The following is a 72,089-nucleotide window of genomic DNA, read 5'->3' as shown; positions in this document are numbered from 1 at the left end:
AAAATGGACCCACAAGACATGGCCTATGTGAGAAGAATAAAAAGATCTCAAGAAAACAAAGAAAGGAACAAAAGAACAGAATGAACGAAGTCAGGGGGACTGCAAAGACCAATGTTGGTGCAGGCAAAAAGAAAGAAAGTATCTGGTAGTGAGTTGGAGATGGGACAACAGAAGGAGTAAAGATTCTTCAGTGACCTTATCTGTGATGATTATGCAAATTTTTCATGAACTAAGAACTTTTAAAAAGAAAAAGGATTGTGGGTAACAGAGAATAAGCATTCTTCTCAATTTCACTAAAGAGCATCAACTTGCTGTCCACAATGGCTGCACCAACCCAAACTCCCACCAACAACACATGAGAGTTTATCTTTACTCACATGGAATTCTCTGACCAACACTTGGAGTTATCAAACCTTTCAATTTTCTGTTAATTATCATTGTAAGGTGATATTTCATGGCTTAATTTGCATTTTTCAATTTCAACAATATTCGTGTTCCTTTGTATGTACTCTGCTTTTCCTTCTGAAAGATCTTAGAATATTTTTGTCTTTTAAGATCTTTATTTTCACTTTAATATATATAATTGATGGATGTCATATTCTCAATGATCTCGAAGAATAAGTGGCTAAGATTATCCATAAATTTATAATGGAAACTAGATGTGAGAAGTCATTCTTCTTCTATTCAAACTGCTCAGGTAATGCCAAAATCCCTTCCACAATATCTTTGTCCATCATTAATCCAGTCTCTGCTTGAAATGCCCAGTTCCTGGCTCTATCATTTTGATGACATTTCAGGTGTTCCCATCTTTCTTGCGTTGAATTCTAATACTTGTCCTAGACATAAAGACTGACACACAGTAGGTCTCAATAAATATTTCCTTCTCTTCTTATTTTTTCTGAATGCACCATCTTGGGTTACAATTCTCATATTAGCCCTTTAAATATCTGAAAAACAGTCTTCTTCCAGCTTAATATCTCTTACTCACAATACATCTCACACATCGACTTTTCTAAACCACTCAACATCCTGTTGGTCCTTTGAGCAAGCGTGCTGATTTGAAAGTCTCCTAGGCTGCCTTAAAGTATAGTGACTAAAATATGGACCCCCAGATAAATTCTAAACAAAACAAAGCACAGTAGGTCTACGACATCCTATGATGTTCCTATAATTCTACTATGCAAACGAAGGATACTTTCCCTTCTTAGTAGTAGCAGCTGCCGGATGGCTCAGTGAACTCATGGACAGCACAATATCCCAGGCTTTTTCAACATGAACAGTTGCTTATCCCTGTGGAATTCATTTGGGGGACTGCTTGGATGGTTCAGAGCACAAAATGAATTCAAAATCTGTGGCTCAATCTGCCCGTCAAATGCTTTACTCCAATTTAGTTGACTTAACTCCTGATTTTTCTTTCTTCTTTCTTCTCTTCAACTACTATATGATTAATCAGACTTTAAAATCAGATAGACCAAGGTTCAAATCCCACCTCTGTCTCTTCCTAACTCTGTGAACTTGGGACAATTATTTATTTTCCCTGAAATTGTGTTGCCTTAAAAATAATAACCTTCAGTTCATAGTAGTGTGGCATGCTATCAAGATTAAATAATATCTAATATAATAAAATGCCTTCTTAGACTTAGAAGTCGCTCAGCATGCTAGTTCCTTTCTCCTAACTTTTTCCTTTCCTTCCTAAACCTCACACTGGAAAATGAAACACCTCATTCCTCCTAGAAATGTCTAGACTCCTGATTCCCACAACAAATCTGCCTATCTGTTTTCATATTTCTGCAACTCTAAGCTCTCTGGTATAAAAATACATTAATTGATCCAAGATCATACAGGCAGAAGTCACGGTGGGTCAAGGTGTTCCTCTTAGAGGTAACATTTGCAGCTTCACCGAAGTGTCCCAGACTCACAATATCTTAATGTTTTGGGGGTCAAAGTTAGAGTGTAAGGTACAAAGTCAGGCAAAGGAGATTCTCCCCAACTTAGCAGTTTGATGTCGGCACAGTGTGTCTGTGATATGCCTCAGTGGGAGATGGCAGAGATGGGGGCATCAGACTGAGGAGCCATGCTAGTCCAGTAGCTGCCACAGTGGTGAAGAGCTTTGCAGGGCTCAGAGGGGCCAGACATTTCTGCTCCAGCCACATGATTACAGTCATATATGAGGTCCCCCTACACATTATCAGAAACTGTTGAGGAGAAGAGAGGTCTTCAGCGAATAGTTTTTGTAGTCCTTGCCGTTCCCTTCAACCCTAATTTCAACACAGCTATGACGGACAGCTGTGTGTGAAACACCAGACTCTCACTCAAGCTCATATATCAAGGTATCTCCAGCTTTTCTGCTCATGTATTTTCTCTAAAACCAAAGAATACCACTGAGCCTGCATGTAGCCATCACCCAGAAGAAAAAGAGAACACCCTCCTCAGAAGTACCTTCACCCAGTAGGATATGAGAGTCAGTGAATAAATTCCCCAGCTTCCTGCTCATTGGAAGAATTCTGATGTGTCTTCTATGAAGTCCTTCAGAACCCCAGTTGCCCACTGCAGCAACCAGCTCAACAGAATATCTTTATTGGAGGGAGGGGGACAAAAGAGATAACTTTATTGGATTTTCCTTCTTCCCTGTTTCATCTTCTGAGTTCCTCATTGTGCTACTGAAATTATTTTCTCAAAATTACCTGCACCGTGGCTTGTTCTCAGACTTTGCCACTGGAGATATCCAACCAAGACTTTATTTCAGCCAGAGAAATTGTGACTTTTTTGTTGTTCCTATTAATATGATACGACTTTATTTCAGACTGATGTGGCCTAAGAGATATAGAAACTTCTTGAATATTACCTGGACACTTGGTTATTTTCCAACTCAGTAGAGGGGCTGCCAATAGAATTTATTGTTCTTTCTGTTGTGATCTTCAGCATCTCATACATACTTCTATTACTCATATTTTACATTGCAACACAACTACTTGTTAAACATCTGTCTCCTTCTAGATCATGAAAAACTATGTCTGATTCAATTTTGTATCTCTAGTGCCCATCCTAGCACCTGGTATGTAGCAATGTGTTCAATGCATATTGGCGAATTAATAATTCCAAAAAAAAGGGGGGGGGGTTGAGATAATTAGCTAAGAATATTTATTTCTCCTCCTTCTTGGACTCTATTACAATGATAGGGGGCAAAAAAAAAAAAAAAAAGCCGAAACCGGTTTGGCTCAGTGGATAGAGCGTCTGCCTGCGGACTGAAGGGTCCCGGGTTCGATTCCGGTCGGGGGCATGTGCCTGGGTTGCGGGCACTCCCCAGTGGGAGATGTGCAGGAGGCGGCTGATCGATGTTTCTCTCTCATCGATGTTTCCAACTCTCTATCTCTCTCCCTTCCTCTGTAAAAAATCAATAAAATATTTTAAAAAATGATAGGGGGAAAAGTATTAAAATAATATAAACTCTCAATAACCAAAGAATACTGCAGAGCACCAAAGAGAGTTCAGCAAATTTCTAGAAGAATACATGATAATCTGGTGATTGATGAAGAAGAGGGGAAAAAAACTACAGTTTGGGATTTATGCTACATCTGGGGTGGGAGCAATCAACCTGGCAGAATTCCAAGAAACTCTGTATTCGAAGATGGCAGGTACAGGGCTATGAAAGTGAGAAGTGCCACTAAAAATGCCGTAGAACTAAGGATCAATGGAACAATGAGCACATCCCCTTACTCTTCTCCTACGCCTACCCGAAGAGCTGCCTATAGCTAAACCCAGGCAAGAATCAGAGCATTCTTCTTCAAGAAAATTGAACAAACTGCCAGGGGAAAATTAAGTTGACTAATGCAAGCATCAGTGCTCCAGAATAAAAGCCTGACAAATCTGGCATTTACTCCCCCGTCCCCTCACCCCCTGTATCTGCGAGCTCTCTAGGGGCTCACACTGAAGCAAAGCATGACAGTCAAGAAGCCATTCTCAGACAGCCTCTCAGTCCAAATACTTGAGAAAAGCCTGTAATATATAAAAGAAATCTTAAGGTGAGAGAGAGAGAGAGAGAGAGAGAGAGAGAGAGAAAGAAGAAAAAGGAGGGGGGAGACGGAGGGGGAGGAGAGAAAACTCAGAATAAAAAGGAGGTGTGTATGTATGTTTTTTAAGACCATTTTTTATGTTTTTTTTAATGTTGACATGTTTTTAGACTTTAGAAGATACTGTATCTTTTAAACATAACAAGAACAGGATGCTTTTTTTTGGGGGGGGGGAACCCAGTATAGTTAGAGAATTAGTAGAAGCAGGGGCTAAAAGTATAATTACTGATATAGAAAGTTAAATACAAGACTTGGTAGGCATCCTATATAATAAAAGGCTAATACAGGCAGTCCTCGGATTATGTTGGACTCGATTTACATCATTTCATAGTTACATTGCCATCTCCCATTTACAGTATTTATAAAAAATAATAGTTTTGTCATTTTGACATATGTACATATGTGCTTTATGTTTTTTATTATTCATTTAGCACAAGTAAAGGTCAGGAATTGTTATCTTGCTTTTAAATTGTTTTTACTGTTTCACTTCATTACTATTGTGTATGTGCTCCATGTGAGTGACGTAGGTGCTTATGTAGGTGGGTTCCGACTTACGGCGAAAATCGAGTTACATTACGCTGTAGGAACAGATCTCCAGTGTAAACCGCGGACTGCCTGTATGCAAATCAACCAAACGGCAAAACGACCGGTTGCTATGACATGCACTGACCACCACGGGGCAGACGCTCAACACAGGAGCTGCCCCCAATGGTCAGGGCACTCCCTCAGGGGGAGCGCCACTCAGCCAGAAGCCGGGCTCAAGGCTGGCGAGCACAGCGGTGGTTGCAGGAGCCTCTCCCACCTCCGCAACAGTGCTAAGGACCCTCGGGGGTCCCGGACTGCAAGAGGGCACAGGCAGGGCTGAGGGACACCCCCCCCCCCACAGTGCACAAATGTCATGCACTGAGCCTCTAGTAGCTGAAGAAAATTCTCAGAAGGTAGGTGTGTAGCAGGGTGTACCATCTAGGTTTGTGTAACTGCACTCTGATGTGCACACAATAATGAGATAGCCCAAAGTCATTTCTCAGAACATATCCCCATCGGTAAGCAGCACATGACTCTATTAAGAGTCCAAGATAGCATGCAATAACAATTAGTGGGCTTTTTTATTGTACTTCTTTTTTTACTTTAAGTATCATTGCCATACAATATGATATTCATTATATTAGTTTCAGGTGTACTAATATAGTGATTCGATATTGTTCCTTACCTTGTGAGCAGAATGTTTTCTGAGTGCTCCAAATGAGAAAGATCATTTTCTGTCAGAGAGGCTCACATGTCATTATTAGCCGAAGGCAGGAGGAAAAGGACACAGGCTTTTCACATGTGCTCTGTGCCAGACACTTCCTCGTGTAATGCTCACAACAAACCTTTGATGGACATATATTTGGCTAAGGAGGTAAATGAGGTTTAGAAACATCAAGTAACTTGTCCAAATTCATGCACCTGGTGAAAGGGTAGAGCAGAGATTTGAACCCATGACTCCAGAGTCTATACTCTTTTCATCAGACCTCCCAAGATGTCAACCAGACCTCTGCCACTTCCCAGGGTGCCGTGGTTGGGGAACCTGGAGACAAGAGTTTAATTCCAGGACCACCAAGTAATTTAAGTCAATTTATTCTTTTAAGGGTTTTACTGACTCCACTCAAAATATGACTGTATTTTGCATAGCATCATAAGAACACAGAAAGAATGAACTCATGTTTATAAAGTACTATGTAAAGCCTAAATATACTTTTATTTTTTAAATATTCTTATATGTAGATAAAAATTATACTTTCAAAAAGGCATTCAAGATTCCCACACTAGGATTATATTTCCATGTCTTTATTTCTTAACCAGACACCAAATAATACCTTTCCAAATGACATAGATAATGTTTTCTTGGAGCCTAGAAAATAAATGTCAATACTTGTGGTAGTTTTAGAGAATTTAAAAGTGCCAACCTCAGAATAAATATATTTTGGGGGGTGAGGTAATATAACCCAGGCCAATAAATATTCATTTAAAAAAATGCTCACATAGAAAACATGCAGGAATCTAAGTGTGTTGATTAAAAGGCAAGAACGTAACTTGATGCTAAGATTGAGCTGTGATGGGACTTTGACTGCAGGCCCTCCTGACTGCCTGTGATGATACTGTTGCCCAAAGGTCAGGGCCAGGCAGAAAACTCATATGCTCCTAGTGAAATGGAAATGCACTCTGTGTGTCTAAAATGGTCTTCCTTTACTTTCCCTTGGACTTCTACCTCAGGTCAGAGCACTCCAGTCGTATACTAGTAGACATGATACCTAAAGACCTCATCTCATCTTGTCCCTTTCTCTCACTAACCTACCCCCACCCTCGGAACCTATTGATTCTACATTCCCATTGTCTTTTCTACCTGTGTTTTATTTACTCATTCATTCTACAAATATACACTGACCACTGTTTCTAGGCCTGACCCTGGGTTTGGAAGTATTTTGAATACAAAATTAAGTAAACAAAAGCCAAATGCTGCACAGCGGAAGGGACTTTGCAATTGCACTGTCCCTGCCTTCGGTCACCCTCAGTCCTCTTCCTTGAATTATTATTGGGACTTCGGAAGCATTTTTCAATCTTCTCCATGCAATCCCTTGCATCATCATACTTCACAAGACTTGGGTCAAGTTGCTTCTCTTGGCTGGTAGAATAAAGTCCATGACTGTCCCCAAACAATCTTTACTTCATCATCACCCATCAGTGGGCTTTCTGACCACTGCTCCAAACACTGTGCTCCCAGGTGCTCTGTGACCTTGCTCCTGCAGCTGGTCCCTCACTCTGATCACCTGACAAATATCTTCTTTTGCCTGCCCAATCAGAAGTAAGTGTTCTTCCCTCTCACAGTCCTTGTCTTGGCCTTTGACTTGATATCCTCGTTGTTGTTTATGCATAAGGCTGGTTTGAGCCCAGGCCATCTTTACTCCAGGATCCAGACAAGTCTTGAGCAAGTCTTGAGGGCTCCTGGGGAGAGCCTACCAAGGTTCCACTTGCATGAGGGTTGGAGAAACCTCCTGGGAAATGAACTAATCCTGAGGGAAGAGTGGGCCAAGTCATACAAATATGTTCCAATAGTCAGCCGGTGTCCAAGGAAGGGATAACTTTGATACAGCACAGTGTCTGCCACTCAGCTTGTCCTTAGTTCACAGCAATGCATGCTTGAGTCATGAAGTCATCCATTTGCCCTCAAAAAACATTTAGTGAGTATCTACTCTAGGTCAGGCTCTGTACTGGGCCTCGGGGATACACAAATGAGCAGGACTGACCCATTCCCTGACCTTAAGGAGCTTAGCTTCAAGCTTAATGGGAATCCTAAAGAGAGGCGAACCTCAATCTAAAAAGTGTGTGGTTTCTGTTTGCTTTCATTGTTTATTTTTAAATTTTTTTATAATTTTCATTTTTAAACTTATAATTTGAATCCCCACACAACTGAGAGGATAGAAGACAACTCTGCTTTGTGGTCTATGTGTGAGAGTAGAATAGGTTTAGGGAGAAATGATGCTTTTCCCTCTTGCTGTGAAAGTTAGGGGGTGCTGAGGCAAGAATTAGCTCAACAGGCTGAGCTTTGAGATGGACCAGCCAGAGAAGAAACAGGAGATGATGCCATTATTTGCAATATCAGAGCATCTGGGATGACCAGCAACCCACCTCTGCAGTGGAACAGAGGAGTGGCCGATGCCATAGGGGCTAGTGGAGCAGCACTAGGAAGAAATGTGCCTGGAAGTCCTGGAATTCTGTGTGTGTTAGGACCCTATTTCTGCCTCAAGACAATGTCTTAAGGAAACCAGCATTTTTTTTTTTTCATTTCTCATCCACCAATTTATCATTTCTATAAGGACAGGCACTTTGTCTCATTGTTTGGGGAATCAAATCAGTAGCTAGCCAAAAGTAGCCATACAACAAAGTTTTGTTGAATTAAAGTGAATATGAGAAACCTTCATTTAAGTAAAATAGCCAGAGTATAGAAATGCATAGAGGATGAAATGTAAAGGATGCTGTATTTATAGTAGGTTGGCTTTTCTCCCTTATATGAAAAAAGCAACTTTTGCACTCATTATTCGTTTCACTTTGGAGGCTTAAGGCAGAACTAAAATAGTTAATTGGTTACTGGTCATTTTACACTAGTTCTTTGTTGTTATTATAAGAATAATACAGTCTCATAATGAAAAAAATTAAAAGTCTGATGAAGGATAGAAAGGGGGAAATAAACGTGAATACCACATAAACACTGGGTGGTAAGTTCAATGGTGGAATTGAATGCAATTATATCACTTGGAAGTTCCAGAATAACCTTTTTCCTCCTACTTCTCCACACTGCAAGTATAATAATTCTCCCAGCACCTGGGACAGAGCTGGAAATAGGAACAAAGTGATAGGGTGACTTTCTCACCACCACACAAGCCAGTTGGCTTCAAAAATCCAGACTGGTGTCAGAGTCAGTCTGATTTTCAGACAAAACGACTCAAACATCATGGGTTTAACATCGAAAGGCTTGGCCCTTCTGAAGTCACTCATCACAAATTCCAGCCAGAACCTGCTGGAATGTGGCAATGAGGGGAAGGTAGTAGCAATAGCCAAGCCAGTCCACAGGGACTCCACGCTCATTTTTCATACTTGTTTTCTGGGGAAGCAACAGAAGAAAAATTTAAATTATAAAGATGGAGCATGTCTGTTTTTATTTATTTTCCGCTCATACAAGGATAGAGGGAAAAGGGTTCTATAGCAAAAATAGAACAAGGAGACAGAAGCACTAAACCTGCTTCACTGCTTAAGTAGCTGGATGACTACAGCAAATCATTTAACTTTCTAAGCCGCTGTTTTCTCTTTGGCAAGAGAGAGAGAGAGAGAGAGAGAGAGAGAGAGAGAGAGAGAGAGAGAGAGAGAAGAAAGACAGAAACAATAATTCCTACCCTGCCTAGCTCACGAAGCTGTTGTAAAGATAGATGAGTTTCTATTTTTTGAAAATTCTGAAAAGTGATAGAAATGGAAGGTGTGAAGCCTGCATCAATACAGCAGAAGGGACTTCGCAATACAGGGTCTTTGCAGTACAGGGTCTCAGACATTTTCCCCTTGTACTTCCCCCAACATGCTCCACCCTAAACTTGACCCCCCACTGCTTCCTACAATCACTTCATCCTCCCTCCAGCAGGATTCTGTTATTTCTGGAAAAAGAGCCCAGTACTCAAGGATCACTCAGCACAAGGTCAAGCGCTGATGTCATCAAGAAAGAAAGGCAGATAGAAGAAATGAAGACACATTAGAGGATAACATGTTGCTTTCATGGCTCTGCCTGTAAGGTCCACATGAAGTGAGTATAAGAGTAAACACGCTGGCAGCTAGAGCTAAGGTTGTGGGGGTGCAGGAGGGTATTTGTTAACATAACACAGAACACAGACGGGAACTTGTCCCAGAAAAACCCAGGTGGGTATAATGCACTGGCCATAGAGCCAGGCCACAGGGTCATTTTGATAGCTATGTGGCCTGAACAAATCAGACTCCTTCTGTGCCTCCGTTTTCTCCTCTGCTAAAGGCAGAATATAACCATGGCACCTACCCCATAAGGCTGCTGTGAGGGTTCAATGAATGAACATGAATGGGGTACTTAGCATTGTAGCTGGAACAAGTAAGTGACATGTTTCCATTGGGGGTGACAATGGTGATAGTAGTAATGATGGTGGTAATGGTGATGATAATGGTGACGGTGGTGGTGGTGGTAGTTGTAGTGATGGTGACAATGTTGATAATGGTGTTAATGGTAGTGGTGGTTCTGGTGGTGAGAATGGTGATGGGGATGGTAGTGATAACAATAATAATGGTGATGGTGGTGGTGGTGGTGGTGGTGGTGGTAGAACAGAGCAGAGAAAGAAGTGCTTCAGGAGGAGTCAGCAGGTCTCTGCTTTCTGCAGAGGGCACACAGAAGGAATCCAGATGTCTTAGTCCATTTGGGCTGCTATAACAAAAATACCACAGATAGGTGGCTCAAGCAATAAACATTTATTTCTCACAGTTCTGGAGGAGGCTAAGGTCCAAAATTAAGGCATGAGCAGATTTGGTGTCTATTGAGAGCCCACTTTAGGGAAGCCCACTTCATAGACAAACACCTTTTCCATGTGTCTTCACATGGTGCAAGGGGTGAGGGAGCTCTCTATGACCCCTTTAATAAGGGCACTAATCCCATTCATGAGGGCCACATCTCCCAAACACATAAATTTGGGGAGACACAAACCTTTAGTACAGCACCAGGCTTCTTCAAGGTCAGGCCATGCAGACGTCCTACAATAGCAAATTATAAACAAGAACCCAGGTTATAGAAATAGCATCATCCTTAGACTGTGGACTTTCCACAGCTTTATTCAGACAGACTGAGAAGTCCTAGCAATTTCTATGAAAACCCTGATAAAAGGACGAGTCCCTTCCAGTGCACATGAGCATGTGGTGCAGACGAGTGTGGCACAGAGAAGAGACTCTGGAACAATGCAAAGCCAGGGCCAGCAAAGAAAATGAGCCAAGACACCTGGCTGGGTAGGTCACTTGGTTAGAGTATCATCCCGATATGCCAAGAAAATAAGCCAAGACACACAGCGCCAGGGCAGAATGATCCCCCTGGCTTCTCTCCACAGAAGGGGTTACTGAGTTCAAAGTGAGGAGAGACAAGTTAATAGCAGACCCTTTCTCTTCACATACTTAATATTGTGCCTTTGTTTTACTAAGACCTTTGCTTAAGCTAACTGTTTGGGAAAGTGTTTATAGTTCATCCCGTAGTTTTGTTTCATCAATGAATTGTCATTTGGCCACTCAGCAGATATTTATGGATTTCTACAGAATTCCACACCCTGTGCTCAGGAATGAGAGTCCAGAGCCTACAGCTTAGCAGAGGAGATAGAATGATCAACCACGGTTACACTGCAGATGTGGGTTCTACATGAGTCCTGAGTACCCCAGGGCTAGGGAAGCACTGGGTGCCAGGAGCCGGTCCATCCTTGCTGTTTCAAGGGACCTGGCATATATGGCATACTGTTCTTAATATGTTTGCTCACCTTCTTGGCACTATGTGTTTTAACCAAGGTCACCTCTCTGAGAAAGGTTGTTTCCTCAGGTAGGGATTTTCCCCTGAAGTTAGGGAGGGAATAAAACCCCTTAACTAAGTGCCAGGCGGGTAGTTAATCACTTTAACTACAAACAATCATGCTTAAGCTACATAATCTTTACTCCCTGGAATGGAGATTAGAAACGCCCTAACCTTTGGAATAGAGATTGATAGGATTGGAATCAACTGGTATAAATACAGATGTAACAAGACAACAGGACACACAGAAACTGGAGAACAGAACCTAGACACAGAACCTACAGAACCTAGACACAGAACCTAGAGACAGAAGAACTTCGCTGGAGAGAACATGGCAAGAGATCCTGGACAGAAATTGGAGACAGAACTTAGAGACAGAACCTAGCGAGAGACCATGGCAAAAAAATCCTGGACAGAAACTGGCCACAGAACCTGGAGACAGAACCTAGCGAGAGAACCTGGCTACAGAACCTGGATAGAACATGGCAAGAGAACCTGACTAGAACCTGGTGACTGAACCTGGCTGGAGAACCTGGACAGAACCTGGCTGGAGAACCTAGCGAGGGAACATGGCTACAGAACCTGGCTGGAGAACCTGGACAGAACCTGGCTGGAGAACCTAGTGAGAGAACCGAACCAGAACTTCGCTGGAGATCCTGAACAGAACTTGGCTGGAGATCCAGACCAGAACTTGGCTGGAGATCGTGGCTAGAGATCCTGGCAAGGCTGCTGATCAACTGAACCCTGTCTCCGTGTCATTCCTTCTTCGCCAACTCCGTCCACACCTTTGGGGACCCCTGGACCTGCTGGGGTTGGACCCCAGCAACTGGGTTGTTTAGAAGGGTCTGAACACGAAGGGCCTTGAAGCCTTGTTACAGAGTTTACACTTTTTTCTGAGGTCGATGGGAGCCATGGAAAGATATATCAAGTTAAATGCTCTACCAGTGTTGTAACAAATGCTCACACTATTGGTGAAGCCCAAGTATCTTATCCAGATTCTGGCACCCAGAATGAAACAAATTAAAACCTCCCCTTCCAAAATTACTACCCAAGTATTTCTTTTTTGGGGACGGGGGTAGCTCAAAGTTACATTATCCTTACCCAACAGCAGTTCAGAGTTAGGCAATGGTTTCCCTGAGATCCCACAGATAAAACTTCATTCAGATAGGCTGAAACCCAGAAATCCTCTTTTTAAAAATAAGAGTCATAATCCAGGCAAGAAACACTTTCATTTACTGTAAGAGTCCCAAGATTATCCACATGATAAGATCAGAGGTGCCCAAGGCCAAGGCTTTGCCAGTTGATTACTAACATTTTAAAGGAAGAGGAAGGAATTTGAGTCATTTTAGTGGTAAAAATAGAGAATGCTGGATGGAAACCAGCCACCCATTGTAGTAATCAAGACACTACTTTTTCTATGTCTGAGGGATAATGTCAAAATTCATGCTAGAAATGTTCATTTTCTGAAACCCTATGAGAAATCTTTCTCAGTGGCAGCTACAAAGGTTCTACAGAGGAGGGGCTTAGGGCCAAACCACCTGCTCGGAAGAGATTGGTCCTGAAGCTGCGCTTGTTTTTATTCAGATTACGTGGTTATATGAGCTGTCATGGAGATTAAAGAAAGGGGCTAACCTACTCCTCTTCTACCTACCCTTTTGTCATGCCACCACTGCCCAAAAACAAATGCGGTATATTTCACTGAGGGTAATTGACCTATGAGATTGATAAATATTACTGATGGGAAGTGAAGGCCACACGATGGGAAGGAATATGTGACTATACCTAATTTCTTTGTCCACTGATATCTTCTTCGCATTCTATGGGCATAATTTTTGCATCTAGGAATGAATGAAAGAATAACTGTCATTACCTGTGGGTATGACAGTTAGTCTGAACTAAATGAATGTGAGGTATAAGTTGGGGAGCACTGGGAGATCTCACTTCATTTCTTTCCACCCCTAAACCCTGCCTGGGACTAAGAATTTCCACTTTCGTTTTTACCTTTTTGAGTGAAGACATCAAAAGCTACTATGAAAATGCACATTGTATCTGGGAGGGGTAGCACATTAAGTCATTAATAATAACAATTACTTGAATGACTTCATCCAGTTATCCAGCCAGTTACTGGGCAGCTTCCCAATAGTAATGATGCCTTTTGATCCTGTAGAGGAGGCCAGAGGATGTCTGTCTGAAAGGCAGACTCTGGGTGTGGGCTAGGAAGACATTGAAGGAAGCTTACTGCTTCCCCATTTTTCTGGGACTGGTGGGTTCCCACTGTTTGAGTGGTTTGGGCTGAGATCATGAGAATTATTCTGGCCACAGCTAATTGTTTAATTGTTTCATTGTACACTTTAGGCCATGTGAAGAGAGCAGACTAAATGCCTGAGTTATACATTCACCAACTATGTGAATTTATATGTTTTACTTAAACTCTTAGAGCCTCAGTTTCTCATTTAAAATGTGAAAATAAGAATATAGACCTCACCTCAAAGAGCTCCTGTGAACATTCAGTAAATTAATGAATGTGAGAATACTTCACAAATAAAAGAGGTTTAGTCAAAGGACCATGTTTGTTCCAGAAATCATCCTCCTTGCTATTTATCCAAATGAGTTGAAAACTTATGTCCAAACAAAAGTTATAGGCACACAAAAGCCTGCACATAAATTGGCAATTATGAAATTGTCAATATATGAAAGCAACAAAGACATCCTTCAATAGGTGAATAGATAAACAAAATATGGTACATCCATACAGTGAAATATTATTCAGCAGTATAAAGGAATGAGCTATCAAGCCATGTAAAGACAGGGAGGAACCTTAAAAGCATATCACCAAGTGCAAGAAGCCAATCTTAAAAAATGGTGCATATTATATGGTTCGAACTATCTAACATTCTGAAAATGGCAAAACTAGGGAGACAGTAAAAAAAGACCAGTGATTGCCAGAGGTTTGGAGGTAAGGAAGGATGAATAGGTGGAGCATAGGTGGTTTTTAGGACAGTAAATTACTTTACATGATAGTGTAATCGTGCATACATGTCAAAACCCATAGAATATACATTTATCAGACCCATGGAATGTACAACACAAAGAATGAATTTTAAATAAACTATGGAATACAGTTACTAATAATGTATCAAAAGACCATGCTAAAAACCCTTCAGTGGCACCTCCCTGCACACCAAATAAAGCCTATGCTTTGCATTACAGCATCCAAAGTCCTCCATCATCTGATCTCTTGCTCTACCCATCCTGGATTACTAGGAATTTCCTAAATAGACTGTCATGTTCATCTGCTGTTTTTGCCTTCCCAACATCTACTCTTTTTTTCTCCTAACACCACCTGTTTTTCCTCAGCAAACGACACCTAATCCATCCTCAGTTTATGTGATTTGGTATTTGTATTTGTATTCTGGGATGGGCATATGATTCAAGTCAGTTCAATCGGAAATAATCTAGAAACTTTCAGTGGAATCATTAGGGAAAACAAGTTAATCATTAGGGATGCAAGGCGAGGCCTAATGGCATCCTTTGAATACTTAGATCCAGCTGATTCTGAAGCTGGCCTGCATTTCTCAACCCCATAGACTTTACAATTGTGCAAGCCAGCAAATTTGCTCTTTATGCTTAAGCCCATTTGAATTGGTATTTTCTTACAACCATGATTCACTGTTTTTCTGTGCTTCATTCTGTTTCTCCCCCTCACCACACCGTCTCCAGCTGATAACAACCTTCTCTCACTCTTCAATTTTCAGTTCTAGCACCATGTCTACAAACCTTTCTAGACCAGTTCTCATCTCCAGTCTAGTTAGAAAAGGCTCCTCTCTCCATGGGGACCCACAATACCCTGTACTGAGCTCCAGCAGATATGCCATATGTTCTGCATGAATGGATTCATTTCAAAAGCATGTTTGCCTAAATATGTTGATGGAACCATCTGATTTGGATACTAGGAAACCAACAAATCCCAAGTATTCATGACAACATACATTTATAATAGTTAAAAATAAAAAACACCTCCAATATCCAACAATAAGGGAATTGTCAAGTAAATTTGCATACATCCCTATATTTAATATAATGCCATCAGATACATCAAACCATCAAAACTAACATTTAAAAAGATATGTAAGAATATAGGGAATTACTACAATGAAAACTAAAACAGGAAACAAAATTGTAAAGGCAATATGAGCTCAAGTATATAAAAAAGATTGGAAAGAAAACAATAGTCATGGCAAAACACTATCATGAATGGATTGATTCATGATATCATGTATTAAGCACTCTTGCATGCTAGGTACTGGTATGTGTTTTCTCATTTAATCCTCAAGAACCCTATGATGTAAGTATAATTATATTTCAATTTTATAAATGAGAAGATAGACTTAAGAAAATTAACCAACCTTTCAAAAATTTCACAGAACACAAACTCAGGTATATCTGACACCAAAGGCCATGCTAGTTATGCTATGCCACCAACAAACTTATTCACCAAGTTTTTGAATGATTTTTAAAATATCTTTCTGCTTTTCTTAAGTTTCTAAATTTTCTAAAAGTAATATTATCTTTCTAATTAAAAACATACACATAAAATGCTTTAAGTTTTTTAAAAGAAGTAACAAGCATCCAGACACAAACACAATGTTTTGCTTTCTCTCATAATAGAGTGTTAGAGTAACAGCAGAGTCTCAAAGAAGAGCCGGTGGAAGAGAGCTGACAACTGAGTGGGGTTAGAATTCTCAAGTTTCCTCATTCACCTTTCAACAAAGTTCCATCGCCAGAAACTTTGTGAGTCTGGAGTACTTAACCTTTGAGGGGTTATGACTCCTTCAGAGAATCTGTTGAAAGCCACCATGGACCCTCTTCCCAAGCCAATGCAAGAAGCACGTGCATGTACACACACACACACACACACACACACACACACACACACACTGCACACAATTTCAGAAGATTGATAAATGCAACCACACCTATGGCTGTGTCCCAGGTAAATGGCCCTTGATACAAGGTAATAGCATAAGAAGTCAACTTTTGTCTGATTTGTTGAAGCTCAGCTCCACCTCTGGCATTATCGTCTACACGATAAACTATAGATTAAAGTTTTTGCCAAGACGCCTCACAATCAGTAGGAATGTGCTCCAAGGTCTTTGTTGGTGGGAAGACGGATTTCAGCAGATTTTATCAAACATTCTTGACTGATTCCCTGACAAGTGTCTGAGGATGACTCAGAGGAAAACTAACAGGCCTAAATGGATATGAACTTATGAGGAAAGTCATGAAAACAACACAAGGGGAACTCCCAGGAGTGTATTACTTTACAGTTAGAAAATATTTTATACCCTTAATCTCAGTTGACCCTCCCACCCCCACAGCTCTACGCAGAAAGGGTCATAGCCCTACTTTACATATAACTCAGGTCTCTACTCTCAACTGCATCTACAAGAGCTGATTATATTTTGGTCAAACCTCAAGCTTGATGCAAGGTCAACCCCTTTATCATTCCAGTGAGAAATCCAATTGCTTTAGTTAAGCAGTTCATTTTTTTTTTAATTATTAAAGATTCATGGAGCCCTGGAAGAGTCATCTCATATAACACATAGCTCTACAACATCCCAATTAGACCTCTCCTGAGTCTCTCCTCATACTCCACTCCCAGACCCACTCCACACCCCTATAATCCTCCTTCTTCTCTTTATAACATAGAGTAGCTTCCTTCTTTTATATAAATCAAGGGCTTTTTAAAGTGTCTTATCAACAAAGCTGATGCTTCAGACATTTGTGGGGACTTTTAAAATTTGTTTTGTTTTGTTTTGTTTTGTTTATTTTGCCACCCAAAATCCACTTCCCTTTCTTCTAATAACCCTCATTTTTCATTGGGGAGCTATTCCTCCCCAATTCCCAGTTCATGTGGTCCCAAAGAGTTGATACCATCATCATATGACTCATGCCAAGCCAATCAGAGCCTCACGATGATTGGTTTGGGGACAGATGAGTGACTCCTCAGATGCAAGGAAGCCCATTCGACTTCCAGCTGAGGCCTCTAAGAGAGAAGAAGCTGAGAGAACGTACAATCAAGAACTGCTGTCACCATCTTGCAATAAATGAAGCCTGAGACAAAGCTACACATGGAAGGTAGCTGAAAGCTGGTATGGAACAAGTCCTGATGGCATAATTTGGGCCAGATGTCAGCAATTCTGAAGCCAATGGTATGAATGGAGGCCACAAAGATATAGCTTACCATCCTATTCCTCAGAGCATGTAAATGTTACCGTATATGGTAAAAGAGAATATTATCTTACTTGGGGGGGAGGGGGGGGATGTGATTAAGTTAAGAATCTTGCAAGGCAAAGCTTATCCTGGATTATCCAGCTCTAAATGCAACCACATGCATCCCTACCAGAGAGAGGGAGATTAGATGTAGACAGAAGAGAAAACACAGACATACAGAGGAGAAGCTGATATGAAGATGCAGGCAGAGATTGGCGTGACATGGCCATAAGCATTCCAATTGTGGCTCCAATGATAGTTCCAAGGAACACGAAGGAATGCCAGGTAGCCACCAGAGCTAGAAGAAGCAGGCGCCCCCAAAGCCTCTGGAGGGGGTGTGGCCCTGCCAGCACCTTGACTTCAGACTTCAGGCCTCCAGAACTAAGACAAAAAATTCACCAAGGTTGTAGCAATTAGAAAGCTAGCCCACTAACCCTATCCCTGACTTTTCATTTACTGAGCCAATAAACGCCCCTGTTTTCTTAGGCTATTTTAAGTTGATCTTTTTGTCACTCGCAAAAGAAAGACTTTTAAATGACACAGCTGTCCTATTCTTAAAAGTGAATTCTCATACAGCCATTTAGAAGATAAAAATTCTCCCATCTCATTACATACAAATGAGAAAACTTTTCAGAGATAAAATTATTTTCTCAAGGTAATATCACAAGTTCATCCAACACAAAATGCACAAGTATAAAATCCAAGATTTTGTAACTTTCCTGAAGCCTAGTTCTTCTGACTCCATGTGTCATGTTCTGCAGGGTGTATTTTCTTCATACACAGGGAGCATAGTGATGACTACACCTGTAGGTCCATGTGACACAGACAACAGCATTATCACCAGTGTTTAAACTGTTAGTGCGCCAACTCTTATCAAAATACCAGCCAAAAAGTGAAATACAGATCATTTGAAGAGTTCTAGGCCACCATTCTGCTATGGCCTCTAAACTCCAGGCTTGGAATAAAGCCAAACCCATAGAACATTTCTCATTTGAAACACATTACCTTACACCTTTTCCCAATGACCTTTACTGTATTGTGTTTTCAGGTCATGTCCTTGACTTTTATGAATAAATATCTATTACTGCTTTTACCACAAAAAATATTGATAGGGTCATTGTGTACTACCTATTTGAGTATTCGCTATGTAAATCTCACTTGATGAATTTATTATATTAAGTACTAGAAAACCCTTTTATTCCCCCCTTGAAGAATTGGTATGCTCCCACCATTCTGATGATGAAGTGTATGTCCCTGATGGTATTTTCTTTTTTGCTTTGGCTTCCAGAAAGCTCACAAAGTTCAAGTCTCCTTCCCCTCTCCCCGCCCCCCAGCACCTGTTAATCCTTATAGTAAGTATGCATATTTATGTTCTTTTCCTGAAATATGTTTAGAGTGGAATCGTAAATGGAGTATGTGATGGTTAATATTATGTGTCAACTAGACTGGGCTGTGGAGTGCCCAGATATGTGGTTAAATGCTATTTCTGGGTGAGTCTGGGAGGGTGTTTCCGGATGAGATTAGCATTTGAATTGGTAAACTGAGTAAAGCAGATTGCTCTCCCCAGTGTGGGTGGGCCTCATTCAACCCCTTCCAGGCCTGAATAGAAGGAAAGGCTGAGTGAGAAAGAATTCTCTGTCTGCCTCACTGGCTTCAGAACTAGGACATCAGTTTTCTCCTGCCTTCAGTCCTCCTGGGTCTAGAGTGCTCACCCTCCATAACCACATGAGCCAATTCCTTAAAACAAATCATATATATATATACACACACACACACATACAGGGTGGGGCAAAAGTAGCTTTACAGTTGTTCATATGGAAAATAATACAATAATTAATAAATAATAATACAAAAATAAACTCTGTTTTGCATACTCACAACTATAAACCTACTTTAGTCCCACCCTGTGTAGGTATGTATATGTCATATATATATATTTTTTTATTTTATATATATATATATCCTATTTATATACACATCTATTTTATTTATATGTCCTATTTACATATATACATCTTCTATTATATGTCAGGGTATAAAGGATAAATCAAATAAGGTAAAAATTACCTGAAGAAATACCTTGCATTGCCTTAATGTACAGTATATAATAAAGTACATATGCAAAATATAATTTTAAAATATAGTTACTATTTCATTCATATCCTTAAATTCTGTATATGTTTATATTCACTTCCAAATACTATATATATATATATATATATATATATATATACACACACACACACACATACACACTGAGTGGCCAGATTATTATAAATAGGGAAACAGGTTGTTTACCACGACACTAGAAGTGATTTTTTTTCTGAAGATATGGGTAAACAACGTGATTTGACAGCCTTTGAATGTGGGATATATTTGAACGTGAGTGGCCAGATTATTATGACCACCTGACGTTTGTAGGCAAATTAACTGTACACTGCATCGTATGGGATATGGAAGCCAAAGGCCTGTTCAAACACCTTTGCTGTCTGCAGTTACCAAGATAAAACATCTCCAATTCGCACAGGAACACAAGGATTGGACAGTCGAGCATTGGAAAAAAGTTATGTGGTCCGCGATGAATCACGTTTCTAGTTGCATCATGCAGATGGTAGAGTGAGAATTTGGCAGAAACAGCATGAAAGCATGCACCCCACATGCATGAGTACAACCCTTCAAGCTGGTGGGGGCAGTATTATGGTTTGGGGCATGTTTTCCTGGCATGATTTGGGCCCTTTAATTCATGTGGAACAACATCTGAATAGCACAATATACCTAAGTATCGTTGCTGATCAGGTTCATCCTATCATGTTGATGGCGTATCCCAATGGAGATGGCTTCTTCCAACAAGACAATGTGCCATACCACGGTGCTTGTATTGTGCAGGAGTGGTCTCAAGAACATGAGGGAGACTTTACCTTGCTTAGGTGGCCCCCACAATCACCAGATCTCAATCCAATTGAGCATTTGTGGGATGAAGTTAAAAGAGTCATCAGGCAGATGGTTCCACAACCATCAAATCTCACAGAACTGGACAGTGCTATTCATCAGGCATGGTGTCAGATTCCTCGCATTACCTTTCAACATCTTGAGTCAATGCCAAGAAGAATCGCCACAATTTTGAAGGCAAAAGGTGGCCCAACGAAGTACTGATGGGGTGGTCATAATAATCTGGCCACTCACATTCAAATATATCCCACGTTCAAATGCTGTTAAATTGCGTTGTTTACCCATATCTTCAGAAAAAAATCACTTCTACTGTCGTGGTAAACAACTTGCTTCCCTATTTATAATGGTCTGGCCTTCTAGCAACTTCAGCATGAAATTATTGCTAATTTGCCTACAAACATCAGGTGGCCATAATAATTTGGCCACTCAGTATTTAAATATATATACATATATATATAAATTATATATATATATACACATATATATATATATACATACACACACACACACATACACACATTTGTGTGTATGTGTGTGTGTATACATCTATACAGTTTTTAGTACAGGGCAGTCTGCTGCTAGCAACATCTCTACAGTTTTCATTTTCTGGCAACGAGAATGAGGCTGAGAAAGTTTAAGGAACTCACTCAGCCCCCACTACTAGAAAACATTAGCTCTGGCATCTGAACCAAAACATTCTGCAGCCAGAAGATCCTTGGACAAGTTGAAGGGAAGTGCTGATCCAAGGAAACAGAACATGATACTTCCCTTTTAAAGGGTTCTCTTGGTATCACCTCAAGTAGAACAACCATTAATGTGCGTTTCACACATACTTGTGTGACACTCTCCGGTTCCACAAAGGAGCTCAGCAATGAAGCCAAGTATAGTCTGGCTTTAAGGGCCTTCACTGCTCATCCCTCCAGGGTTGCACTAGCCTAAATGACACCTTACTGAGAATTAGAAAAGCTCTTGGGGACTTGAGGTGTTCCTGTGTCTTAGTGAGTTGGTGAGTGAAAACAGGGTGACCTCAGGGCCCACTTGCCACAAACCAGAGGCCTTTGCTAGTGCTAGGCAGACATTGACATTAAACTCACCACCCTTACCCATTTCTTCCTCTTCCTCCTCCCTTTCAGATTATCTCCCCCTTTCTCTTCTCTCATTGCTTCTCCTCCTACACCCCCATCAGCTTTACAGTGGCCCTTCCAAGACCACAGTCAGGCATGACATCTAGTTGGCTGGCTGACCATCATCCTGCCATGCTCACCCCTAGAATTTAGAGCTCCCTTCTGAGGCTTTAATCCAGCAAAGCATCTTAGCCTCATACAGTGAGTCCTCCCAGGAGAACTCTGCAAAATTATAAGCAAAATAAGAATTTTTACCAGCTCTCCTGAAAGCTAGCCCCTGGCCTGTGCAACCAACCTCTATTCTTGATGCAATGCTTGGGTCCAGCTGAGCCAAGGAAACATTACTTTCAGCCAATCAAGCCAGAGATATAATGACATTTGTAAACAAAACCGATATTGGGAAATGAGTCTTTATTGTTAAAATAATTTCTGCCAGAAATCACAGGCCCAGCTCATCAAGCAGAGAGTTTAAGAAAGCACTTTCTATATAATAGTGTGAAGCCATCTGTTCCGAAGCAAACCATTTCAATCACCACTTAATGTTCGGAGTCAATTAAATAAACTGTGGATTAAGATAGGAAAAAAGTAGCAGCCAACAAATAATTTTCACAATAGAACTGAGATGAATCAGAGCATTTAATTCGACATTTATCCTAATCAACTGTGAGAAATGATGCAGCCTCATACATTTATCTTAGCCGTAATAAAGAATATTCTCTTGTGTTCCTGGAAAAAACAGCCAACTAACTCTCCCTTTGGCTGCACTGGGTAGTCGAAAGCAAGACGGTATCTTTGTCTCCCCAGCTGGCACAAATTAGGAGGTCTATAAAAGAGCTAGGACACTGGGCAGGCACAGGCTCATATTAAACTTGGAGACCCTGTTCTCCAGCATTCAATCTCCCCACCTGGCTAGACCGCTTCCCAGGCTTCCTGGGCCTCTCCTTAGGCCCGTGCTTTCTGACACCAGTTGTGAAGAGGATGTGTGCTTCTACCAGTTGAGATTCTTGGGCCTTGTATACATTAGGGGGTGTTCCTGAGCATGCTGGGAGACAATTATGCAAGAATGTGTAACACTCAATTGTGATACCCTATCACAATCTCCAGGGTAACCTTGTTTATTTTTTTGTTTTTGGGTGTGTGTTTTTAAAAAATTAAAAATAGAACTTTTATTTGACCCAGTGATCCCACTTCTAGGACTATATCCCAAGAAAACAGAAACACCAATCAGAAAGGATATATGCACCCCTATGTTCATAGCAGCACAATTTACAATAGATAAGATCTGGAAACAGCCTAAGTGCCCATCAGCAGATGAGTGGATTAGAAAACTGCTAAGTGAAATAAGCCAGTCAGAGAAAGATACATATCACTCATTTGTGGAATATAATGAACATCATAAAGTGATGAACAAAAATAGATACATAGACAAAGAAGCATAGAACAGACTGTCAAACTTCAGCGGGAAGGCGGGGGAGGGTGGGGGGAAGGGGGAGAGATCAACCGAAGGACTTGTATGCATGCCAATGGACACAGACACTAGTGGGGTGAGGGCATGTGCCGGGGAGTGGGGGGGGGGGCCAGGGGGAGGTCAATGGGGGGAAAAGGAGACATCTGTACTACTATCTGTAATACTTTAAACAGTAATAAAATAAATAAATAATTATTAAATTCAAATAATTCTAGATGTAGCAATTATATTAAGTATTTTAATACAAATATAAAAAGTACTTTAATACAAATATGAAAGCATTAGGCTATGCTTCTCCTAATGATGAGATGCGTGTTCCACTCTAGCTTAGTTTAAGAACCTGTCTACCCTGAGGACACACAGCACTCATAGTCTGAAGTCCCACTCAGCCAAGAGAGCCTCATCGGTAATGAGCTTTTACTAGACATGTGAAAGAAGTGACCATCTCAGGCTAGGTTTAAACAATAGGACAAGTATAAAGATATCTTATATTCGAAATGAGCAACACAAGAACACAGTCATAAACAAAATAATAGAGGAAATAAAGAGAAAATTATCTCTCAGAGTGGCTAAAAAATTAGTATAGCAGACATTTGTAAAATCTGCATAAAAGACAAATATGTTTGTATCTGAAAACTTATTTTCTTTGAAACATATATTTTCACCTTACTAATAATTGGCTCTGACTAGAAGAGAGTTTTCTATATCTTAAAACTTTTTCAAGTTTTAAATAATGCACCTCTAGTGTTTTCCTAATCAAAAACACATATAGACTATTAAAATTCCACAGTGAAGATCCTTATATTTAAAAACAACTGACATATCTACACTAATAAAAGAGAAAAATGGTAATTGGCATACGACACTACCCTTTTCATTGGCTAATCAGGGCTATATGCAAATTAACTGCCAACTAAGATTGGCAGTTAACTGCCAACAAGATGGCGGTTAATTTGCATATGTAGGCACAATGCAGGGAGGCGAAAGGGAAAGCAGGAAGAAGCCCCCTGCCACTGACAGTGATCTGAAACCCAGGGGGGAGCTAAGAGCTGGGGGCTGCCTTTGCCCTGCCCCCCAGCCATGATCGGAGAATCAGGTGCCTTTGCCTCCCTGGCCAGTGATAGCAGGAAGTAGGGGTGGAGCCAGCGATGGGAGATGGGCACGGTCGAAGCTGGCAGTCCCAGGAGCTAGGGGTCCCTTGCGTGGGCCTAAAGCGAAGCCGATGATCGCGGGGACGCTGCAGCTGCAGGTCCCTGCTGCCCGGGCCGGACGCCTAGGCCAGAGGCGTTAGGCCTGGGCAGGGGCGGAGCCTAAAACCGTGGGGAGCTGGGGGTCCCCTGCCCAGGCCTGACACCTCTGCCGGAGGCCTCAGGCCTGGTCAAGGGGCCGATCCGGTGATTGGTGATCGGAGGGTGATGAGGGTCAACTCCTCTGGCCGAGGCATCAGGCCTGGGTGGGGGATGGAGCCGGGGATTGGGAGGATATGATGGTCCCCTGCCCAGGCCTGATGCCTGGGTCAGAGGCGTCAGGCTTGGGTGGGGGGTGGAGCAAGCGATCAGAGGGAGATGGGGGTCCCCTGCCCAGGCATGATTCCTGGGCCAGAGGCCTCAGGCCTGGGCGGGGGCCAGAGCCAGTGATCGGGGGGAGATGGGGGTCCCCTGTCCAAGCCTGACACCTCTGGCGGAGGCGTCAGGCCTGGGCAAGGGTCGATCAGGCGATCAAAGGGTGATGGGGGTCGACGCCTCTGGCCAAGGCATCAGGCCTGGGCAAGGGGCAGAGCCAGCAATCGGAGGGGTCTGGTGGTCCCCTGCCCAGGCCTGATTCCTGAGCCAGAGGCATCAGGCCTGGGCTGGGGGCAGAACCAGTGATGGGAGGAAATGAGGGTCTCAGGCCTGGGCAAGGGGCTGATCCTGCGATTGGAGGGTGATGGGGGTCAACACCTGAGGGCTCCCAGTATGTGAGAGGGGGCAGGCTGGGCTGAGGAACACTCCCCCCCCCCCACCCCCCCACACACACACCCAGTGCACGAATTTCGTGCACCGGGCCCCTAGTTAGGAATAAAATACAACATCTGCAACAGGAAAATAAACACGGGGAAAGCGAATGTGTTTTCCAGCATCTCTGAAGAGCTTCTAAACAGCGTAATATTACAGAGGTGCGACGTGGGTTGAGACACTATAAGAATGTCCAATGTAGGATCCATAGCATTGGGAGAGTGAGTCTGCGTGTGGACTCGGGACCTCACCGCTGTTCCAGGCCTTTCCTCCAGCCTGTGTCTAGGGGTGCTGGGATGCAACAGATGAGGGGAAGGGACTCCCCATTGTTTAACGAGAACATAAGAACTTCCTAAGGAGGCTGCTTCTGACATAAGAAGAAAGTTAGGGTAGAAAGACAAATTAGAACAATAAAATGCCATTTTTCCCCACCCCATCAGATTGGCAAAATGTTTAATGTTTGAAAATAATGAAGAAAAAAGAAAATAATGGGTGTTGGTGAGGATGTAAGAAAATAGGTTTTCTTGTATAGTGCTTGCAGGAGTGTAAGTTGGTGTAGCCACTTCAGAGGGTAATTTGGATTACTGTACTTTTAATCCATTAACTATACACATATACACACACAACTCAACCATGTCAAGTACAGGGTCGATTATTGCAAGAGTCATATAAACAATATTTTTTACTCAATTTTGTGGTATCACAAAATCACAAAGATAAAGATCATGAAAATTATATTCTACACAACTGATAATCTGCCGGAATGAGGGAAGCCCAAGTAATTACTAAGAGATCTTTAGCTAGCTGCCTTTTGAGAACAGGAGTTGGGTGGAGGAGGGAAGCCAACCAACCAATTTTATTATATTCAAGGTCATAATATTATAGTATCTACGCTAGAGAAACACTCACATCTAAGTACAAGATTGCCCATTGGAGCACCATTTGCAATAGGATGGACACCACGTGAAAGTCCATCAGTAGAAAAGTGTTTAAATTATAATGGCTTCATACCATGAAGCAGTAAAAGAATGAGGCTGATGTATGCATCCAGACATGGGAATACCTCCAAGGTATGTTATTAAATACAAATTTTAAAAACAAGCCATAGAATGATAAATATAACTGATACCACTCATATAAAAATTAAATATATGGCCCTAGCTCCATGGTCGGCAAACTGCGGCTCGCGAGCCACATGCTGCTCTTTGACCCCTTGAGTGTGGCTCTTCCTAAGCCTTTGGAGTACCCTAATTAAGTTAATAACAATGTACCTACCTATATAGTTTAAGTTTAAAAAATGTGGTTCTCAAAAGAAATTTCAATCGTTGTACTGTTGATATTTGGCTCTGTTGACTAATGACTTTGCCGACCACTGGCCTAGCAACTGCTCATTGGTTAGAGTATTGGCCCTCAGATCGAATGGTCTCAGGTTCGATTCCCAGTCAAGGGCATGTACGTCGGTTACAGGTTTGCTCTCCAGCCCCTTTTGGGGCTTTTTCCAGAGGTAACCAATCAATGACTATTTCTCTTTCTCCCTCCGTTCCTCCCTCATCCACTCTCTAAAAATCAATGAAAAAATATCTCAATAAATGTACATAAATTAATTTTTAAAGTTATTTTTAAAAGTGTCAGGTGCCACTTAACAATGGGGATACAGTCTGAGAAATGCATTACTAAGCAAATTTTTTTATTGTGCAATCATGGAGTGTACTTATACAAACCCAGGTGGTATAAAGTCCACTATACACCTAGGCTCTATAGTATTGCCTGCTGCTCTTAGACTACAAGCCTGTACAGCACATTACTATACAAAACAACACGAGATTACATCAAGTGCAAGAGAAAATGATGCAATCAAGAAACACGGTAGACACAAGATGTAGCATACTTATAAGTAGGGAGAGTAGAGTCTAAAATAACTATGAAACGTATAGTCAATACATAAACCAGTCATTTATTATCATTACCAAGTATCCTGTAGTGTGCATAGTTGTATGTGTATATCTTCATATGCCTGGCAACGCAGAATGTTACCCCACCATCACCTCAATCACATGAGTAATGCATGGCTTTTTGACATTACGACTTCACAGCATGACTACAACGTCACTAGGTGATAGGGATTTTTCAGCTCCATTATAATGTTACTGGACCACCCTCATCTATGCAGGCTATCATTGACCAACACCTCATTATGCCGTGCATGTCTGTGTACACTACAATAACAGCAGTTACATCTGAGGTAGGGAAAGGGATAAAGGGGGTCAAATGAGCCTTTAACTTAATCTGTAATGTTCAATTTTTAGAATTTACAATGAAAATGTGTTTGTGTATAGCAGGTCCTCGCGTGATGTCATTTCGTTCAATGTGGTTTCATTATAACATTTCTTGAGAAAAAAAGAATTGATTTTGCTCAGTGGATAGAGCATCGGCCTGCGTACTGAAGGATCCTGGGTTCGATTCTGATCCAGGGCATATGCCTGGGGTGCAGGCTCAATCCCCAGTAAGGATGTGCAGGAGGCAGCCAATCAATGATTCTCATAATTGATGTTTTTATCTTTCTCCCTCTCCCTTACTCTCCGAAATAAATAAAAATATTTAAAAAGAAATAAAAAGTGGAATCAAAAGCTTAAACAAATAAATAAAAAAAAAGAATCGATTCCCAGCCAAAGCCACTGTGTGTGTGGAACATGCATATTCTCCCATGTCTGCATGGGCTTTCTCCCTGGGGACTCGGGTTTCTAAGCCCTTTCCCAAAGCTGCTCACGTGAGGTGAGCTGGCGTGTCTACACTATCCCAGTCTGTGTGGGTGGCCCTGCGATGGAAGGGCACCCTGTCCAGGGTTGGTTCCCACCTTGTGCCCTGAGCTTCAGGGATAGGCTCCAGCCACCTGCCACCCTAAACTGGAATAAATGGGTGGGGAAATAATAATTTTACTTGCTTTTATTAATTTTTTTTAATATATTTTTATTGATTAAGATATTACATATGTGTCCTTGTCCCCACGTTACCCTCTACCCACCCCCCCTCCGCTCATGCCCTCACCCACCCCCCCGTTGTCCGTGTCCATTGGTTAGGCCTATATGCCTGCATGTAAGTCCTTTGGTTGATCTTTCCCCCTTACCCCCACCCTCCCCTACCCTCCCTCCAAAGCCCGACAGTCCCCCTACCCTCCCTCCAAAGCCCGACAGTCCAATCAATGGCTCTCCGTCTCTGGATCAGTCCTTGTTCATCAGTTTATGTTGTTCATTATATTCCACAAATGAGTGAGATCATGTGGTATTTATCCGCTCTCCAGTTCCATCCATGCTGTGGCAAATGGTAAGAGTTCCTTTCTTCTTCCTCTTCTTAAAGAATACCTTTCAGCATTTCATATAATGCTGGTTTGGTGGAGATGAACTCCTTTAGCTTTTTCTTATCCGTGAAGCTCTTTATCTGACCTTCTATTCTGAATGATAGCTTTGCTGGATAAAGTAATCTTGGTTGTAGGTTCTTGCTATTCATCACTTTGAATATTTCTTGCCACTCTCTTCTGGCCTGCATGGTTTCTGTTGAGAAATCAGCTGACAGTCGTATGGGTACTCCCTTGTAGGTAACTGACTGTCTTTCTCTTGCTGCTTTTAAGATTCTCTCTTTGTCTTTTGCTCTTGGCATTTTAATGATGATGTGTCTTGGTGTGGTCCTCTTTGGATTCCTTTTGTTTGGGGTTCTCTGCGCTTCCTGGACTTGTAAGTCTATTTCTTTCACCAGGTAGGGGAAGTTTTCTGTCATTATTTCTTCAAATAGGTTTTCAATATCATGCCCTCTCTCTTCTTCTTGTACCCCTATAATTCTGATGTTGGTACGCTTGAAGTTGTCCCAGAGGCTCCTTACACTATCTTCATATTTTTGGAATCTCTTTTCTTTTTTCTTTTTCAGTTGGGTATTTTTTGTCTCTTTGTATTTCAAATCTTTGACTTGATTCTTGGGATCCTCTTGTCTGCTGTTGGATCTCTGTAGATTATTCTTTATTTCAGTCAGTGTATGCTTAATTTCTAGTTGGTCCTTTTTCATGTCCTCCATGGTCTCACTATACTTATTGAGGGACTCATTAAATTTATCGGCGGTTTCCATAAAATTCTTGAAAAACCTTATAAACGTGGCCTTGAACTCTATATCCAGTCATTTGCTTTCCTCCATTTCTGCCATTTGTGACCTGTTTCTTTGTCTCCGCATTTTGGCTGCTTCCCTGTGTTGATAGAGTGGCTTTGTGTGCTAGGTGTCCTGTAGGGCCCAGCCTCCCCAGTTACCTGAGGTGGACACTCTTAGTGCACCCCCTTGTGGGCTTTGTGCACAGTCTTGTTGTAGCTATGCCTTGGTTGTTGCAGGATCACTGGGTGGAATTGACCTCCAGGCCAATTAGCAGTAAGAATCAGCTGTGTCTGCAGTGGGAGAACTTCTGTGCTGGAGACACCCTTCTGGGGCAAGACTTGCTTCAGTGGGGCTTTGGTGCTCACTGAGACTGCACCCTGAGTGTGTCCCTTATGGATCTGAGGAGTTGTGATCTGGATGGCCCCCCTCTGACCACTGGGCACAGTGGCTCTTGGATCTAAGGAGGTGCCAATTTAGCCTCTGCCTGAGGTTACCCAGTAGGAGCTACGAAGAGAACTGCAGCTTCCCCTTCCTTTTTTTGGAGTTTGGAGGTGCCCTGATGAGGCTCAGCTGTGAAGCAATGCAAGCCGCTGTGGGGCCTTGGGCCTTCTCTTGGAAGTTCTAGGTCTGTCTTGCCCAGCTGCAGTTTGTTAGGTAATTACAGGTTGCAAATGGTCAGGGCATTCATATGCAAAAGCCTCTGCTGCAGCCTGGGCGGGGCGGGGTCTCAAGGAATCAAAGGGCGGAGAGAGCAGCTATGGCGGAGCCTCAGCCCTGCCCTAAGGAGTCGCGAGTCCCAGTGTCCCGGCAATGGTTGCAAGCACCTCTGAGGGAAAGCTGCTCTCAAGCTTGCCCGCTGCCAGAAAGTCCAGTTTCCCCCCGTATGAGTCCTGGGTTCCCAGAGACTTCCCGGAACCGGATTTCAGAGCCGTCGGGAGCTTGTGTCTCCCTCCGGATTCAAAAAGACAGCCGCGCCCTCAGGTGCCAGACCCTTTCCCCGCGCGCGCGAGCCCCGGTACCTCTGCACTCCACCTCCGCAGCTCCTCTGGCTCTCGGTGTGCTTTTCTTTCCTTCTAGTTGTAGAATTTACACTCAGCCAGCCCCCCTGTAGTTCTGGATGATGTCCACCTTGTGTTTTTGATGCATTTATCAATTGTTGCGGGAAGCAGCAATTTCCCGGTGTTTATCTATGCCGCCATCTTAGTTTCTCCTTTATTAATATTTTTGAAATATATGTATAGATCACATTTATTTCAATGTTTAATATTAGAAGTGTTGGGGATCTTTATTAAGAAGTTTGATGATGTTTTTGTGACCAGAAATCTACCATAAGAACTTTACTCTTATTTATGTCCATTAGTCTGCGGTAAAATTGGTTTTGTTATATGTCATTTCACTTAAAGCTGTACTTTCCAAGAACCTATTGATGATGTTAAGTGAGGACTTACTGTATTTCTTATGCTATTAACATAAACAGTATTTTTAAGAGAAAGAAGCTCTTAAGGAGGCAGGTACAACCCACGTGGGCTGTGCTCACCAAGGCAACTCCATGATGTAATCATGGTTTACTTCTTTGGTACTTTCCCTCTGAAAGAAGCCACATTTAGCAAAGAGTTCCAACTCTTGCTCACCTGTGTTTAATTTCCTTATAAATTTCTCCTGGTTGTTTAGTAAAGAAGCCTTCATATCTCAAGAAAGAAAAGAAGGGGGGAAGAGGAAGAGAGGGAGCAGGAGAGGAGGGGGAAGAGGAGGAGCATGAGGAAAGTAAGATGGGGAAAACTAGAGCGAACCATACTCACCCCTGTACCCTGTGAGAATAAAGGGCTCCTGCCTTGGACTCCTGCCCTGCCATTGACCAGCTGAGTGAACTTGGGCACATGTTTTCATTTTCCGACTCGGCTTTCTCTTCTGCAGATGAGAGCATCGGTAAGAAAGCCTAGGTAAGCGGTCTGGCCTGGCGTCTGGTGCATAGTAGGGAGTAAGGAAATAGTGCTTCCGAAGGGCTACTGGGAGCTGAGGCCATGTGGGCAGGTGCTGGCCCTTCTACGTTGGAATATGATTAATCCATCTGTTGGAGGCCGGCCAAGTCCTCCCATCTGTTATTTGACAAACAGAAGGAGGGAAGGAGATTTCATCAGCGAACCTGAACCTGAGATCTGCAGAAATCCAGGCATAAGACTCCTCCGTCCCTTAGGCTATCGTCATCCCTGGACTTTCCATTTGCAGCACCCGATAATTTACGAAGCACTTTCCTTTCCATTCCCTCATGCGATTCTCACAACAACTTGGTTAGGTTAATAGGGCAGAGAGTATCTGCATTTCCAGAGGAGGAGGAAATGAAGATTTGGAGAAGCTAAGTGACTTGCCATGGTCTCTTAGGAGGAGGGCAGGGATTTAAACTCAGTTTTGTGTGCTTATAAAGCGGGTACAGTGGGGCCTTGACTTACGAGTTTAATTCGTTCCGTGACGGAGCTCGTAACTAAAATTACTTACGAGTCAAATCAAAAAGTGAACGAGTGAGACACGTGATGCTGGGCTGATGTTGTGGCGTTCACCATGACGTTCGCTGCGCCAACTAGCGGTGGGGTATCTGAAGCTGACTCATAACCCGAATTTTAGCTCGCAACTCAAAGCAAAAAATCGGCGGAGAGACGGCTCGTATCTCGAAAAACTCGTTAGTTGGGACACTCATAAGTCAAGGCCCCACTGTACTATTTTCACTGCACCTCTGTACATCACTATTGCCCACTCAATAACATGAGCAATGAGTGCAGAAAGAGTGGGCAAGGGAGAGTGTGGGGGCTGGGGGGGGCCTAAAGGACAATCATTTCTTCATTGTCTCCCACTACCAGTTTACCGCACATCACTATCTACTTTGAGCGACTTCGTAGAAAGGACAGCAGACACCAGCTTTCTTTGTGGGAAAACTCCCTGTCAGTTCAACCTTGCATATAATCCAAAACCATCATGCTTAGATCTCCCGTATCTGCTTTGAGATACCATTCATGCCAGGCCATTGTCTGTCTTTCTCCTTGGTAAAGTTTTTCCCTCTTTCTGCAAGTCTCCACTCTTCATCCAAACATATGACACAGGGAAGAAGTTATACTCCATATTTGTTTGGGCACCTCTGTGTCCTTGGAGGATATTCTGAGATCATGTTCCATCATGAATGGTTTATTTTCCCCCCAGATCCCCTTTTAGTGTCAGAAGCAGACTGTCCCTTAATCTTTGGGGGATTAAAATAGATTTTCCTTCTCCTTATGTGTGAAGTGAACTGTGACCACTTGGCCTAGATGGCTTTGTTCCCAGCCAACAAGAAAAGAGGAATTTGATGAGGAAAAGGCATTTGGGCTGGTTTTCAAGAATCCAGTGAAAAGTTTTAAGATTTGTGTGTTCTCAGATGCAGTCACATACCATCAAAGATAAAAAAAATAAAAAATAAATAAAATAAAAGGAAGAAAAGGAGAACAAGGAAGGTGAGAAAAGAGAAAGAGAAGAAAGGAAGAGGAAGGGAAGGGAAGGGAAGGGAAGGAAAGGGAAGGGAAGGGAAGGGAAGGGAAGGGAAGGGAAGGGAAGGGAAGGGAAGGGAAGGGAAGGAAAGGAAAGGGGAAAAGAACTCCTTTTATATCAGAAAATGTTGACATTTTAAAAACAATGTATTTTGCCCTAGCTGGTTTGGCTCAGTGGATAGAACGTCTGCCTGTGAACTGAAGGGTCCCAGGTCCCAGTATGATTCTGGTCAAGGGCACATGACTGGGTTGCAGGCTTGATCCCTATAGTAGGGGGCGTGCAGGAAGCAGTCAATCAATTATTCTCTCTCATCATTGACGTGTCTGTCTCTCTCTTCCTCTCCCTTAATCTCTGAAATCAATAAAAATATATTTATAAATAAATTAATTAAATAATTAAATAAAAAATAAAAACAATGTATTTTTTCCGCCGGTGCTGACCATCCAAATCAGGACCTGTAAAAGTCAGCCTGGAGTCACGTTTCCGCAACGTCTCTGCTTCAATAGTATGCTAACGTAGTTATAAATCCTTTGTCTGAAACAGGGGAAGGAAAGACAGATTTTTCATCCAGGCGGCTTGGATAAGATAGGGAGCCAAACACCATCATGTCTTCATAAGCCCTTCAACAAGGTTACTTACGAGACTGGTCTTCACTGCCAAAGCAGAGCAGAGCGCTAAAGCAGTTTGCTGCATAAATTAGATGACGTTGGCCCAACGTCATTTTAAAAAATTGAGCATTTGGGGAGCTGGGGAAGTAGGCTGTCTTTGCCTGGGGAGTAGCCTCAGTCTCCTGCTCCATTTATCACTGGATAGCAAGTTCCGTTAAAAGCTAAAATAAGCAGGTAGGGATAGCTTCTTGATATTTCTGTTTTATTGTTCTACAAAATTAACCTTGAGTATTAACTATGTGCTAGAGACTTTATATATCATCTCATTTAATTCTCATGACACATCCTCAGAGGAAAAAATAACCCTTATTTTTATTTGAAGAAACAATCCAGGAGAGATTTACAAAACTACTCCAGATAATAGTGGCTAGCAGGAGAAAAAAAAAAAAAAGGATTTGAACTCAATTCTATCTCTCTCTCTCATACAGACGCACCATTTTGTATTGTATGCATCAAAAAGGAAGCACATAAAAACTGCTGGGGCCCTGGCCGGTTTGGCTCAGTGGAGAGAGCGTTGGCCTGCGGACTCAAGGGTCCCAGGTTCGATTCCAGTCAAGGGCATGTACCTTGGTTGCAGGCACATCCCCAGTAGGGAGTGTGCAGGAGGCAGCTGATGGATGTTTCCCTCTCATCGATGTTTCTAACTCTCTATCCCTCTCTTTCCTCTCTGTAAAAAAATCAAAAAAATATATTTTTGAAAAAACAGCTGGGAAATCCATGTGTGATACAATATAATGAATATACTTTTACAATGGTTATGGGCAAGGAATCTGTTATGCAAGTTGTCATGAAATCATGTCATGTATTCAGCCTATACTTCCATGAAAAATATTCCCATTTCACTCTGTTCCATAGATGTACAAAACGCAATGTAGGTGACGTGGCTTAGGATGTCACTAGTCACATGAGAGCTCAGACCAAAAGTGCCTAAGCTTTGGGCTCTCCGGCCTTGTTTAAAATATGTTATGGCTTATCATTATAAAAGACAACCCTGCCCTAGCAGTTTGGCTCAGTGGATAGAGCGTGGGCCTTTGGACCAAAGGGTCCCAGGATCACTTCCAGTCAAGGGCAGGCTCCTCCACACCCAGGCCCTGGCCGAGCTCCTGCAGGAGGCAACCAATCGGTGTGTTTCTCTCACATCGAGGCTTCTCTCTGTCTTTCCCTCTCTCCTTCACTCTCTCTAAAAATCAGTGGAAAAATATCCTTGGGTGAGGGTTAACAAAAAAATAAAAATTATAAAAAATATAAGCCAACCCCCCCCCCTCCATTATGGATATTCTACATAGATATCATAGATCATAGTTTTTGTTGACTATTTTGTTGACTGACCAGCAAATTTTGCTTAAAGCCAAGGAAGGGAGCTTCATCAGTGTATTGTAATAGTTACGGGAATGAACTTAAGGGTCCAACAGACTGGATGTGAATTCCCACTCTACCTCTTAATGGTCATGCGCCCAGGACAAGTTCTTTAATATCTCAAGCATCCCTTTCATCACTTGAAATGTGGGGATAATAAAAGTATCTACCTCGTCTGTTTACTGTGATGATAAGTGAACACATGCAAACGCCTTGTTCGTGATTCCTGACCTATTTTAGTTATCAGTAGAGGCACACTCTGACAAAAGAAATCATCTCAAGCTTTTTAAAATTTGGTCAGTGCTCACACCTTAAAGCTATGCAGAGTATTAAAATTATTTCTCCAGAAACCATAATCTCTAAGGAATAGTATGCCTGGGGTAGAGACAAAATTGCAGAGTTGAAACTGAGGTTTATTTTCATATTCATTTCTTTCAGAAAATTCAACACATAAACCACCCATACAAAGTGCCAGTCGTAAAACAATGTCTCACAAAGTTATTTGAATCTGATATACACTGGTCAGCAATTTTCCTGTTTCCACTTTTGCTCTGTTGAATAACTAGTCACTATCCTGTGTCTAAAATTATTATATAATCAGAGGTCAATATGTATAGCTTCTCCCTCCAAAAGTGGATAACAATGACTTTGTTCCTTCTATAATTTAATGATAATAATTTTGTTGGGCTTTAGTTATTGAACAAACGTACAGAGAATATAAAATACTTAACATTATTACATCCTGTAAGCATAAATTAAGGGAGGGATGAATTAAGAAAAGGAACTAAATGAATAAAAAATTATGTTAACTGGCCTTTTGTACTGCTCTCACCCAAGCAAAAAAATAAATTTTCAAGGATGAAACAAAGAACATTAGCGCCACCTGGAGGCAGGAGTCTATTTGAAATGTAAGCTATGAATTGGAGAATGTTATTAGCACTGAAATGAGCTGCAGAGATGGTCCAGACCTGTATAAGTGGTAGGTAGCACACATGTGACTACTGAGTATTTGAAATGTGGTTAGTCCAAATGGAAATGTGTGGCAAGTGTAAAACATACCAGATTTCAAAGGCCTAATAGGAAAAAAAAATAATGTAAAACATCTTATTCATAATTTTTACATTGACGATGTATGAAAATAATATTTTTATTATGAGGTTACATAAAATATATTATCACAATTATTCTTAACTTTTTATCTTGATCTTTTCAATGTGGCTTTTGGAAGTTTATAATTACATGTGCAGCTCATATTATCTTCCTATTGGGCAATGCTGATCTCGCCCTTGTCAGTCACAGTGTGGGCCACGGACCAGCAGCCTGGGTTGCATTCACCACCTGAGAGCTTGTTAGAAATGCAGAATCTCAGGCCCATCTCCAACCTACTGGATAGGAATCTGCATTTTAACAAAATCCCCAGGTGACTGACATGTATATTAAGTTTGAGATTTGCTGTGTAATCCAACCGCCTCTTTTAACAAATGAATAAACTGAGGCCCAGGTGGAAACCTGGCTTGTTCATGGTTATCTGGTTGGTTGCCCTAAAGCCTGATTCCCCAGTGATCCTGAAACTTCCACATACCCCACCCTCCACTGCAGACCCTTCCATCTCGCAGAGTAAAAATAAAACAGACTGCTGCTTCGCTGGCAAGGAAATAAAACATATGACTGTAAGTAGATAAGAAAATAGCGTCCTCAGGGATACTTATAACAGAATTCTAGGGTATTCCTAGCACTTGTGCAACCAAGTTACTCACAAGAATGGAGAAAACCTGTGCGTTCTAAACTATTCCTACAAATAACCTCCTTGGGTGGTTAAAAAAAAAAAAAAAGGCAGGGTTTGATTCCTGGAATCAATAATGTGTCAGTTGCTGAGTCAGTAAAAACAATTTAGAGACTGATTCCTTTAGGATAAGTAAGAAGGTGAAAGAAGGAATTTCAGTTTTGTAACTCAGCTCCTTGTGGGTGGGTCTGAGTCATTCTTTGAATGTCCAGCTCCTCACAATCCGTTTAGCACATGGAAGGCTTTGAATAAGTGTGTTGAATGCACAGATTAGTTTCCATAGATTAGGTCCTAAACCTCAGGAAATGTTCCCTCCTTTACATTGTGTGGTAACAATATAAAGAAATTCAGGAAAACACTTAAGTATTTAACTCCAGCTAAAATTAGTACTACTTTTAGGTTAAAATTTCTTTGGAATTAAGCACATCATGAAGGAAAATTTCAAATAGATACTAATTTTGCTCATGAAAATAAAATCCATCACATAGAAAGAGGAGGTTCCAGGTAAATTAATATTGACAAGTAATTCCAAGGAGCAGAGGTTGTTAAAATAGTTTCACTCATTTTTGTAAAGATTTTTACTAAGACAGATTAATCAAGCCTAATCAATTTCCAGTACACTGTACATATGGCCCAAATGTTTTCTCATAAAAGATCTCTTTTTTGTGTGCCAACTGAAAGATGTAGATTTAACGTAGGAAATGAGTTTCTGTGTTATAGGAATTGAATATACTAAGTAGACGAGGAAGCACATTATTGGAATTATTTTTTCAAATGATGTAAGTCATATAGGAAGGAAAGTTTAACTCCCACTCTCTTCCTTTCAATTGTCCTATTTCCTCATGTTTTATCCATTACTCATTTCAGGTTTTGTTATTAACCTAAATAAAATAATAGGACATCAATCCTGCTTGTCATATGTAATAATGAACAATGACTGTTGCACATAATTATTAGAATGGTAATAATAAAAATAATAGGCCAGAATATTAACTTATATATCATTAATTTGGCAATGACATTATGTACTGCCTTACAACATTTCTTCTACTGATACCTTAAGTAGATATGGAATGACTCATTCATTCATTCAACATTTGTTGAGCACCTATATGCCAGGCACTGACAAAGCTACTAGAAAAACGATAACCAATAAACCAATTCCAGCCCTCCTGGCACATTTATTCTCATGGAAGAAGCAAACAATAAACACGTAAATGATGAAATATATGGTACATCCGGTTCTTTTTTAAAAAATATATTTTATTGATTTTTTACAGAGAGGAGGGGAGAGGGAAAAGAGTTAGAAACATCGATCGGCTGCCTCCTGCACACTCCCCACTGGGGATGTGCCCGCAACCAAGGCACATTCCCTTGGTCAGAATCGAACCTGGGACCCTTCAGTACATAGGCCGACGCTCTATCCACTGAGCCAAACCGGTTAGGGCGGTACATCCGGTGCTGATGAGTGATGCGGAGAATATTAAGGAAGGAAATGCAAAGGAAGGCAAGACGATTTTATATAGGGTGGTCTCTTTTCATTTTGAGTGGGAACCTGGACAAAAGCAAGGGAGGAGGCCATGCAGAGATCTCGGGGAGGGCTGCCTGGTCAAACGGAACGAAAGGACACAGGCCCGAAGGCAGGGGCATGCTTGGCAGGCTGAAGAACAACACAGGGGCCAGTGAGCATGTGGGAAGTGGAGCGAACACAGGCAAGAGCAGGAGATGAAGTCAGAGAGGTAGAGGGGCCAGACCAGACAGGACCATGGACAACTTCGAACGTGCCTTTCAGTACAAGGAAAAGCCACTAGAGGGTCTAGCAGAGACGTGACATGATCTGACTTCTCCTTTAGAAGGAATCACTCTACCAGGTAGCTGCTGTGTTGGAAACAGACCGTAGGGACCAAAGCAGAAGCAGGAGTTAGAAAGTTATTATAATAATCAAGGCAGGAAATGGTGACTTGGACCAGGATGATATGTTGGAGATAATGAAATGGCATCAAATTTAGACATATTTTGAAGGTAAAAGTAGCAGGATTTGCAGGTGGATTAGAAGTAGTGTCCGGGAAGACTTCAAGTTTTTTGAGCCATGGAGATATCAGTTCCTGGTGAAACTGAGACATGAGTAGATTCGGTTGAAGGGGGGAGCAAGAGAGGAAAGATCTGAGATTTCTTTTAGAGATGAATTTAAGATGGTTTTAAAATATTCATTCTTGAAAAAGTAGATAGACTAGGACAGAGTTCAAGGGAAAGGTTGAGGTTGGCATCCTTATCTCAGTCCTTGAGCCAAGAGATCACATGAGTGGAAATGGAGCCGGAAGGAGTTCAGGACAAGACTTGGAATACACAACACTGAAAGCGGCTGATTGTGGTTTAACTGTTCGGATGCTTAGCATTGTCATCCCCCAACCAAAACGTTAGTTCCCTGAGGCCATCTAGCCCACGCTATACAGTCCGCATTATACACTTTGCCTATGGTGGGTGTTCAATAAATATTTGGTAAATTAGTGAGTAGAGACATTACTTCGTGCCAAGCAATGTTTGGAGGGATTACCGAGATAAAGGAAAAGTATGGAATGGCCATATCTGGCATCTTTTCCAGGCCCCTTCACTCCTCCCGGTGAGAGAGAGAATGACTCCCGTGCTTGTTGAATTTGGGAAACAAAACTGAGCCTGGGAGGCTCAGCAGATTCCGGGCTCTAGCTTTTTCCAGAGGATACGTCTGATGTTCTAAGTAAGATTGCCATTTGGGCACGAGGAGAGGAAGAGAGGAGTATAAATTATCCCCCTTCAAATCTCAGTGTGTTGTTATATGGTCTTTTATGACTGCTTTCTTTTACTTGTACTGTTTTCCGTAAGGTTCATCCATATTGCAGCATGCATTAGTCCTTCATTCCCTCTTATGGCCAAATATTTTCCATTGTGAGGATATACCACATTTTGATTTTAGACATTTGAATTGTATCCACTTTTGGCTATTATGAATAACTAGAGTCCCAGTGCATGAATTTCGTGCAGGGGGGGGGGGGGGCAGGCCTCAGCCCAGCCTGCACCCTCTCCAATCTGGGACACTCTCACAATCTGGGACTGCTGGCTCCCAACCGAGCCTGCCTGCATGCCTGATTGCCCCTAACTGCTTCAGCCTGCCAGCCTGATCACCCCCTAACCACTTCCCTGCCAGCCTGATTGACGCCTAACTGCTCCCCTGCCAGCCCCTGCCAGCCCATTAACCCCTAACAACCCTCCCCTTCCGGCCTGGTCACCCCTAACTGCCCTCCCCTGCTGGCCTGATCGCCCACAACTACCATTCCCTGCAGGCCATCTTCTGGCTGTGGGCATGGCCATCTTTGAGGGCGAGGCAGTCAATTAGCATATTCCCTCTTTATTAGATAGGATGCTGCTATGAACATCCACAGTCAAGCTTTTCTATAGACATATGTTTTCAATTCTTGTGGTTCTATACCTGAGAGTGAAATTATTAAATGGTACCAGTAGGTTTAGCTTTTTGAGGAAATTCCTATTCTTCCCGATGGATGCTCCATTTTATATTCCAACCAGAGATATGTGAAAGTTCTGATTTCTCCACAACATTTGTTACCACCTGTAGCCATCCTATTGGCTGTGAAGTTGTAACTCATGGAAATATAGATTTTCACTTTTCGGATGGATAATGTTTAAGACTTTCTGATGTGTCTATTGACCATTTGTATAGTTTTCTTTATTCCTTCCACACAGACTGGCTTGGCTCCTGTTTTAATTGTACTGGATCGTTTCTATTTCTTCCATTGAAAATAAAGCGGCGATGAAGACTTGCAGGCACGTGGTCAGTTAGTTTCGCTATTTGAATCGTATTCTGGAGCTGCATTTGGGCATCCCTGAGTCAGATGAGACAAATCCCGGGATCCCGCGCGGCGCAGGGCCCTTTTGCCTGTCAGGCAAGTCCCTGGAGGGTCAAAGCGCGTCCCCGCCTCGCGCCGCGTCATCGAAGTCCCGCCCGCCCGCCCGCCCGAGACGTGCGCGCGGCGCGAGGGGCCGGTCCGCGCCCGCTGGAGGCGGGGGCCCTGGGAGCGCGGAAGCGGCCGGGCCATGGCTCCCTGGGCTGGGGCGGCGCTCTGGATGCTGAACCCCCTGCGCGTTGTGTGGCTCGCACTGGCCGCCGCTTTCCTGCTGACCCTGCTGCTGCAGCTCGTGCCGCCTCGCTGGCTCCCCAGCTGCGCGCTCTTCCAGGACCTCATCCGCTATGGGAAAACCAAGTGTGGCGCGCCACCGCGCCCGGCCATCTGCCGGAGCTTTGATGTCCCCAAGAGGTAATGGCGCCCCGGGCCTGAGTGCCGGTGGCCGAGGCTCGAGCCCCGGGCGCCCGGCTCGCGCAGCCGGCAGGGGGCAGCAGAGGCGGGCGCGGGGCGGCGCGGCCCAGGCACGCGGCCCGGGCTGGTTCTCCCAGGCGGCACGGTCGGCGGGTCTCCCAGCTCGCGCGCGTCCGCTTCGGGGCCCAGGGGGCGAAACGTCCCGAGTGTCCGCCGACACCGGAGAGCCGAGCCGCGTACACTATCAGGGGCGCAGGAACGTGAACTGGCGACGCACCGCACGGAGTCCCTCCCTTGGGAGAAGTGGCAACTCTTCTGAATTTAGGCCTGGTCACCAGGAGGCAAATAAAGTCTCCTTTTTCTCCAAAATTCCCCCTTTCCTCTCCCCTGCACTCACTCGCAGCGGTTCTCAACCTGTGGGTCGCGACCCCTTTGGCGGTCGAAAGACCCTTTCACAGGGGTTGCCTAAGACCATCCTGCATATCAGATATTTGCATTACGATTCATAACGGTAGCAACATTATAGTTATGAAGTAGCAACGAAAATAATTTTATGGTTGGGTCATAACATGAGGAACTGTATTTAAAGGACCAGAAGAAGGTTGAGAACCACTGCTAGGGGCTTGCAGTCTACTTGAGGTGCCAAGAACTCACCAGAAATGAGGGCAGGCCGGCCCTTTGCGCCTCTGTTTCCATTTTTTCCCCTGCCCTCGACCCCAGTAGCCTGGAGGAAGGGCGAGATGCTGGTCCCCACGCTTGGTGCCACCTCCTTTGGTTGCACTGACCCTCCTAACCCGCACCTGGGCAGGTGCCCCTGGAGACAACTGTCTATGATGGTACCTGTTAGGCAAACCTGATCCCGAAGCTCCATTTGAATTTTAATAGATTTCCTAACCAAAATCAATGCAAGATTACAGTGTTGGGACTTAAATAGAATGCTTTCAGAAATTGTAAAAGTTATAGTTTGATTTTTTTGGTTTGGGGTTTGTTTGTCTTTTTACTTTGAATTCAGAACATAGCTGGTAAGAGTCAGCCAAACATTTCTAGGTGGTAGAGATATAGGAGTTTTTTATATTCCATTAGAAATATTGGAGACCTCAAAACATTATTTTCATCACTGCAAGGAAACTGTAGTTATTTCCCACCAGATCTTGTTATTTGTTACATTAGTTAAGAAACACAATTATTACTATATCAAAGACTTGTTTTTTAGTAGTGGTGGTACCTATATTTCCGTACATTTGGTTTCCTTTGTAATCCCCACATATTTTATGCTTGTCATAACATTTTGAAAGGGGGCCTATAGCCTTCATCATACTGCCAAAGGAGTCAGTTCGTGGAAGAAAAATGTTGAGAACCCCTGCTCTAGACTCTACACTTTCCATGCGTTAAATTTGTCTTGTTTGTAACCATATCCCTGATTCAATGCCTGACAAATAATAAGGTCCTTGATCAATATCTTGTGAAAGATTTTTTTTAAAAGGTTTTAGGTTGAGTCAGATTATTAGTTAACTTGGGTGCTTGCTCTGAGAGAGACTTTAGATGAGAGAGGTATCTTCTCTTTCATTCATTTTTAACTAGTATTTATAGAGAACTACTGAATGCCAGGAGCTATTTTAGGCTCCTTGGAGCTTTTGTTCTTGTAAGACATACAGTAAATGTATAAACAAATCTTGTAAAACAAGCAAAATAATTTCAGGAGTTAATAAGTGTTTCAGAGGAACCCAGCAGGGTTACTTGATCCAGAGCTGGACTGGTGGGGGTGGCAGCGACAAAGCTGAAAGAATGATCCGAGGGGTGGGGCAGGAGATGAGTTCACGGCTCCAGAGAGCCTTGCAGGCCTCCGTGGCGATTAGCCTTTATTCCGAGTGTACGGAAAGCCATTAATGGCTTTAGGGTGAGGAAGGGAGCATGGCATTGTGATTTATGTTTGTTTTTTTCTTAATCCTTTCACCTTTTCTCACCCAGTCCCCTAAACGCCCTCCCCTCTCACAGCTGCTAGTCTGTTCTATGTCTCTATGAGTCTGTTTCTATTTTGTTAGTTTATTTTGTTCATTAGATTCCACATATGAGTGGAATCATATGGTACTGTGCTTGTCTTTCTCAGACTGGCTTACTTCACTAGCATAATGCTCTCCAAGTCCATCCATGCTGTCGCAAAAGGTTAAAATTTCCTTCTTTTTTACCGCCGGGTAGTAAATATCCCGTTGTGTAAATGTGCCACAGTTTGGTTTTTTTTTATCCAGTCATCTACTGATGGAAACTTGGGCTGCTTCCATATCTTGTTTATTGTAAATAACGCTGCTATGAACATCCGGGTACATTTATTCTTTTGAATTAGTGTTTCCAGTTTCTTCAGACATATTCCCAGAAGTGATTTATGTTTTGAAAGGATGACTAGCTGTTGTGTGGAAAAGACTGCGTAAGAGGTTATTATGGGGTCCAGTCAAGAGGTGATATATGGATTGGAGTGTTAGCATAATAGCACCTGCTTGTCCTGTAGGTGGAGATGACATTAAAGCACTTAGCCCAGGGCCAGGGCCTTAGTCAGAGGAACATTCGTTTCCTTTCTTAGTCAATCCCTTAACCCCACTCTGGGCCTGGCATCAGTGCTGGCAGTCAGCAAATATGTATTAAATCAGATCATGTCTCCTTGTCCAAAACCACTCAGTGGCTTCCAGCTCACAGGAAGAGCCCAAGACCCTTGTCCCCACCACCGCACTGACTTTGTTTCTTGAAGTTTATTCTCTCCGCACCACCCCCCCGCCCCCACCATGTGACTCCAGTCCCGTTTTATGGGCCTCTTTGCTAGTCCTCTCTCTACCTCAGGGCCTTTGCACTGCCTGTTTGCTCTAACTGGGAAGTGTTGCCCCCAAATAGCGACATGGTTTATGCTCTCACTTCCTATAATTCTGCTCAAATACCTTTTCAATAAGGTGTGCCCTGCCTATCCTGTTTAAAAGTATATTCTATCATCCTAGCATCCCTTCTTCTCTTCCCGGCTTTAGTCTGTTCAGTAATCATTACTGCCTACTGACATGCTGTAAAACTTACTTTGTGTGACAGTATAAGCTCCATAGAGGCAGGAATTGTTGTCTCTTGTGTTCCTTGTTGTATACCCAGAGCCTAGAGCAGTCCCTGGCTTATAATAAGCACGAAAATATGTGCTAAATCAAAGGAATGCTTGCTCAGTGTTAAGCCCTGGGTTACCATAAGGGTCATCTTATCCATGTTCCCAAGGGCTAGGAAAACAGTGCTTCATTTAAGCAAAGTGCCAAGGGAGGAAAAAGAGGCTAGAGCTGGGTCTTTTACTGGTAAAAAAAAAAAAAAAAAAAAAAAAAAAAGCAAGAGATATAACCTTTTCAAAAGTAGAACATGGGAATAACCAAGATGGCGGCATAGGTAAACACCAGAGATTGCTGCCTCGCACAACCACTTCAAAAATACAACTAAAAGACGGAACGGACATCATCCAGAACCACAGGAAGGCTGGCTGAGTGGAAATTCTACAACTAGAAGGAAAGAGAAAAGCATACCGAGACTCAGAGGAGGTGCGGTGCTGAAGTAAAATACAAAGGTGCAGAGGTGCATGCGGGGAGGGCTGGCGGCTGAGGTCACGATTGTCTTTTTCACTCGGGAGGGAGTCTCAGGCTCTGAGCTCCAGTTCTGGGCGAGTCTCTGGGGACCCAGACTCATACGGGAGAAACGGGACTGTCTGGCATCAGTCGGAACTCGAGGGCAGCTTTCTCTCGGAGGCACATGCAGCGATTGCCGGGGCCTCTGAGGACAGGACTGAGAGCAGCCATACTGCTCACTCCACCCGACCAGTAGGTCCCCTAGGGCTCCGCCCCACCCAAGCCATGTACCGAGGCTTTTGCATATGAAAGGCCCGGCCCTTTGTAATCTGAAAATTACTTAACAAACTGCAGCTGCCCAAGGCCCTAGAGCAGCTTGCATTGCTTTACAGCTGGCTTCTGCAGGGTAGCCTCAGGCAGAGGCTAGATTAGCACCTCCTTAGTTCCAAGAGCTAGTGTACCCAGTGGTCAGAGTGGGACCATCCAATTATAACTCTGCAGATCCATAAGGGACACACTCAGGGGACAGACTCAGTGAGCACCAAAGCCCCACTGAAGCAAGTCTTGCCCCATAAGGGTGTCTTCAGCACAGAAGTTCTCCCACCGTAGACACAGCTGATTCTCACAGCCAATTGGCCTGGGTGTCAAATCCTCCCAGTGTTACCTACAACAATCAAGGCTTAACTACAACAAGACTGTGCACAAAGCCCACAAGGGGGTGCACCAAGAGTGTCCACCTCAGGTAATTGGGGAGGCTGAGCCACCGGGCCCTATAGGACACTTAGCACAGAAAGCCACTCTATCGACACAACGAAGCATAAAAAATGCCGAGACAAAGAAACAGGACACAAATGACAGAAATGGAGGAAAGCAAACTACTGGATATAGAGTTCAAAACCACACTTTTAAGGTTTTTCAAGAACTTTCTAGAAACCGCTGATAAATGTAGTGAGATCCTCAAGAAATCTAGTGAGACCCTCGATGTTGTGATAAAGGACAAACTAGAAATTAAGCATACAGTGACTGAAATAAAGAATATTATACAGACTCCCAACAGCAGACCAGAGGATCGCAAGAATCAAGTCAAAGATTTGAAATGCAAAGAAGCAAAAAACACCCAACCAGGAAAGCAAAATGAAAAAAGAATCCAAAAATACGAAGATAGTGTAAGGAGCCTCTGGGACAACTTCAAGGGTACCAACATCTGAATTATAGGGGTGCCAGAAGAAGAGAGAGAGCAAGATATTGAAAACCTATTTGAAGAAATAATGACAGAAAACTTCCCCTACCTGTTGAAAGAAATAGACTTACAGGTCCAGGAAGCGCAGAGAACCCCAAACAAAAGGAATCCAAAGAGGACCACACCAAGACACATCATAATTAAAATGCCAAGAGCAAAAGACAAAGAGAGAATCTTAAAAGCACCAAGAGGAAAACAGTCAGTTACCTACAAGGGAATACCCATACGACTGTCAGCTGATTTCTCAACAGAAACTTTACAGGCCAGAAGGGAGTGGCAAGAAATATTCAAAGTGATGAATGCCAAGAACCTACAACCAAGATTACTTTATCCAGCAAAGCTATCATTCAGAACTGAAGGTCAGATAAAGAGCCTCACAGATAAGGAAAAGCTAAAGGAGTTCATCACCACCAAACCAGTATTATATGAAATGCTGAAAGGTATCCTTTAAGAAGAGGAAGAAGAAGAAAAAGGTACAGATACAAATTATGAACAACAAATACACATCTATCAACAAGTGAATCTAAAAATCAAGTGAATAAATAATCTGATGAACAGAATGAACTGGTGATTATAATAGAATCAGGGACATAGAAAGGGAATGGACTGACTATTCTCGGGGGGGAAAGGGGTATGGGGGATGCGGGAAGAGACTGGACAAAAATCGTGCACCTATGGATGAGGACAGTGGGTGGGGAGTGAGGGCAGAGGGTGGGGTGGGAACTGGGAGGAGGGGAGTTATGGGGGAGAAAAAAGAGGAACAAATGTAATAATCTGAACAATAAAGATTTAATTTTAAAAAAAAGTAGAACATGTTTTCTCTAAAGGGAAATCAGGCAAACAAAACAAGCACTAGAATGTACAAAATGCAGGAGTAGGAAAAACAGGCTGCCTGTGCATCAGGAACACCATGGCATAAGTAGGGCACAGCAAGATGTGGCTTAGCAGCTTATACCAACATGCTCGAGTGATTTGGTTGGCTTTAGATGAGGTATAAATGGGTATGTGTAATGCAGGGCCAGGAAAGCAGGCTCAGGCTGGTCTGAACTGCATGAATAGGAGCACTGCAGTGTGACTACCTTCAGTCCTCAGGGCTGGGTCTGAGCAAACCTTGCCACTCACTGTGTGACTGTGGGTAAGGACCTTAACCTTCCTGAGCCAGAGTTTTCTCATCGGCCACATCAACTGTATAGGATTGCTGTGAAGATGAAGTGAAATCATCTTAACTGGTCTCCCCGAGACTAGACTATTCTCTGCCTGGTTTCCAGAGGGATGTTCTTTTGTTTTGTTTTCTAAACTTAAAGAATCGTGAAATGAATGAATAGTGCTCTTTCTTATTGTGGTAAAATGTACATGACATAGTATTTACCGTTTTAATCCTTTTTGAGTGTATGCCTTAGTGGCTTTAAGTACATTCACATGTTTGTGCAACCATCACCACTATCAGCTTCCAGAACTTTCCTGTCAGCCAGAGGGATTTTTAAAAACATAAGTTATTACTTCAGGTCACTCTACTCAAATTCACCCCTCCCCCCACCACACACACTTAATCAAAGTCAAGGTCCTTACAAGACCCTGTATCATGTGTGCCCTCCCCCTCACCATCTAGCCCTCTCCACACAGGTGTCCTTCACTGCTCCTCGGGGCCTTGGTGGTTGTCATTTCCTCTGCCTGGAAAGTTCTTCCCCCTCAAATGCACAAGGGTTACTCATTCTAGCCAAATGCCACCTTGAGAGAGGCCATCCCTGACCATCTGTCCAGGGTGACCTCCCCTCTGTGCCATCACCCAGCATTACCTGGATGTCCACAGGCTCTTTTGTGGACTGACCACTGAAAGGTAAACTTCATCAAGGCAGGGACCTGGTCTGATCGCTCCCTGCTGAGTGCCCCGCTCCAGCAACGGTACCTGGCATGTGTTAAGTGCTCGGTAAATATTTGTGAAAAAATGAAATAGGTAAAGCTGCTCCTCGAGAGCAGACCCCTCCCCTTCCGTGGGAGCCTGCAGAGCAAGGTGCTGCTGCCATCTGCTCTGCTCCTGCCTCAGACCAGACTTGGGCTCGCTTCTAGGAAGTGTGTCTTTTGTTTTGTTTTGTTTTAATTTTTAGAGAGAAAGAGGAAGAGAGAGAGATAAAGAGAGGGAAATATTGATGTACTGTTCCACTCATTTATGCATTCATTGGTTGCTTCTTTTATGTGCCCTGATTAGAGATTGAACCTGCAACCTTGATGTATTAGGACGACGACTAGAAAGTGCATCTTAAGGAAAACGCTGGAAGGCAACCAAAGGCCAGGGGTCTGCAGGGTGGAGGGGGTTGTGAAATTAACACTGATGCATGAGCATTTGAAGAAACTAAGCTCGTGAGCCTGGAGAAGATCAGAATTAGGAACTGGACGGCTCAGAGAGGGCAGATCCAGTGATAGTCTGTAACAGTAGTTGGGAGAATTAAGAGGGTTACTGTGGAATGATCGGATTAGGTCATTGTTAGGCAGACGGGGTTGTGGGCATGGTCTGGGTGCACTGAGTTCTGGTGCACAGAATCTTCTGGATCATCTGGAAGAGGAGTCCCTGGGTTTATATTTAATCCTCCTGACTCCAGGTCATCTTACTTTGTCACAGTCTAACGAGACAAGAGGGAAGGGGGCTTACTATATACATGATCACTGAAGACCAGGGAAGGCCAAATGACCTCCAGGCACCTTGCAAAGTCAGAATGATTCTGAATTGGTTTGGATGGAGAAAAATAGTAAGTGGACCAACAAAGAAACCGTTAGGCCCTTGTGCCATATTAGGTGATTTCATTTCAGCAAACCAACATCATCTTTCACATCAAATTAACATTGCTAATTGTAATTTTTATTGGTTTTGTGGTTTTATTTGTATTTCATTTGTAACTGTTGATTGCAAAATAAGCATTGTAATTAGATGAGAGCTGTAACCCTCAGGAGTTGATACCTAGTTGTATGAGTTAATATTTGTCATCTAAGTAATTTAGGTCAACACAGTCTAGAAGACTGAATCGGAAGACCTCTAAGGTTTCTTAACCGCCCTGAGCGCCTGTAATTGTGTAAATCTTGTGTAACAGTCGTATGGCTATTGCAGTAACACTGCTCCAGATTTAGAAATCTCACAGATTTGGCTTGCATTTAGCACAATCCAGGAACTAGTTTGGAACTTGAGCCGAATCCAGTTACCCAGAGGAAAGAGAGCTTACTAACTGAACCTCAGCCTAAGTTTAACAGCGTCAATCATATTCTTGTTAACCTCAGGAGGCCTCTTTTTCTTCTGAGTTCACCGGTCCCATCATTTGAAAGGAAGTTTTTGACATCTGAACACCTGTAGGATTCAGGTTCTATTAAAAAGAGTAACTAGACCAGTGATGGAGAACCTATGACACCCGTGTCAGAGGTGACACGTGAACTCATTTTTTTGGTTGATTTTTCTTTGTTAAATGGCACTTAAATATATAAAATAAATATCAAAAATATAAATCTTTGTTTTACTACGGTTGCAAATATCAAAAAATTTCTATATGCAACATGGCACCAGAGTTAAGTTAGGGTTTTTCAAAATGCTGACACGCCGAGCTCCAAAGGTTCGCCATCACTGAACTAGACTCTGAGGATGGGGGGAGAGAAGAGAGGACACTAAAAAATAGTCTTACCAGTGGACATAGACACTGGGGCGGTGGGGGCTTGCCTGGGGTGGGAATGGCTGCGGGGGGGGGGGGTGGTCAATTGGGGAAAAAGGAGACATGTAATACTTTAGACAATAAAATAATAATAATAATAATAATAATAATAGTCTTTCTGTGTAATAAAGGGGCTCTATCCTGACAATTGCCTAACTTGTTTTCCCTTTGCAGGTACTTTTCTCATTTCTATGTCATCTCAGTGCTGTGGAATGGCTTCCTGCTTTGGTGCCTTACTCAATGCCTGTTCCTGGGAGCGCCTTTTCCAGACTGGCTGTACACTTTACTCAGAATTCTTGGGGCTGTGCAATTCCGTGGTAATCACAACCATTGCATCCTGTTCCTACCTCTCCTGCCTGCAGGAAGCTGTTCTTGGTATTTCAGAGCCACTGTGAGCAAAAAGAGTTCTGCCTCGTCATACCCGTCCCCGTGGGGATGCCCCCACGTCTTTCACTGAGATCTTGGCAGAGCTGAGAGTTAGCTCTTCATCCCCGACTCCACAGCAGTAGCTGGGTGGCGTACGGACTGGCTGCTCTCCCTCTGATACTGTTTGTACTGTTGGTAAATTTACATAGACGTCTTTAGACTTAGGAGAAAAGCTTTTAGGATTCCCTTGTGTTTGCCTTGAAACATTTATACCGTCCAACCAAAACCGTGTCTCAGAACTCCAGAAACGTGCTGGAAAATTACTTTTTGATCACTGGTTACAACTGTTATAGCATAAGGCTTTGGTTTCCTGATAAAATTGACTGTAAAGACATTGACCAAATGATTACAAAACAGACATTACATTTGCCTCAGATAAAGAACAATTTTAAAAGAAAGAGCTGAAGGTGAAAACAAAGTGGCCTCAGTGCATGTCAGGCGGGGAGAGGGGCAGAGGTAGAAACATTGTTCTGGTGCTGGCTCTGCTCAGCAGCCAAGCCACTGGCTCCCCAGGAACAATCCCTTTCTGTGTGACCAGAGCAACCTGTTGCAAAAGATGACGGTCAGAAGGAAAAGCACATGCAGTTCCTGTTGGGGAGGGGAGGGCACCTCACTGAGTCCCGCTTCACACATTCAAACTCATCTCTTTATTTTGTTTTTGTTTTTCTGAAGATATTTTTAAAATATATTTTTATTGATTTCAGAGAGGAAGGGAGAGGGAGAGAGAGATAGAAACATCAATGATGAGAGAGAATCATTGATTGGCTGCCTCCTACAAGCCCCCAACTGGGGGTCAAGCCCTCAACCTGGACATGTGCTCTGACCAGGAATCAAACCGTGACCTCCTGGTTCTTAGGTTGACACTCAACCACTGACTGGCATTTCTTCTGACTTCTTTTGGGGTAGAGGAGTGAAAGGCAGGTAGGAAGGTAGATCTCGGGGATTACAGTCTCCTAAAAGTATAATTTCTTTTTTTTTTTTTTTAACATGGAAAGGAATGCTTAATTCTTCCTGTCTCAGTTCCTGTCCTCCTTTCTGCCTCTGTGGGTGCCTGTCTCTTGTCTCCCCGAACCCTAGGGATCCCCCCAGCTGGGGCTGCTCAGAGGTCTCCCTGGAACTCTTCCTATCTTCATTATTATTAGTGCCCGGGACCCGAGACCCGAGACCAGAGACCCTGTTTGTGAGCACAGGCCCCTTCACAGTGAGGGCCACACCATCTCAAAGGCTTTCACAGGGTGAAGCTGAGTCAGGAGACCTGAGTTTGTCCAGCTCTGTCACTAGCTCACTGTAACCTTGAGCCAAATCTGTTGACTTCACATGGCCCACTCCCCACTGCTAAGAAAAGCAGGGGAGCGTCAGACTGGATGATTTTAGGCCCTTTCCTAGCTCTACTTTTGTTTACTACTATGTGCAACCGTAGGAATGTATAGTACTGGCCTCCCTCCGAAGAGAGACATGCTGAATGTGTTGCTTTCTGAATCGCAGGGGGTGAGCTGGCGCTGTCTGCATTCTTAGTACTGGTGTTTCTGTGGCTGCACAGCTTGCGGAGACTCTTCGAGTGCCTCTATGTCAGTGTCTTTTCCAACGCTGTGATTCACGTCGCGCAGTACTGCTTTGGACTCGTCTACTACGTCCTCGTCGGCCTAACTGTGCTGAGCCAAGTGCCGATGGACGGCAGGAATGGTGAGTGGTCCCTGGGCACTGTTACCCGAGTCACCGGGGGCCCTGGAAGTTGGAGAGCAGGAGGCCTGCCCAGTCCATAACGTCTTCAGTAAAGACGGTAAAGGGCCAAGTATTCAGGAGGGTCAGAAGAAATGGGACATGAGGCTTCCCTCAGTGGGGGTGAGGCAGTGAACTCATGTGGAGTAAGTCTGGAGACAGAGGAGGAGTGTGGTCCAGAGATGAACAGGGAGCAGGATCACCCACAAACAGGAGAAAGGGTCAGCAAAGACAGTGGCTTTCCCAGAGCCTCAGCCTTCCTGTGTGTGTGGGAAGGCGAGGGGTGAGACTGGGGAAGGGGAAGTTGCGGCGCAGGATTTGACCATAGAAAACCAGAGGAGGAGCGGGCGGCCTGACTCGGGTGGATACTTGTGATGTGAAGAGGGAGCAGGGAGCCATTTCTTTGCCGTTTAGGTCTTGGGACTGTGCCATTGGTCTCAGTTTACAAGGATGCCGTGGGCTGAGGACAGCGGAGTACTGCGGTAAATCAGAACTGCGTCTTAACAAGTCTGACCTCTTACTAACCAGGAAGGGGGACCCAGAATCATGACTTTTGTTTGTGAGGAGGAAGTGAAGTGGGTTTTATTTTGTGGGGAGGAGGTGAATATCTAGCGTATATGACTGTCGTTTTTGTGAAAACAATACGTGCTAACTGTAAGGAATCAAGTTGTTTGTGGTGACTGAAATGAATCTTTAGGACTGAGGTTAACTTCACCTTGCAGCCCAGGCACTGTCGGGTAGATCGCTCATGACTGTTGTCTCTCGGTCCAAGGCTTCATACATTCATCCTCGACAACTGAGACCAAGATCAGCCGTGGGCAAACTACGGCCCGCGGGCCGGATCTAGCCCGTTTGAAATGAATAAAACTAAAAAAAAAAAAAAAAAAAAAGACCGTACCCTTTTATGTAATGATGTTTACTTTGAATTTATATTAGTTCACACAAACACCCCATCCATGCTTTTGTTCCGGCCCTCCGGTCCCGTTTAAGAACCCATTGTGGCCCTCGAGTCAAAAAGTTTGCCCACCCCTGAGACGTTTCTAACCCTCAGTGAGGGAGTTTTCTCCTCAGGTTTGATTTCAGTATCAGCGTGCCCCTCTCTCTTGCTGTACTACAACTCAGGCCTTCATGGCATGAGGAATGGTTTTCAAGTACATGTTATTGATGCTATTTCTCAATTCATGAATTATTTATCGGCTTCAGCTACTCCGCTAGCATCTCTCCACCTAAGTGCTCTGAACTGAAGTATGTTCTTCCTCCCTGAGCTTTCTGCTGTGATATTCTTGTGCAGTCCAGTATCAAGGCTTGCGCTGTCGTTCCTGGGTGTACAGTATGGGTTTTCCACCCCAAGGAACTTGCCTAAGGACTTCGGTAACGTGCCAGCTTTCAGTTGCTTCGTTCCCATTGGCAGCACCTGTCCCTTCTGGAGTTTTCTCTGGTGGCCGGGCCCCACCTTCTGCCCTCACTCCGGTGTAACTAATGAAGAGAAAGCAGCCGTGGCACCCACAACAAGCTTTCCTGATACTCCCTTCTGCAGCTGTCTTTTGTTTCATCTATTTGTCCTTCATATGGGACAATATGGGGAGAACTGATTTCAGGAATTCATTGAGAGAGAATACACTGGGGCATTTGTCAGCTGCGGGGTCCAATAGAAATGGGCTTGGGGTTAGATGGACCTGAATCCGAGCCTGGCTTATTTAACTTCTCTTAGCCTCGAACCTTCATCTGAAATCAGGGATATTTACAGATTTCAGAGGATTGGTGTGAAAGTGAAAAGAAAGAATATCTCTCAACTACCCAGATCTCCACACCTCCTTGTCTTCAAGTCTAGAGACTCTCCCCCGTCACTCTGATCACACAGTTCTATTTTCTTTTCTTCAGAGTACTATCTCTACCTGAAATTACCTGGGCTATTGATTTGTTTACTCGATTCTAGTGGCAGCTGCCACTGGACTGTGAATGTATGAGGACTGGGATCTTGCCTGATGTATTCACTGTTTTATGCCTCACATCCACAACAGTTCCAAGCTCAGTCAACACCATTAAGTAACAAATAAATGAATGATTAAATGCTACACAGATAAGATGCTCAGTAAATAGGAGCCTTCCCCTTTCCTGCATGATAATTCCAGCTTACTCTTCCAAATCTTTTTTCCCTCCCAGGTAGTTTCTCGGCATTTAGAGTAGGTGACTGGGTAGTGATGTGAATTCCCAGACATTTGCTTCAACGTTTAATTCTATAGTGACTTGTTCTGAAAGCCCTTTTGATTAAAACTGAATTTTTCATATTTTGCTTACTTTTTACTTATAAAAAATAACTTTTTAGTTATATGGCTAAGCCTAGTGAATATTAAGAGACTCTAAGTAAGTAGATTGTTTATATAGACCAGGTTTAAAAGAAATCAACACAGGTAGACTTTGGTGGACTTTCCTTAGTCACTAGCTGTCATCTCGAAGTCCTACTCCGAGCTACCCTCATGGAATAGCATGATCCTTCTTCTCTTGCCTGAATCAGCTTTGTAGCGGGCTCCCTCTTGGCTCCAGAGCCTCAGGCTGGTTGGTCCCTGTTATCAGTGGACAACTTTGTTTCTTGAGCCAAGTCTCCGACCACCCCGACTGCTTCCTGCTGATCATAGGGAAGTCCTTAATTTGTTTTTCTGATGCCAGTACTTAAGAGCTCTGCATTCTTCTCTTCTTCCACATAGCTGGAGAAGAGAGGAGATAATACTCTGAGTACTTCTTTTCCTAAAACGAAATCTCTCTGACTAGGTTCTGTCTAATCAGAAAGGGATACTGTTTTGTTTTCCATCTTGGAGTTGACTTTTCTCCTCTTTGTGGGAAGCCCCCACCCTTGGCCTTCACTTGCAGTAGTTTTCTTGATTGACTGGAGCCCATCAAGTCAGCATTCTGCCTTCAGGGTCTCCCTAACAATGGCTTAGGATAGTAGCTCAGGGAAAGGTTTCAGAAAGTGTTTTTCTGACAGTAGAATATAAGAAAGAAGGCATAAATCCAGGCTTGGAAATTAGCAAGGTTGTCGCACCACACGAGAATGCATCACAAGAGTAGGAGATAGAGCTGAACTCTGTGCTAAAGCATTTGAGGAAGGAACAAGAGAATGTATCGTTGTGGAATTTTCTGCCAGGTGCCATTGAAGCTGCCCCTGGCTGAGGAACAAGTCTGCTTTGGTGTGCTTCCTCCTGTACTTGGGAAATTCTATCAGCATAGTTTTATAGCCATGAGGAACAGAATAAGTGGATGAGTGTGTTCTGCTGACTGTGTGATTTTTCAGTTCCCCGAGCCTCTGAAATTTTGCAGCATTGGCTAATAACACAATTCTTATTTCTGCAGTCTATGTGGTAGGGAAAAATCTCTTGATGCAAACTCGGTGGTTCCATATCCTCGGTGTGATGATGTTCATCTGGTCATCGGTCCATCAGTATAAGTGCCACGTCATTCTCGGCAATCTCAGGAAAAATAAAGCAGGTAAGACATCTTTTCGAGCCACTGCATGTGGATTTTAATACTCAGAAGTTAATGGTCCATGTACTTTCATCCTTTTCCTTCCTGCCCTCATTAGGTGGCTAATGGATCAAATATTCATTTTTGGTAAGACATCTCTCTGGGTCTTGATCTTCCCGTCTGTGAAATGAGAGCATTAGACTGAGAGTTCTCTCTGGCCCCACTAGTCCTGGTATTTGTGATTCTACTAGAGGCCTGGTGCATGAAATTCATGCACGGGGGTGGGGGGTGTCCCTCAGCCCGGCCTGCACCCTCTCGCAATCTGGGCCCACTGGCTCCTAACCGCTTGCCTGCCTGCCTGCCTCATCGCCCCTAACTGTTCTCCTGCCTGATCACCCTTAACCACTCTGCCTGCCTGCCTGATGCCCCTTACTGCTCACCTGCCTGCCTGATCACTCCTAACTGCTTGCCTGCCTGCCTGATCACCGCTAACTGCTCACCTGCCTGCCTGATTGCCGTTAACCACTCGCCTGCCTGCCTGATCGCCCCTAACCACTTGTCTGCCTCATTTCCCCTAACCACTCGCCTGCCTGCCTGATCGCCCCTAACCACTTGCCTGCCTCATCGCCCCTAACTGCTCTCCTGCCTGATCACCCTTAACCACTCTGCCTGCCTGCCTGATGCCCCTTACTGCTCACCTGCCTGCCTGATTGCCGTTAACCACTCGCCTGCCTGCCTGATCGCCCCTAACCACTTGTCTGCCTCATTTCCCCTAACCACTCACCTGCCTGCCTCATCGCCCCTGCTTGCCTGCCTCATCACCCCTAACTGCTTGCCTGCCTGATCACCCTTAACCACTCTGCCTGCCTGCCTCATGCCCCTAACCACTCACCTGCCTGCCTGATCACCCCTAACCGCTTCTGCCTCGGCCCCTGCCGTGGCCCACGGCTTTGTCCAGAAGGATGTCCAGAATGATGTCTGGATGGTCGTTTGGCTGTCCGGTCTAATTAGCATATTATGATTTTATTATTATAGATTCTGTACCTACCATTTAGGGCCTGCACTGCATATATGTGTCTGACCAGTATGTGAGCACTAGTATGACCATGCTGAGTTAGTATCATCCCAGCCAAAACTCTTGACTTTTTTACTAGTTTTAAAACTTGTGTTAACTTATCACAGGTACAGTTTTTATTAGGCTTTTTGAAATATTAAAAATGGAAGAGTATTATTCAGCGTTTATTGAGTGCTTATTTTGTGCCAGGCCCTACTTGGTTTTACATATAGCTTCACAAATGCTCACTTGAGGTGGGTACAGTCTTATCTCCATTTTACAGATGAGGAAACTGAGGCACAGAGAGGTTAAGCAACTTATCTAAAGTCCCCATGGCCATCACCTTGGGACTCCATAACATAACTTGGTGGCTAGTGGTAACAGCCAGTAGGTGTAAAGCCTGGGTTTGGACTTGTGCAGTCTCACTCTGGAGTCTGAGCCCTTTTTTTTTTTTTAATGTTTATGTCATTACAGTGAAACTAAATTTTAAGAGACACTGCATGCCAGTTTTTGTATATCATTAGTTTGTTATAAAAGAGACACAGAAATTATTTATGTGATGAAATATTTCAGAACGTCAGTGAAATGGGCAGCTTCACATGATACCATTTCAAGTGATTTATTTCAGTCTGTGTACCTTCCAAGAATGTCACCACCTCTAAATAAAAAATAATCCTTGTTGTTTAGAACTACCTTGGTGCCTCCCCATTCTGGAAGAACTTTGTCTCCCACTTTGACACAAACTGGTCGAGTCTCTCCATCCTTTCTTTTGGAGCCTGATCCAACAGCCACTACTGCTGCTTGCATTGTTTTTCCTTGAGATTTTTCTGGAAGCATAATGCCTCCTTTGGTTACAGTTTCTGCAGCACTCCTTTCAGCTAATACTGGGTCAGAGCGGGGAAGAAACTTTCTGAATGCCTGTCCTGCCATGACTCCTGCTGCAGCAGTTCATACTCTGTGCAGGGCCCCAAGGAGACACCTACAGTCCGGCCTGCTGGACACTGAACTTGGGTAAAGGCTGCCCAGGGTGCATGCCCTCCTCCCCGTGAGAGAAAGAAGGCGGCCACAGCTTCGGAGGGCTCTGCACAGGCTACCGACATGACGACAGGCAGGCAGAAGAGAAGAGGATCTTTCTCTAGGCTTTGTGGAGTCTGAGCTCTTCATTTCCAGCTTGGAGGACTGTTGGCGTAACAGGTTCTCCTGCGCTTATTTATATTGATAGTGTGACCTGAGCATGTAGCTCTAATACACAGTAGACTGGCAATGGAAGTGTGGCAGGAGGGTGTTTTGCACGCATGTCTGTCATACTCTTTTCTAATAGGAGTTTTTGTAAATGATTTGGGGTCGGGGGAGGGTGATATGGTAGAACCTTCTTTTCACAGCTTCAGACGTTCAGGAACTTTTCTTTTTTCATTTCAGGAGTGATCATTCACTGTAACCACCGGATCCCCTTTGGAGACTGGTTTGACTATGTTTCCTCCCCTAACTACTTAGCAGAGCTGATGATCTACGTCTCCATGGCCGTCACCTTGGGATTCCATAACATAACTTGGTGGCTGGTGGTAACATACGTCTTCTTCAGCCAGGCTCTGGCAGCTTTCCTCAGCCACAAGTTTTACAAAAGCAAATTTGCCTCCTACCCGAAGCATAGGAAAGCCTTCCTGCCGTTTCTGTTTTGAGATAACCTCAGTCATGAAGAATGCAGGCCAGGTGGCTGGCTCAATTCCTCAGGACAAGGACGTCTAGAGACCAAAGCGCAGTTTCGGCAGAGCTGTTAGAAACTGTGTTTATACCCAAAGTCTTCACTGGATGAGCAAAGCAATATCCATCAAGAAAATGAAACTTCAAAGCGCTGCTTCTGGCGGACCCGGGAGTGCTGAGTTGCTTTACAAAACCAGCCAACTGCTAAAAACTGGATGAGACTCCTCGGGGCTGCTTCAAAGCAAACTAACCCAGAGCGTGCACACGGCTCCAAACATGCACCTACAGCCACAGAGGAAGAGGAGATCATCTGTGGCTTTGTTAGGGACAAATTAACTGGACATCATAAGTGATACAGTAAGTGCGCAGTGACTGCGTGTCGCATTTTAATAAAAGCAGAATAGCTTTTGAAAATAACAACAATATACCATTTCACACCAAAAGATTCAGGGAATAATGAGTCCATCGTAGTTAATTTATACTTTCACATATTACCACAGATTTCCAGTATGGAATCATCACTAGTCATTTCCACTCCTCTCCCCCTCAAATCATAGCCCAACAGAAAGTCTGAAACCTCCTTTATTGAATACTTTTTGACATCCCTTTCAGGGGAGTACCTTAAAATGAAAGCATCTGAAAATAAAGTATTTTTGTATTCATGCATGAGAAGCCTTGAATGAAATTGAGTTACACTTCGGATTAGATAGTACTGTAGCCTCATTCATATGTAGTTATTCAAATTGGATTAATGTCTGCCTGAGTTTATTTTAACTAATAGAATGGATTGAAGCTATTGAGGATTAAAGTTGACACTTAAAATAGCTTATGTTAAAATACCCACTGTTAAATCAAAGGGAAATAAATGCATTATGTGAAAGAAAAACAAACTTGAAAAATAATTTTTGCTGAGTGATGCAGCAAAAATTTCACATTCATGCAACATAAGATTGACTGGTTTATTGACTGGTTTATTAACTTCACTCTTATTATGTAGATGTAGTATTTTGGTCTACTCAGTACTAAAATTTTGCACTAATATATACCTTGCTAAGGAGGAAAGAACCTAATTAGGAATCAGGTACATATCAAACATAGTCTATGTATTTCCTCCCCTTCCTCACCCCTCAAGTAGTAGACCAAAGCTGTTAAACTGAGACTCTTTTTACTGAATTTTAATATATGCATGTCAGAGCATATTCTAAAGTTCTTACAATAATTCTGCTGTAGCATTTTTCCTCCCATCATTCAGATACCACTTCAATGAGTTGCTCAGTCTATTCGAATAAATGACCTTTTTATTTATTTATCATTTAGATTTGCCATCTTCAGGACCAGGACTCAGGAACCAAACTTTCTACATTGGAAATGTAAAGCATATTGTAGTTTGGCCTTAATGTCCACATCAATGGCATGAATAATTTTTAACAGCAAATTACTTGGGAGGAAATGTATTTTGCTTCAGCATGCCATTTTACACTAGGTCAGACTAGAATTTGGCCAATGTTCTGGAATTTCACTGCACTCTTCACTAAAGCAATGAGCATCCCTGTGAAGAACCATCCTCGGGGCCTTGACTAAGCGTCCCCAGTCCTTGCTATCCTTGCTGTCCCTTGCACGCTCTTTCATGCTCCTTACTTTACTTTTCCCTTTCTTGCCCAAACATTGCATTTCTGTGTGAAGATAAAAGAGGAAGTCATGATGTCCTCAGAGGGGCTCAGGACAAAGTAGCGTGGTCTTTGACAAAAGCTTAGCCACGGAGAATAATTGAGAATGGTGCGGCACTTGCAAGATCACAGTCAGCACTGCTTTTTGTGTCAATGAAAACTGTCCCTGTGCCTAAAGGGAGAGCACCAAAGAGAGTCAGCAAATTCATCACACGGGGAATCCAGAAATCACTTAGGGGTGGGGGCTCTTGATTTTCCTGCAAGCTTAGTTGAACAACCTCATTTCATTCTCTACTATTAAATTAGGGGGAAATGATACTGAACTACCTCATAACAGCATTCCCTGGGTTACCTACCGCCTATAAAAAGTGTGCAGAAAATAGCCTTTGTTAAGTCTCCAAGTTGTAGCTCATCCCCTATGCCAACACTTGATTTCAGCAAGCAGGGATGATTTTATATCCACAAGACTGTTCTGTATTATGTGGGGTTTTAAAAAATTTATCTTTAATTATTGAAAGTATTACAGATGTCCCCTTTTTTCCCATTGACCACCTTCCGCCAGTCCTTCACCACACTATTGTCAGAGTTCATGGGTTATGCATATATGCTTATAAATTATTTGGTTAATCTCTCCCCCACCCCTCACCCCTGTATTATGTTTATAATTCAATGAGTGGTTGTTGCTAGAATTCATACCAAAGATAAAAGAGCCTTTGCAGAGCCTTGGATGGTATTCTCAACGGTTAAAGCGTCAGCCTGTGGGCCGAGGGGTCTCGAGTTCCTCCTGTTCAAGGGCATATTTCCTGGGTGCATGCAGGAGACAACCAGTCAATGTGTCTCTGTCACATCCGTGTTTCTCTCTCTCTCCGCCTCCACCCTCCCTTCCACTCTCTCTAGAAATCATTGGAGGAATGTCCTCAGGTGAGGATTAAAAATAAAAAAAGAGCCTTTGCAGATATTTTATATGAAGCTTACTAGATAGTCTAAGGATACTATAAACATTTGCATAATTAAAGTACCTGAAAACTCAAGAACCACTGATGTGTAATATAGCTCTAAATGAACTACTATATTAAAGAATACCTTCAAATAGTAAAGGAGCAAGCAGACATTTTTTATACCTCTGTAAGCAATTTCTGCCCAGTCTTTCACATTACTCTTTGTACATTTCATGTCTCAGCTCTGGATTTAGCTTTGCGGGTACCATTACATATGTGTAAATGTCTCAGACATGCAAGTAGTCCTTTCTCTTCTGGTTGTCTTTTATCTTCATTCAACTGTACCTGTCCAGTCTTTTACTGCCTCCCCTTTTATGATTTTAACCTAAATTCTCTTTTTATATTGTGCATTCGTAACCAAATGGCAGTTATTTTTTAAAATATTTTTGTTGATTCTTTTTGAGAGAGAGAGAGAGGAAGGGAGAGTGAGAGAGAGAAACGTTGATATCAGAGCAAAACATCCATTGGCTGCCTCCTACATACCTCCTACCTGCATACCTCCTACCTGCATAACTCCTACCTGCATACCTCCTCCCAGAGATCCAGCCCCCAACTGCGTCAGGTGCCCTGATAAAGAATTGAACAGATGACACCCAACCAACTGAGCAACACTGACCAGGGCTATAATTATAGTTATTTTTAATGCATTTCCCCGCCTTTAACCTTTATAATTATTTAAAACCTATTCTGAAGTAGAGTTGCAATTTCCTGCTTGTCTGTCAGTCATGGTACTCAAAGTTTTATATACTTTTGTCTTTTTGTTTCTGGTAGATCAGCTCCTTCCAATATTTCTTATAGTGCAGGTCTTAGAGTGGTAAGTTTTCTCAGCTTTTGTTTGTCTGGGAAAGCCTTTATTTCTCCTCCATATCTAAAGGGCAACTTTGCTGGATATATTACCCATGGCTGATGGCTCCTCTCCTTTAATATTTTGAATATTTTCTTCTACTCTCTCCTGGCTTGTGATATTTATAGTGAAAAATCTGATGAAAATCTAATAGGGCTTCCTTTGTAGGTTACAATTTTTCACACCAGCTGCCTTGAGAATTCTTTCTTTGTCATTTTTTGACAGTTTGAATAAAATGTGTCTTGGGGAAAGTCTTTCTGTGTTGAAATCAGGTGTTCAGTTAGCTTGCTCTAAAGTCCAGTCTTTCCATGGGTGTGGGAAGTTCTCATAGGTTCCCCGTCCCCTTCCTCTCTCTCTCCTTCTGATATACCCTCATCCTTATGTTGCTGATTTTAATAGATTCAGAGAGCTCTCGGTAGAGGTCTTTCCTTTATTTTTCTTAACTCACTTCTTATTTTTTCTTAACTCTTTTTCCTCTAGGTTTCGTTCTTAGAACTCGCTAATTCCTTCTCACATCTAGTCTGCTCTATTTCCAGTGCTCTCTAATGCATTTCTCATCTCATTTCATTTAATGAGTTCTTCAACTCTAGAATTTAATTATTTCTTACATTTTCACTCTCTTGGTAAAGTAATCCTTTTGTTCCTTTACTGAATTTCTGAGCTATTTGAGCTGCCCATCTAAGTTCTCTTATGATCTCATTGAGCCTCTTCATAATTGCAATTTTGAATTCTGTGTCATCTAAATCACAATATTGCAGGACTTTGGTTGCTAGAGACTTTTCGTTTTCTTCCTGTGCTTCCAAATGACCTTGGTTGTTCCTGGTATCTGATGGATTGCACATTTGAGGTAATGATTTTTTTTTTCTTGTTTAGATACTTGTTTTGCTCTCAACAGTGCAGCAACTTGATAGGTAGGGCACTTTCTTTTGTTTTCCAGTAGATGGTGTTATAGTGCAAGTTTTTTTGTTTTGTTTTGTTTTAATTTTTTAAATATATTTTATTGATTTTTTACAGAGAGGAAGGGAGAGGGATAGAGAGTTAGAAACATCAATGAGAGAGAAACATCGGTCAGCTGCCTCCTGCACAATCCCCACTGGGGATGTGCCCGCAACCAACGTACATGCCCTTGACCAAAATCGAACCTGGGACCCTTGAGTCCACAGGCCGACGCTCTATCCGCTAAGCCAAACCGGTCAGGGTTTTTGTTCTTTTCTTGCTTGTACTATTTGTGCCTGGAATCACAATGGATCTCTCCGTGGAGTAGCTCATATCATGGTCCTCAAGTTCCATCCTAGCAAGCAAGCAAGGGTGTGCAAGACACATGACACAGTCTCTCCATAACCTGATCTTGGAAGTGACATCTCATCCTTTGGCCATATTCTGTTTGTCATAAGGGAGTCAGTATGTTCAACCCACTAAAGCACACTTTAGAGTTCAGGATTTTCATGCAATTCAGGATTACAGCAATTTGTGTGGGACACAAAATAGGAATGGATACTCTTAGGTTTTACGCCGCCGCAAGGAAAAACCGTGAGTCCAAACAGAGACCAGATTAAACAGGCTTTATTGGGAGCACACGGGCGGGTTCACCTGCTCAGAGAGGGGAGCCGGAGAAGCCGCGCCAAACCTGGGCAGGGGCAAGGTTTTATACTTTTCTGAGGTAATTGTTGCTGGCCGAAACTGGTGGCAGTCGGGGCTTTCCAGGGTCAGGTGAAACCTGCGGTCTGTCCTGTGGTTTGGTCATTTTCCGGGAGCCGTTTGTCCGGCAGGAATTTTTCACCGGGGTGGGGTGGTTTTCAGACGTCAGTGTGGACAGGTCAGCTTCTCACCGGCCCAAGAGAGGGAGGGGGTCCTTTCGCCCTGGGGCAGGGTGCCAGCGAATACCAGACAGATACCTTTCTTCTCTCCCATACTCGAGTCTACAATGCTGAAAGTAAAATTTGTTAGAAGATGAGTGCGCTCCATGAAACCAAACTCAAAAACTTAGAGATGGGAGAGACATCTTTTATCTTGTATAAAACTCCCTATTTCATTGTTCAATAGTTTTGTTTTTCCATTCCAGAATTCCAGAATGTATAGAATAAGTCCTATCCATAATGATGGTTTTATATGCTTTACTATTTCCCCTTCTCAGAGCAACTTTCCAGGTTGTCTTTGTTAAATTGTGTTGTTCTTATTGTTTTATATAAGAAGGACATAGGCTCTTTTTTTTTAAATTTCTTTATTGGTTAAGGTATTACAAATGTGTCCTCATCCCCCCATTAACCCCCAACCTCCCCCCCCTTCCCCCGCACACTCATGCTCCCATCCCCCTGTTGTCCATGTCCATTGGTTTGGCTTATATGCATGCATACAAGTCCTTTGGTTGATCTCTCCCCCTTACCCCCACCCTCCCCTACTTTCCCTCTGGGGATTGATAGTCTGATCGCTGTTTCTCTGTCTTTGGATCTGTCCCTGTTCATCAGTCTATGTAGTTCTCTATAATCCACAAATGAGTGAGATCATGTGGTATTTATCTTTCTCTGACTGGCTAATTTCACTCAGCATAATGCTCTCCAGTTCCATCCATGCTGTTGCAAATGGCAAGAGTTATGAAGGACAGAGGCTCTTAACTCAGATGAATTTTATTTGCATTTCCTGGATTGCATTCTCTGGAATGTCTATCAGGGTGTGGCAATTTAGTTGCAGAAGAGTGTGATACTATGAGGGTGTGTTGGAATGAATAAGTAAGGTCTGAGAATGCCGTTTTTTGGCATGCCTACTAATAATTTTTACTTATTCATAGGGTGTAGACTTCTCATCAAGATCAAAAGGCATTTTGGATACAGGTAGACCCTAAAACTGACTAGTAGAGTTCACCAAGGGCATGGCTACCTACAGACTGAGCACTCACTTCAACTTGCCTTGCAATGTCCAGGCCTACCTTTCATTTTCATGACTTGACAAGGTCTGTGTCCTTTACCATAAAATTCAAACTTGTATATAGTAAGAATCAAGAAAGACCCCCAAGGAAAGTGCTTAATGGCATCATAGCACCCTGATTTGCCTACTAAAGGAAACAGCTTTTAAGAAAGTGTTATAGGCTCTGTTATAAAGACCCTCCCCTCATCATCTCCCACTTGCATACTGTGTATTCTGATTAGATTTCCTAGTCAGCAGCCTTTCATAGTTTCGTCTTAGACAATATTTATAAAGTTATCTTTGCACACTCTTGGTGAAGAATAATGCCATCTTAATCTTAGATCTAGGAAAGAATTAAGTCCTCTTGGGAAACAAAGTGGGGGGATGGAAATCAATCATGAGATTCTCTGTACGTACAGGCAAAGGCAGAACGACTCCTACTGACCTCAGGAAGCTTACACACATGCACTCTTGTGGAGTGTACAGGAAATACAATGGTTATGATATTCCTCCCCCTGGATCAGATGCTCAGATCAGATTTTTTTTCACTGACTGAATCAGTTCAGTGCCTTATATTCAAAGAGCACCTACCTATTTCCAGCTGTTGACACGTTACTCCTCTGAAAACAGAAGAATAACAATTTATCTATTCAACCAGATTTACTTAACATCTACTATTTGCAAGCTCTGTGGTAAATGCAAGGTAATGGAAGACAAGATTTTTTGTTCTCAAGGAGCACACACTTAAGTATGAAGATAAGGTAGATTTCTCAAAAACCTATTGCCTCAATTTAAGATCATGGAAGGAATATATCAGTGCCCCACCACCTCATGTTATTTATATACAGCTCAAATTCTGATGCTTGATAGATTGTAGGACCACCCACAGGGCCAGTTTCATGAGCATGCAACCTCTGCAGTTGCACAGGGCCCCACTCAGAAGGGCGCCGTGCTTGAATTAATCCTATGCTGTTGCTGCCTTGGAAAATCTCAATAATTATTTTTGAATTTGTGTTTGGTAAGTGAAGTCCTGTGGGACCATGGAGCATGCATGTGAGCAGTGGGACACAAGGGGAGGCACTGCCTGCATGTGTGCAGAGGGCTCGGGCAGTGCAGGTGCCCCAGCATGCCCGCACATGCTCAGAGCAGTTCAGGGCGCTGCTGGGCGGGCGCCTGGGCCCCATTGCAGTGGTGATGATGATGGCAGCAGTAGAAGCAGAGGCAGCAGCCATGGCAGTTCTGGCTCCAGAGAAGGGAAGGGGCTCTGCATGGCGACTGCCCAGCCCCTCAGTGGTGGGCCAGCTTGCCAATCCCTGTGTCATCTACACAAATATCAGCTCTCCAATCTGTTGGGGACAGTAACTGCTGCCACTCAGGCAGCAAACTTTATCAGTAAATTAGAACAAAGTAAGGATGTAAATATGAGCATTGCAATAAAACATTTCAAGGAATTACGAGAATTTTCTTAAAAGGTTTAGGATCTCTAGTTTTGAAAACCGCTGCAACCTTGCAACACAAATAACCACAGTTGTAGGAATATAAATCAAATGTAAAGATCATCACACTCTATAGAAAATAACACTATCTTCGTATGAAGGTTTGAATTAACCAATTTTTTTTTTGTTGTTAACGAGGAAGGTAATTAAAATTGTTTTCCCACTCTGGCCGGTGTTGCTCAGTCGGTTGAGTGTCATCCCGTGCACCAGAAGGTTGCCAGTTCGATTCCCGGACAGGGCACCTACATAGGTTGAGTGTTTAATCCCTGGTTGGGGTGTGTACGGAAGACAATAGATGGAAGTTTCTCCCTCGCTCTGATTTCTCTCTCTCTCCCCCTCTCCCCCCCCCCCCCGTCTCCTTTCTCTCTCTCTAAAAATCAATTAAAAACTTAAAAAAATTGTTTTCCTTTGTAATTGAAGATACAATGACAGAAAGCATAAATAGGACTTTTGAATTACACCCAAATCATGAAGCCACTTTCTGTTGACTGAGGAAACTAAAACACTATTGTATAAATTTATACTTAAAAATAAATTCAGATTTACATAAAACTAATTTATATGAATAATTAAATCTGTTTAGAAAAACTAAAGTACTAACGTTTGTATTTCAAAATAATGTATTAGAAATGTATCTTAGTGTTGTCACAGACTATAAAGATTCCTAACAATTGCATCAGCAGATTCTTTTCAAAATGAAAATGATCTAAATTTATTTGTGATTGTACATTTGCCACAAGCGACTGATGTAGCTTTCAGTCGTGTCTCTTGAAAAAGAAACTGCATGAAATGAATTTCTGATCTATTGAAAATGAAAACAAAATGAAATAAAATAATAAATCTTGATGAACTTTCAGACCAGTAAGCTAGAAGATTTTCATAATCAATCAAGATATCACATTAATAAACTATTATTGTTTATTGTATCATGTAGAAGTAACAGCAAAGATATCATTTTTGTAATTTTTAAGTTCATTGAGTTACTCATGTATTACTATTATCCTTATTACATTGGTACCTCTCACTGCACTTTTTTTTCCTGCTTTATAAACATTTTCATTTTGTACTGGGCCCAGCAAATTATGTAGCCAGCCTGACCCACAGGTAAGAGTATTGACAAATTTCTATCATAAGCTATTATGGAAGACAACAGTTCATGGTTATGAATCCTTAAGAAGTGTAGAAAGAGCCCTAGCTGGTTTGGCTCAGTGGATAGAGCATTGGCCTGTAGACTAAAGAGTCCTGTGTTCGATTCCAGGCAAGGGTACATGCCCGGACTGTGGGCTTGATCCCCAGTAGAGAGGGTGCAGAAGGCAGCCGATCAATGATTCTCTCTCATCATTGATGTTTCTACCTCTCTCTCCCTCTCCCTTCCTCTCTGAAATCAATACAAATATATATTTTTTAAAAGTGTAAAAAAAGAGCAAAAAAATGCATGTTCTTGGTATGTTTCATACAAAATCTATCAACTCGTAGGCATTTAATCTATGTGAAAACAGTGTAATAATATGGCTAGAGTGCGGAATTTGGCATAAGGAAAAATCTGTATGTGATCCAAAATGGATGTTACAAAAAAAGCACTTTGAGACAATACCTCCACTGGGTTGGCATCTCATTAAAATTATGTTTTTTGCCATCCAAAGAACGAGTTTAACAGGAATCAACAGCAATTCAAATGAGGGTCAAACTCAGGTACATTATAAGCAGTAAGCCTGTCAGACTGCCCTTCTATCAGCATTCTGTGATTTTCAGTTACGGAAAGCTATTTTTCCAAAGAAACAGCACCACAATACAGACCCTGTTCTATTCTTAGTTCCTTCAGAACTGACAACTCCCAGTAAACTTTGTGCAGAAACAAAATCACAATAGAGATGACTGACATTTGAAAATAAAACATCAAGCACTTAAACCCAATTTGCTTCCCATAAGGCTAAAAGAGATTCACATAATTATAATTGTTTTTATTTTTTTATGATTATAAAACATCATGTAAAACAAATGTATTGCAGGGATTGAGACACATAAAGAAGATGCACATTTATGCAAAAATAATTTTAGTTCTATCTTCTTGACTTAATGAAAGTATGGATTTCTAAGTGATATAATTTTGTGTCAGTGCTTTTAATGAGCCCACTTGAGCCACACTTCTAGTACTAATATGACAGCAGATGGAGAAAAGCTACAAGCATGTACAGAATTATAGTGAAAGACATCCTAAACAATGTTTTTAAAATTAGGAAAAACAACTGCAATACATGTAAGAATAGAATGAGAAAACAAATGTCCATAATATATAAAGCCCTCTTACAAATTAGTGACATTTTTGGCAACATGCCTCCGTTTTCTAGGCCGCCTGTACAATGTAATTTAACATTGAAAGAGAAAAACAAGTGAAGAGGAACTGAATGAGGAGAGTAGAAAGGCTTTTCTCTGTCTGGGTGGTACTGGGTGAATGAATGGAATGACTGGGGACTATAGGCTGGCAGAGCCATGAGCATTTATTAGCCCCTGCTCCCTCCCTTCCCACCCAGTCCTCCCGCCTGGGCCTCTCTGTATCACTACCTAGCACCAGAAGTTCTGGTTTTAAAGTGAAAATAATTTAATCAGTTAGAACAGGATCAAAGAGAAAAGTGTCTTGTTTATCAGATAGTATCTCATCAACACAGTGGTTAAATTTAAAAAATAAAAAAATGAGACTATTTATCCAGGTGCAGTATCCCAGGAAGGGTGGGATGTGACATGTTTGCTGCAAGCCTCCTGTTCCCATCAGGTGTGATTCCAGTTGTATGGAGGGTTTACGGTTAGGGCATTCTTATATTGTAGATCTGTAAATAACCATGTACGTATGTGAAAGTTGGACAGCAAAGAAGGCTGATAGGAAACAAATTGGTTCATTTGAAGTATGTTGTGGAGGAGAGCTTTATGGATACCCAGACCACAAGAAAGATGAAGTCAAGCCATAGACAATTTAGCTCAGTGGATAGAGCATCAGCCTACAGACTGAAGGGTCTAGGGTTTGATTCTGGTCAAGGGCACATACCCAGGTTGCAGGCTCCATTCCCAGTAGGAGGCGTGCAGGAGGCAGCTGATGAGTGATTCCCTCTCATCACTGACGTTCTATCTCTCTCTCCCTCTCCCTTCTTCTCTGAAATCAATCCTATATAATAAAGAGGTAATATGCAAGTTGACCCTCACGCCGTAATGTCACAAAATGGCGGTGCGCACAGTGGGGGTTGGGCAGCAGGGGCGGGACTGGTGGCCATTTGGTGCGGCTTCCACCGGGGTTCCTATGGCCCTGCAGGGGTGTGGGGGTCCCAGCGGCCGCTTTGCGCGACTTCTGCAGCCCTGTGTGTGCTCCATAGGGGCGGGGCCTGGTGGCCGCTATGCATGGCCCGGAGGCGGGGCATCGGGGTGGCACTCCAGGACTCAGGGCTGTCCCAAAGCATGCTGGCCATGTGGGGTGGGACTCCAGGACTCGGAGCAGTCCCATGGTGCAGGGGAGGGGGGAGGGCAGGCTAGGGGGGGAAGGGTCCCAGGTCTCACATAATTTCACATGATGGGTCACTAGTAAAAAAATATTTTTAAAAAAGATGAAGTTAAGCCTAAAATATCACTGGAGGCAAAAATGACAAAAGTGAAGCTATCCTACTTTGGGCACATGAAGAGAAGGCAGGGTTCTTTGAAAAAGACAATAATGCTGGGAAAATAGAAGGCAGCAGGGAAAGAGGAACGCAGAATATGAGAAGGCTTGGCTCCATAAAAGAGGCCATAGGCATGACTTTGCAGGATCTGGGTAAGATTGTAAGGACAGGACACTGTGGACATCATTCATTCACATGGTTGCTAGGAGTCAGAGCTGACTCAATGGCATGTCACACACACACACACACACACACACACACATCTAGAAAGGAGTAAGCTTCTTGCTCCAGCACATAGAGAAAGAATAGCAAACTGGCAGATGGCAGGCCAGACCCAACTTGGGTAGGTGTTGTTTTATCAGCACAGTTTTATAAAATTTTGAAATGTGATTGTGATGGTTAACTTGATATGTCAATTTTGCTAAGCTATGATGCTTGTTTGTTCAAATACTAATCTAGATGTTGCTGTGAAGATATGTATAGATGTGATTAACATCTATGATCAGTTTACTTTAAAGGAGATTACCTCAATAATTTTGGTGGGCTTTACCCAATAAGCTGAAGGCCTTGAGAGCAAAATCTGAGGTCTCCTGAGGAAGAAGGAATTCTACCCCAGGACTGTAATATAAAAATATTGCCTGAGTTTCTAGTCTGCTGGCCTGCCTTGAAATAGACTTATCAGCCCCAACAATCACCTGAGCCAATTCCTTAAAATAACTCTATATATGTATACAAACATGTATCCTATATAATAAAAGGCTAATATGCAAATCAACCGAACGGCGGAATGACCAGTCGCTATGATGTGCAATGACCACCAGGGGGCAGACGCTGAACGCAGGAGCTGTCCCCTAGTGGTCAGTGCGCTCCCACAGGGGGAGCACCGCTCAGCCAGAAGCCGGGCTCACAGCTGGCGGTGGCGGGAGCCTCTCCCGCCTCCATGGCAGCACAGGGAGCGGGCCTAAGCCATCAATCAGACATCCCCCGAGGGCTCCCAGGCTGTGAGAGGGCACAGGTGGGGCTGAGGATCCCATTCCCCTGGCCCCCCAAGTGCATGAACTTCGTGCACCAGGCCTCTGGTATACTTATATATGCACATATGTATATATGCATATATATATACATATATATATATATATATCCGGTAAGGGAATTTGGGAAATGTCACAGCAGTTAGCTGTGGCCATACAGCTAGGTTCTAGCCAATCTATATATATAAAAGCCCAGCGACTGGAACAGCAGAACGACCATAACAACCAGAACAACCAGTGGCACTGCAGCAGCCAAACAGCCTGAATCGGCCCCCAACACCCCAAATGGGGGTGGGGCTGGCCGGCCAACAGCCCACGGCCCTTCCCCTCCACTAGTCTGGCCCAATGGGCCCTCATTGGGGTGGGCCAGCTGGACTCCACCCACGCACAAATTCGTGCACCAGGCCTCTCGTATGAAATAAACAGATGTGTTTTGTGGACATTTCCTTAAAAGACGTGTACCTGTTTCCCTGTTCTTTTTTCAGCCAGTCCTGCCTGGAACTGGCTGTTAGAGCTATCACAGCCTTACTGCATCATGAAGATAAAGACCACACCCTAAGAATAATAGAACAGAGAGCTGGAAGGAACCTGGATGCTTGGTCACTGTGGAGCTGCAGAATTTGTTCTGAAATGCCTCTCTTGAAAGAAAAACATCTTGCCCTGACCGGTTTGGCTCAGTGGATAGAGCGTCGGCCTGCGGACTGAAGGGTCCCAGGTTTGATTCCGGTCAAGGGCATGTACCTTGGTTGTGGGCACATCCCCAGTAGGGAGTGTGCAGGAAGCAGTTGAATTGATGTTTCTCTCTCATCGATGTTTCTAACTCTCTATTCCTCTTCTTCTCCCTTCCTCTCTGTAAAAAAAATCAATAAAATATATTTTTTAAAAAAGAAAAAGAAAAACATCTTATCAAATTTTTGCTAGATGCTGTTTTGGATTTTCTGTTACATTTAGTGAAATGCAGTCTTAATTTAAAATTAGAAAATTTAACATAAAACTTTAGATCTCTTGTTTCTTCCTTGACAATTTAGAATGTCTGATAAACTTGGGGAGCGCCCTGCAGCTGGGGCTGGGGTACCAGGGAAGAGCAGAAGGAGCACAGGTGCTGGGGGTGGGGTGGGAGACGCAGTGACCTGCCTAATTCATGGCAGGGGAAGGGTAATGGGCAGCTTTTCTTCCTTTTCCTGAAACCCCTGGTGGGCCACCCTGAGGAAAGGCCTCCACAGCTCTAGTCTCAAGTTTGGGTCTGTAAAGACTGCCCCCATGGGGCTGCATGGTGGCTTCCCTCTCCTGACCCTCCCCCAGGTGCCGGAATTGAGTTCCCATTCAGAAAAATCCCCTCCCACTTCCTGGAGCCCCTCTCCTGCTACCCCTTCCTTCCTCTCTCCAGCCCCTCCCCCGAAATTCCCCAGAAGATATTTGAAGGGAGCTCCCCAGGGACCTGCCTGGTGTTGGCCAGGCCGGTAGGGGAGCAGTGGGGAGCACACTGGTCTCCCCCTACCCCCACCAGAACTCACTCTGGGCCCTGGGAACTGGCCTCATATATCAGCCTCATTTTCTCCTGCCTGCCCAGACTAGCTATGGCCCCCTTCCCACTGACCCCTTCTCCCTTCATAAAGTCACCACCACGTCATCATGATGGCCACTCCTTCATAAAGGACCCTTTGTTTGGGAGCAGGCCTAGGGACTTCCATACCGGTCTTCACCCCACCCCCCCCGACCCCCACCCCTTGCCAAAATGGGAGCGATTCCTCGGGGTGAGCACCGTGAGCCCTGTCGGCTGGGAGTGATACGTGTACTTCCCAGGGCTCTGCCAGCTGCAGGAGGCCCCTGGAGTAGCCCTGCCAAGAATCGGCCCACTCATTCGCCCGTCTGTCCAGCGCCCAGCCCTCTGTGCCCCTTTTTGGAAGAATGGGACACCAGCTGCCCGGTTC

General features: G+C 43.1%; 1 protein-coding gene across 3 annotated transcripts; it reads left to right on the top strand.

Moving 5' to 3' along the window:
• The first annotated feature begins 40,435 nt into the window (after positions 1-40,435).
• SRD5A3 (steroid 5 alpha-reductase 3) lies at positions 40,436-71,012 on the top strand. Of its 3 annotated transcripts, none has more exons than XR_013996315.1 (6): positions 40,462-40,717; positions 49,396-49,538; positions 51,133-51,330; positions 54,715-54,849; positions 57,299-57,937; positions 70,644-71,012. XR_013996315.1 is itself a non-coding variant. In XM_081097080.1 (5 exons), exons 1-5 carry the CDS (start codon positions 40,497-40,499, stop codon positions 57,556-57,558), a joined length of 957 nt encoding a protein of 318 aa, XP_080953206.1. In that variant the 5' UTR covers positions 40,436-40,496; the 3' UTR covers positions 57,559-58,533. The 3 variants fall into 3 exon arrangements, 1 of the variants encoding a protein (XP_080953206.1); XR_013996316.1 differs by lacking the exon at positions 70,644-71,012 and adding an exon at positions 56,843-57,073 and having other exon boundaries at positions 57,299-58,457; XM_081097080.1 differs by lacking the exon at positions 70,644-71,012 and having other exon boundaries at positions 40,436-40,717; positions 57,299-58,533.
• Positions 71,013-72,089: the final 1,077 nt, after the last annotated feature.

The sequence above is a fragment of the Myotis nattereri genome, assembly GCF_964212035.1.
Source record: "Myotis nattereri genome assembly, chromosome: 1".
NCBI classification, from domain to species: Eukaryota; Metazoa; Chordata; class Mammalia; order Chiroptera; family Vespertilionidae; genus Myotis; species Myotis nattereri.
This window is presented reverse-complemented; position numbering and strand designations above follow the sequence as displayed.

Coding starts and splice junctions, on each gene's coding strand:
- SRD5A3 (XM_081097080.1), top strand. CDS start 40,497: ATGGCTCCCTGGGCTGGGGCGGCGCTCTGGATGCTGAACCCCCTGCGC. Junction 49,539..51,132: donor TGGGGCTGTGCAATTCCGTG/GTAATCACAACC, acceptor TCTGAATCGCAG/GGGGTGAGCTGGCGCTGTCT. Junction 54,850..57,298: donor TCTCAGGAAAAATAAAGCAG/GTAAGACATCTT, acceptor TTTTCATTTCAG/GAGTGATCATTCACTGTAAC.